General features: G+C 42.5%; 1 protein-coding gene across 1 annotated transcript; it reads left to right on the top strand.

Moving 5' to 3' along the window:
• The first annotated feature begins 16,140 nt into the window (after positions 1 to 16,140).
• LOC308097222 (protein Wnt-5a-like) lies at positions 16,141 to 42,714 on the top strand. The gene is made up of 5 exons (XM_080444884.1): positions 16,141 to 17,448; positions 22,889 to 23,041; positions 30,059 to 30,306; positions 37,073 to 37,365; positions 42,047 to 42,714. Exons 2-5 carry the CDS (start codon positions 22,905 to 22,907, stop codon positions 42,503 to 42,505), a joined length of 1,137 nt encoding a protein of 378 aa, XP_080301010.1. The 5' UTR covers positions 16,141 to 17,448; positions 22,889 to 22,904; the 3' UTR covers positions 42,506 to 42,714.
• Positions 42,715 to 72,089: the final 29,375 nt, after the last annotated feature.

The raw sequence follows: 72,089 nt of genomic DNA, 5'->3' as shown, positions 1-72,089 counted from the left end.
TTTTTCCACCCCTGCTACAAACACATCTACACGACATCCCTTACAGAGAAATAAGTAGGCTACCATGCATGTCACAGTTAGAGAGAGGCATCACATTATGCACAGACCTGAGGTGTTTGTTCAGAAGTCCTATACTTGTGGGGACAAAACGATCTCTGAGCCTGAGCTTGCAACTTGGGTACTATGTGTGTAACGTCGTCCTGGTGGCTGAAGGTGGTACTGACTATAGAGCGCAGTGGTTCTCAAAGTGGGGCCCAGGGACCCCCTGGGGTCCCCAGAAAAATGTGTTAATATGGAAATATGGTTAAAGATGCAAGCTCGTCACGCTATGAGCTTGTAGATCTGCTATTTTTGCTAAAATCGCAAACATTATTTTCCTTGGAAAATGAGATGGGAGTCTGCGGCCAAATAAATATCAATTTGGGGGTCCTTGACATGTAAAAGTTTGAGAACCTCTGGCATTTAGCGGGTGTGTTCAATCACTAACTAATAGCTTTCCCCTTCCTAAGTACCAGGGTCTCATACATACTGTACATATGATGACATACTCTACAAGTTGTAACAGTGTGGGATGCACAGTGTACAGTAGGAAGTAAAACACATTAGCAGAAAGGGCATCCATTTTATCCCCTCTCTGGTTTCTGATAAGAACGCAACCAGAGAACCAGAGAAGGATCGCCTCCTCCGCTGGCATCAATATGCCTTAACCCATTAAGAATGGGAACGCATCTGTGTGTCATTTTAAGATTTATTTGGCTATTCAAAAATAGCAGATATACAAGCTCATAGCGCGGCACCGAGTGCCGCGCTATGAGCCTGTAGATCTGCTATTTTTTTTTTAAATCTTGAATTAAAAAAAAAATCTTTGAATATATATATTTTTAAAGCGAACATTTGTAACTCAAATCTTTGCTTCTGAGGGTCCCTGGAACAAAACATTTTGAGATGGGGGTCCGTGGCCAAATACATATCTAAAAATGTCTTTAAAATCCTAACAGTATGTTGCTACATCAGTGGTGCTCCAACTTTTCCATGTCAAGAGCCCCCACAATGACATGTATTTGGCCGTGGACCGCCATCTCAAAATGTGATTTAAAAATAAATAGAAGATCTACAAGCTCATAGGGACCCCCATCTCAAAATATATATTTTTTTAAAATAGCAGATATACAAGCTCATAGCATGGCACCAATGCTATGAGATTGTAGATCTGCAATCTTTTTGAATAGCCAAAGAAATCTTAAAATGACACACGGACAGATGCGTTCCCGGTCTTAATGGGTTAAGTGACGCAGTGTGATGGGCGAGGGCCCCGCGGGGGCCCGGCGTTTGCGCGGCGTAGGAGGGAGTGTGGAGCGTTAATGTTTCAGCGTTTATCAGTAGCCGTCCCTCAGGGGGGATTACAGGCACTTCGCATGTACTTTAGCTCATAGTCATCCCCCACCAGAGTTGTCGTTTCAGAGGAAATATAAGGGGGGGGGGCAAAAATAAGTTACCACTTAAGCCCCATGTCATTGCTGTCGGGAAGAAACCACTTATCTCCGTATTTTAAAGGAGTAGTTCACCCAAAAAATGACTTATTTTCCATCAAGAGATTTTTTTGTTTTTGTCGTATTCCTGAGCCGATAATTTGATAATAATGATAAAGATGCTAATGTATCCGGTAGGAGACACAAAGGAGACTCTTTGTGTCTCCTACCGGAGAGACCCCCGGTAATCAAATAATTGGCTCAGGAATGCGACAAAAACAAGAAAATCTCCATTAATTCAATGCTTCATGGGGTGTGTAATTGATAGGAAATAAGTACTTTTTTAGGTGAACTACTCTACTCCTTTAACTTTCGGGTGTTTTTTCCCCGTAAATTAACGCCCTGCTTGATCATACTACAGCGTCACACAAAAAGCATCTAAAGTAGCAGATCTGCAAGCTCGAAATGCGTCCCGAAGCGACACGTTATATATGCTGTTTTGCATCCCAAAATAGGGATGCAAGGTTGAAAGTGGTTAATAAATGTACTGTACTGTATATTTTGCAGACAAGGAAACATGAAATCATGTCACATGTATGTATCTGGATTCAGTGTACTGTAAGTCCCTTCCTAGAAATGAATCAGAGTCATTCAGCAGAAATTACAGTACTCAAGTAAATGTACTTAATTACTGTCCACCACTTCTTAGGGATCCAAGCTGTAAATGATCATCTGCGAATCCATTTAAAAAGAAACACCCCTCCCAATTTCAGTAAAAAAAAAAAGCCACCATGTTTCATTTACGCTGAAAAAAATCCTGGGTGTTAATGAGAGAAACGTACAAATGAAACCAAACGGACAAGAAGACACTCTGAGTTCAATTAACACTGAGGGGAACTTGGCTGTGGTACCACCGCTGTTCATAGTTAAGCTAACATTATGCTTCATTGTTGTACTCTATATGCTGTTGTTGTTCACATAAAAGATTGTTGACATTCAACTGGTATTTAATTGAGTGCAGGTGCGACGCTGGGAGTCGTTTTGTCCTCACTAAATTATGCAGGGACGTGACTGAACAATGCATGAGCCCATTACTCCACGCTTTGACTTGTGTGAAATATTACCATGCATTCGACACGCATGACATCTGTCACAGACAGTGTCTAGTCTCTGGAGACGGACTGTTGACTCCCACGATTTTTCAAAATGCTTCCGTCATGCGGTCTGTGTGTCCCACCTCCTCTCCCCCGCTTCCGCTCTGCCTTTGCGGTCGCGCAACTTTGTCCTCATGTTAATCAGAAATAATTGAAGCCTACAATGCTACAAGCCTACAATGTTCAGGTGTTCAGGTGGTGTAGTGGTAAAGTGCCTGCTAGCCACCATGGAGGTTGTGGGTTCGAATCCACTGTGGTGCGTCCGGCTTTGGCGATGGCCTACACCAGCGGTTTTAGACCCTTTTCATGGGAAGGACCCCCAAATTGACACTTATTTGAAAAGATATGCCAGGGACCCCATAAGAGAAGATTTTTTACAGCTCTAGCAGTGATTCTCAACCATTTTAATTTCAAGGACCCCCAGTTTGACATGCATTAGGCAGTTTGACATGCGTTAGGCTACCGACCCCATTTAATGGCATTTCTATCTCTGGGACTCTTGGGGAATTTATCTACTGGGAATTTATATTGTAAAATCAATGTTAATTTAACTCTGAGAGTGTACAAATGGAACCAAATGGACCCTAACGGGCCCATTTGGTTCCATTTGTACACTCTCAGAGTTACAGACACATAAGACCCTTATGATAAGGGTCCATTTGGTTCCTAAATATCTATCATTTACCTGGGGGCCCCTTGGAACCTGCGAAGTAACTAACTAAGTAACTAAGTAACTAACTTAAGTAAAGCTGTCAAATAATTGTAGTGGAGTAAAGCGTACAATATTTGCTTCTGAGATGTAGTGAAGTAGAAGTATAAACCATTGGGAAACTTGACCTGCTCACATAAAAGTAAAGTAAAAGAACCTAAAAACTGTCCTTAAGCACAGTACTTGAGTAAATGTACTTAGTTACTTTCCACCACTGGGTCAGAGATTCAGCACTTAACCACTTGAAACCCTCTAGACCTGCAGGGGTCTTCAACTGGGGTTTCGGGACCCCTAGGGGATCCTAAGAGTTACTACAGGTGGGCCGGCAAGTCTTTGAATGATAGGAACTGTTTTGTTTTTTGTTTGGTGTAGAGGGAAAAAAAGAGCAGACCAAGTACAGAGTGAAGTACAGGTCAAGTATTGAGGGTTTAAGTTGTTATAAATGTCTGAAAAACGAACATTAACATGAATCCAACATATTAAAAACACATTAATTTACACAACACTGATGATGACAGTGCTGTCAAACAAGTCTATGAAGCTATCTATGAAGTCTATGAAAACTCTGTAATATTCAACACAATTTGATACAGTATGTAGTGGGGGGGGGGGTCTCTGCTTCATCTCTCTCTCAGCTAAGGGGTCCTTGGGCTGAAAAATGTTTAAGACCCCTGGTCTAGGCTCAACGTTTTTTCCTCCGTCTTCACCAAATCTCTTCGCCAAAAATAGCCGATCTACAAGCTCACAACGTGACACATTTTCATGCGTCGTTGTGAACTTGTAGATCTGCTATTTTAGGCGAATGTGTCCCCCCCCCCCCCCCGCCCAGAACATGGTGGATGCTGCATGGATGGGGTTCAAGAAGTGGTTAAACACACCAGAAACCCCAACATTTCCATAAAACGCACCACTTCTCTAACACTCTGTCACAACACGCTGACATGTCATAATAATCAGCGGGCCGATAAGCATACACACATACGCGACCGCATAGCGACACGGCACTTCCTCATTAACAACGTGCATGCAAGGCGTCGCATTAACCCCTTCAGACCTGAATCGTCTCCGTCGGGGGTGGAAACCTCATATGTTCCGAAAACTGTTAACTTCAAATTCAAAAACAGCAAAAGAAGCAGCTTGTAGATCTGCTACTTTTAGATGCTTTCATGTGACGCTCTAGTATGATCATTGATCAAGTAGAGCGGAGGTCTTCACCAGGGGGTCCGCGACCCCTAGGGGGTCCGCGGAGGTAGTGCACGGGGTCCGCGAAATTGTTGCTTGATTAGACAATTAAAAAAAAAAATTATATATATATATATATATATTTTTTTTTTGTATTTGTCTTTATATGTTTTAAACATTTTCCACATTTATGTTTAAAATAAATCATGATTCTGTCCATTTTGAATAGCTTGTATACATGATCATTGTGCAATTGACAGATTGTTGATAGTATTGACATTCTCAGTTTGGGGGCCCCTGGCCTGAAAACGTTGAAGACCCCTGAAGTAGAGCATCAATTTACGAGAAAAAAAAAAACAAAAAGTTAGAATCTGGAGATAAGAGGTTTCTGTTCTGACAGCAACGAAATGCCTTCTGAATCCGAAGAGTTTTCAGAAAAACTGATGTTACTATATATTTATAGCTAAAATCTAAAATGACACCGGGTTTTGACATGCTTTCCCGGTCTAAACGGGTTAACCCATTAAGACCTGAGGCCGATTCTACAAAATGTCCTCTAAATCCCAACAGTTTTCTGAAAAACGTATGTTTCTATGTCAGTGGTGCTCAAACATTTTCATGTCAAGGACCCCCAAAATGATACGTGTTTGGTCGCCGACTCCCATCTCAAAATATGTTGTTCCAGGGACCGCCCAGAAGCAAAGATTTTAGATAAAAACGTTCGCTTTAAAAGAATATATATATATTCAAAGATTTGCACACATTTTCACGACAAGCTACGAGCTTGCTATTTTTGAATTGCGAAAGTGTAAAATAATAATTTTTCCGCTCAAAAAAAAAATTACACAGATGCGTTTCCCGGTGTCAACGGGTTAAGAGCAACGGGGGTTGGGGTTGGTTGGTGAATGCGTGTGTTGTGTGGCTGGTAAGTGAGGTGTTGACAGAGAAGAAAGAGGAGCGCGCTCTTCGCGCACATCCACAAGCTAGCCGGGGGCCGGGGCTCTATACTCCATTATAAGGGGGGGGAGGGAGGGGGGCCCTATTTGTTGATTCTCGGGCCCCCAGAAATCATTAATTAAAGTGCAGACGACGTGCAGGGGGTAACCTGAGAGTTGGCGTCCTGCACAACACGCACATTGCAAGAAATGTACACAGACAAGCATGGGCATGCATGTGAGCGCCACGTTTGTGCAAAACACGCGTTTGTTTCCCACGCGCGCACGCAAAAACATCAGGCTTGTGCGTATGCAAACACACATACACACACACGCACGCACACACACACACACACACACACACACACACACACACACACACACACACACACACACACACACACACACACACACACACACACACACACACACACACACACACACACACACACACACACACACTCACGTTTGTATTACTATACTTGTGAGGACGTTGAAACTTCAGGACGGCATTGAATAGATAAAACATGTAAGACAACTTGCTGATCTACAAGCCGACGGCAATCTTCTGGCGCGTGACAACAAAGTTTAACATCGGGGACACTTCTAACCTCCTAAACGTGACATCTAAATGCTTAATCCTAATCCTATAACCTCAACCTTAATAATTTCCTAATTGTAAGCATGATAACTCATAAAATCTATTAAAACCATAAAAAAACATTTCTCTTGAGGTGAGGACCAGGAAAATAGTCTACAGTATATCTCAAATTATACTATACTTGTGGAGACATTTGGTCCTCACAAGTACAGTAATACACACACGCACGCACACGCGCACGCACACACGCACACACGCACACAAAAACACACACACACACACACAAAAACACACACAAAAACACACACAAAAACACACACACACACGCCCGGTGTGTTGCATAACAAATGATGCACACTTGTTTTAATTGCGGCGGGTGTTTATTTACTCCCAGCCATAATGGATGGTGCTCCGCGAACGTGGCAGCCAATCAGAAGGCCACAATGGGGGAACGAGACAGGAAGTAGCGCAGGCACAGCTCATGCAGACACGGGGCGAATTCCACACCATCTGATATCGTTCGCCGTCGGGGGGGCAGAAACCTTGTATCTCCATATTTTTTTCCGTAAATTAATCCCCCCCAAAAAACAAGAGTGTCGCACAGAAGTAGCCGATCGACAAGCTCAAAACGTGTTGCATTGTGACGCATTGAGAGCTTATGTAGATCGGCTATTTTCACAATTTTAAAGTGTTTTTTAAAATAATAATAAAAAAGGATCGGTTTTGGACATACAAGGTTTCCACCCAAAAGCAACATTATTCTCCTGCATGTCAAACTAGTCTTCTCTCAGCCCGTAGCACTTGACCTAGTTATGACCACCATGCAGTCTTACCTTGGTCATTTGTTCTCATGTTTTTGTTACTTAGGCTTAATTTAGTATATGTTATTTAGACAGATGCTAGGTTTCAATGTGTACGTGTTATTATTTTCAATAGTACATTGTTTAGACTGATACTAGATTCTTGGTTTACCTGTGATCCTAGTTTACTGAGGCACTAGACTGTCTCTGCATTTGATGCATGTGTTTACCTTGCTTATTGTAAATCACTCTGGTTAAGAGTGAGTGTTAAGAGTGCTAAATGCCTGAATTGTAAATTGTGTCTTTCACCGTGTAACTGTAATGCACAGAACAGAAAGTTAATCAAACTAATCAAATTCTTTTTTTTATAGATTTGAATAAAATAATCGATTTGTCAAAATAGACGATCTCTTCTAGATCGGCTATTTTCTGTGGTTAATCAGACTAATTGATTAAGTAGATTTTTTTAAATAGACTTGTTTCGCTTTAATTCGTAGAAAAAACATATTATAAAAACATGGTTCTCGATTAATTGATTGAAAAAAAAAACTAATTGATAGAATAATAGCTAATAAAACAATTGATAGTCACGGCCCCAGATCAGAGCAAGCACTCCCTACTCACCACGTTGCGTCCATCTCTAAATATATACCTGTGCATGTGTGTGGTTGTCTGCTGTCTGTCTCCACACACACACGCACACGCACACGTACACGTACACGTACACGCACACACACACACACACACACACACACACACACACACACACACACACACACACACACACACACACACACACACACACACACACACACACACACACACACACACACCTCTCTGAGTGACTGATGATAGCATCTTCAGTGATTGGTGACTATTTTGAGGTGTGTTTGCTCAGCCAATGAGGCGCCCCCGTCTCGCTGGACATACATCATTGTGTTGTTTTTCCCCCACCCTCCACCCTTAGGAACGTATAGAGGGAGCTCGGTGGCGACTTCTCTGCAACCTGACCAACAGACATACATTCCGATGAGCTTGTTACAAATGAGCACTTGATGTTTGGGGTTGTGCCAAGTGCATTTTTTAAAGCATTCTTAAGGGGCCCTGGAGACACGCCAGACGACTAAACGAAACAGAAAAGTATATAGTTATAACCAAGAAAACCAAAAATATCTGGGCTCCCTTATTCCCGTTGTGTGATGTCTCTAACATGGGGGAAAAGGACATTCTACGATGCCGCCACCAAAATGTGGAATGCCCTTCGCTTGCACTGTTTCGCTGACCAATTTTTCTGCATGGGTCGCGAGTAAATATCCTCTTTTTTTTCGTTTCCTACATTTAAAAAAAGATAAATATATTATTTCAAACAAACTTTTGAGTTTGAACAAAACAAATCCCAACTTTTCATCACTTCAAAAGTATTTGATACTAAAATCCCCAAATCCCCCAAAATAAAAAAATAATACTTTTTTTTTAAAGTTTAAGAAGTAGTGAAAATAGCAGATCTACGCGGAGCGGAGCGACACGTTGTGAGCTTGTAGATCTGCTGTTTTAACTAGTTTGGGTCCCGGGCTAACATCTAATTTCTCTTTTGGCTAAAAGGTTTGGGAACCAACTGCCCTACAGTACCAAAATATACTATTTCACTGTGTGGGATTGTGTGGGTCCATTCTTTGCACTTAACCTCTTTCATTAATGCATGTTCCTCAATGTTTCTTCTCTCCACAGATGCTTGTGGAGCCAGGTACCAGCAGCCTCAAGAACTCCATCAGTTTACACACACACACACACACACACACACACACACACACACACACACACACACACACACACACACACACACACACACACACACACACACACACACACACACACACACACACACACACACACACACACACACGTATATGTGTGTGTGTGTGTGTGTGTGTGTGTGTGTGTGTGTGTATATATATATATATATATATATACACACACACACACACAGTGTATAACCCCTCTACATACAACCCCACCAACACATATAAATACATACAAATCACACTCTAAGCATTGTGTAATGGACAACCTGAGCCGCTCTTCAACATCCTACAAGATCTACAAGACCTTATAACAGGAGGCCACATCTCCTTGTGGAGGAGGACTCTTCTCTCCTGCATATCAGTGAATGCCACAGCAGCCCAGCATGAAGAAGACCCCGGCCACGACTGTCCCTCATTCGCCCACCACCGGGGGCATCACTCAGTCATCATCATCGTTGTTGTGGGGCTACAGGGTATATTTTTGGCAAGCGATCCACATGCCTTTTGTTTCCCTGGCTGTTTCCAATAGACTTATAGTGCTGGATCCAGTTTATTGTACTGTACTGTACTGTACATTCGGTGCTATAGCGGAGCTCTGGCCACACATCGACCTGTTGATGCGGCTCGGAGTCTATTCTGCGTAGACTATTACTAACGCTTAATCTATGCTCCACTGTACGAGGCTGCCGCGTCGCCAAAAATAGCCGCGAGGCGTTGTGAGCTTGTAAGTCGGCTATGTTTGCCACGCGATGCCGTGGTATGACTGGAGTATAAATCGGCGCCTAAAGAGGAATTTTGGACCACGATTTTCTTACCTTTTCTATGATGTTATGATATCCTAGGATGAATGATACAGTAGAAAGATTTCATAACTCCATCCCGGGTCCGCCACAGCTAAAAACGCGCACCAATAAGCCTTGCACTAGATTTTTTTATTTTTTTTTAGATCTGACGTTCATAGTGACAGAACACTATGCAATGTGATTGTCTTGAATGCGCCCCACCGGAAGTCCCGCTAGACGAGATTGAAATCTCGAGATTGAAATCTCGTTTTTAGCTCTGGCGGACCCGGGATGGAGTTATGAAATGTTTCTACTGTACCATTCATCCTAGGATATCATAACATCATAGAAAAGGTAAGAAAACTGTGGTCCAAAATTCCCCTTAAAGCTGAGCTGAAGGAACTACAGTAGTACATGAACCCACCCCCCGGTCTGGGAGTGACTTGTCGTTATGACACAGGTGTACGTTTTTACTTCCGCAACGTGAGCCTTTTCGGCGACTGTCATGGACATGGACCTCAAAGGTCCTGCAGACAAACTTGTCACTGTATACTGTGCCAAAAAGGAGCCTATAACCCCGTCTGTTGGGAGAACCTGCAAATATCTCGGAGTCTGTCCTGCTGTCGAACCAGGAACAGGCCTGAGAAAGCCCACTTAACAACTCCAGTCGGTTATAATGTCTCGATAATCGATGGGAACTGATGAACTCGCTGGATGAAAGACACCCTGTCGAGAACTAGGGTCGACGTTCAGCTCGCCCTTTTATCAAAATTACTTTTAATTAAAAATCAGACCTTAAAAGTGGTGTAAGTGATTTTTGTTGTTGTTGTGGTTTTGTTTTGTTGAGACAAGTATTAAATAGCTGTATGTTCTGACAGTAATTGCCATAGAATGTTTGTCCGGTAACAGTGGGGTTACTCCCCTGTCTCTCCAGCTCTTTAATAAACAGAACATACATTTTCTGGTCAGGATAACAATTTAATGTAATTATTTGAGAGAACCCATACAGGATAAACAAGTGAAGTTGGAAGTGATGAAACAAAACAAACAAACAAACAAAACGACACATTTGGAACTGGAAGAGTATCAAATTGAAGCTGATAAATTGGTACTCTCAACTGATTGGTTGAACTCGATGTCCCACCTGAAAATTATATACTTTTTTCTGTTTATTAAAGAGCTGGAGAGCCAGGGGAGACCACTCTGTTACTGAACAAAATAATACTCTATAGCAATGCATATCATCAGAATATAGAGCTTTAACTAAAGAAATACTAATACTACTTTTTTGTTTCAACCCAAATACAGTATATCACTTACAGCACCTTTAATTGTAAAAATAAAAGAAGAGGGGGGGGGGGGGGGGGCAACACAGCTGACCTTACACCAGCCAGCAAGTTACTGTCGGGCGGAAACCTCATATGTCCAAAACCTTTTTTGTTATTATGATTTAGAAAGAAAAAATGAACAATTTAAAATAGTGAAAGTAGCCGATCTACAAGCTCACATCGGGTCGCATCGCGACACGTTATGAGCTTGTAGATCGGCTATGCTCACTACTTTAGAGCGACGCTCTTGTACCATATGATGAACTAGGGCAGTCATAAAAAAAAGCTAAAAAGTTGAAATATGGAGTTACAAGGCTTCTGCAGTGAAAGCAGTGAAAGTAGCCGATCTAGATCGGCTATTTTCACTGCTTTAGTGCGACACTCTTGTACAGTATGGGGAGTCTAGGGCAGTCATTTACGAGAAAAAAAGGTAAAAAGTTGAAATGTGGACTTACAAGGTTTCCGCCCCCCCGACAGTCAGAAGACCAGTTTGTTTATACATTTCTCCCTGTGTTCTTTTAGGTCCACTGTGCTTTTGTTTAATGAACCAATATCATGTTCTGTTTGGTTTTCTATATCCGAAACTGTTTGAGTGCCACTCGTTCTTTCTTTTTGGGGGGGGGAGTTGTAACAGCTGCATATGAGTTATTATGCCGACGACTGATGTTTTTATTTTAAGGTTCTATTTATTGATCCTAGTGCATCTTGATTGGCTGGGGTTGTTGACATTAATGAAGTGAGTTGAAGCAAGTGGGCTTTTTTCTTTCTTTTTCGTTGAAGATGATGATGTAAAACTGTCGAGTCATGTTTTCGATGCAAAAATAATATCCATTCCCACTCCTTAAAGCCTGGGTTATATTTAGCCATGCGTCATGTCTCTCTCGCGGGAAATAGCCAATCTACAAGCTCAAAACGGGTCGCGCCGCGACCCGTTTTGAGCTTGTAGATCGGCTATTTCCCGTGCGAGACACGGGCCTGCGACTAAGTATAAATCAAGCATGACGTGCACAGTTTTTGTACAGTGTGTGTATGCATATGCGTGTGAGAAAGTGTGTGTGTGTGTGTGTGTGTGTGTGTGTGTGTGTGTGTGTTCTCGTGCGCGTTCCTCGCGATGCAATGCATGATTGTGGCGACTGAGAGTGGATAACACTTATTCTATTCTTTGTTTAAAAAATGGTTTTGCAGTGGTCATCTCATTTTCTTGTCATTGGAATAAAAGGTTGTTTTCTCACAAAGTCGTGCACGCGCGTGCTTTATCAGATAAGACGATTTTGTGTGTGTGTGTGTGTGTGTGTGTGTGTGTGTGTGTGTGTGTGTGTGTGTGTGTGTGTGTGTGTGTGTGTGTGTGTGTGTGTGTGAAACGTGTGTACGTTGACATTAACCGTGCTATTTGTAACTCTTGAGTGCAACAATGGGGGGTATTTTCACAAGTTTAAAGTTTCACCACAAAACTAATGGCAAACTACAACAATGGCCTTTTGCACTGCTGCCCGAGAAAGAATTCTCCCCACTTTTTCATGGTCTACCAATTCTCTCTCTCCCTCTCCCCCTCATAAACTCAGCCAGATGTTGCCCAGTTCTCCTCCTAGGGGGATGGGGGGTACGGAGGGAGGGGAGGGGAGGGGGTAGTAAGAGAGGGATGGTTGGGGGGGGGGGGGGTGGGGGGCGGGTGAGGGGTAGGGCTTGGGGGGGCTCAGTAATGTGGCTGAGCATGTTTAAGTCCACTGTAACGCAGACCCTCAGAGTTCTAGTGCCGTGCACCACAGTAACACTAGCCCAACGCAGGGCTCCGGCACTCCGTGCTCTATCTTGACACTAATCCGTTAGCTTTCTCTCTCTCTCTCTCTCTCTCTCTCTCTCTCTCTCTCTCTCTCTGTAGTAGGCAGCAGTGAGTGGTGGAAGAAGTATGCTCCAGCGTCCATTCAGGGCAAAATAATTGCAGATCTACATGCTCAAAATGCGGCGCAAACGCGCCGCGTTTTGAGCTTGTAGATCGGCTATTTTTTGGCAAAGACATTTTGGTGTTAGTCGGCTAAAAAAGCAATCAGAGTATACAGTTGTAACTTAAGTCTGTGTCTCTAAGACTCAGAGCGCTTTAAGTGGTTAAAAAGCAATGTAGAAATACTCTTTTACATAAGTACTGTACTCCAAAATGCACTCGAGTAAAAGTAGCCTACAAAAGTATTGGCATCAAAATATACCAAAGTACCAAACGTAAAAGTACTCATTATGCAGAATGTCCCATTTCGAAAAGTTTTAAAAAATCTTTCGGAAAATAGCAGATCTACAAACTCATGAGAGATTTTACGTCGGCTAGCTTTCTAGTGCGTTTGTCTCTGAGATGTAGTGGAGTAGAAGTATAAAGCATTGCAAAATAGACATAGTCCTACTCAATCAAGTACAGAGTAAATGTACTTAGTTCCTTTCAACCACTATGCAGGTGATCTGCTGCAAGCCAAGCTGCACATGCATGGAGGAGAAAGACTGAATTATTCCGTTAAACTGGGATTAATTTTTGAAAACTGTTACAACACAACTGGTTTTATCCATACAGCTGCTGTGTCAGCAGACTGCGTTGGGACTTGGCACCTTGGCATGCCTGCCATGTCCTTCTGAATGCCGCCTGCTCTGCTGTAGACCTGAAAAGAATAATGTACAGGACTGGACATGTTTGCAACAAATTTGACATAATGTTTACCAGAGACACGGTGGTGAGTTGGATCCCCTGTAATTGTCACAATTGCACAAAGCAAAGTTCTCTCAGAGGTAACACTCGCCCCCACTTTTTTTCACGGACCACTCACCACTCTCCCCTTCTTGTATTCTTGTATTGGTTTTACTGAGGTTAAGGTTAGGAATAAGGTTTGGTCTAAGCATAGTTTTACTGAGGTTACGTTTAGGAATAAGGTTAGGTTTAGGCATAGTTTTACTGAGGTTACGTTTAAGTATAAGGTTAGGTTTAGGCATAGTTTTACTGAGGTTACGTTTAAGTATAAGGTTAGGTTTAGGCAAAGTTTTACTGAGGTTATGTTTAAGTATGGTTAGCTTTAGGCATATAGTTTTACTGAGGTTACGTTTAGGAATAAGGTTAGCTTTAGGCATAGTTTTACTGAGGTTACGTTTAAGTATAAGGTTAGCTTTAGGCATAGTTTTACTGAGGTTACGTTTAGGAATAAGGTCAGCTTTAGGCATAGTTTTACTGAGGTTACGTTTAGGAATAAGGTCAGCTTTAGGCATAGTTTTACTGAGGTTACGTTTAGGAATAAGGTCAGCTTTAGGCATAGTTTTACTGAGGTTACGTTTAGGAATAAGGTTAGGTTTAGGCATAGTTTTACTGAGGTTACGTTTAGGAATAAGGTTAGGTTTAGGCACCTAAGGGTTAGGGTTAGAAAGGTTAGGTTTACACACCTAACCATTGAACCTGCGGGGCATAGACGCAGGGGTCAATGTCCTGCACCATAAAGGTCAGCTCACCTGCACTGACTGCACACACGCTGGCTTTATGTGTGAGGCATTCTCCAAACACATTGGGTGGGTATGCATCACCAGCATATACAGGTGCACTTGATGAAATGAAGAGGCCTGTAGGCTATAGCTGTAGTTTACGTTGAATTTAATCACTAATAGACGATGATCTCTTTGATTACCTACAACTATCCCTATTGAACTCTGTGTATGATAGTATAAAGTAATGTCTTATAATTGTAGCGCAATGGAGCCAAATAGCACCTACGGTATAGCTGCATAAAGACTTGCTTTTAAATATGTTCACCACAATTGAAATGTCTGCAAGCATCTCTCTCTCTCTCTCTCTCTCACACACACACACACACACACACACACACACACACACACACACACACACACACACACACACACACACACACACACACACACACACACACACACACACACACACACACACACACAGAGAGAGAGAGATTTGTGGCAAAGTCTTTTAGGGCAAGCAGCCAGACATTTCAGGTGAGTGCTCCTCCTCCTCCTCCTCCTCCCCGCCTAAAGTAGAGTTGCTCGCTATAGCAATTTCAAATTCTTTTCTTTCTCTTTTTTAAAGCCGAACGTTATTCTATCTCTATTTCCTCAATCCAAGAGATGTCTGGAGCAATTCAAAATAACAAGGCTTTCACCCTTGAATGCCTTTAGTGTATAGTCTCACCAAAGCCACAAAAACCGAGCACTGTGTGTGCCCCCCTCGACACTTCAAGGTCCATTCATTTAATTTCTATCTCATATAATATGGCCCGATAGTGTGGGGGCCACTTCCCGACGCACTTTGAGCTAATGCACAATAAAATAATAGTTATTGTAATGACCATAATCTTCACAGGGCCCTCCGAGTGATGAGAGCTGTCTGTGTAAGCACACAGCATGGACCTGCTTGTCTTGATTTTACTGCGAGGTAACTCGATCCCCTGCGACTGAAAATCCTAACTCTGCTCTGGCATGGGTAGGGTAATAGCCCCGGGTGCTTTATAAGTTTATTTTAGGTAATAGAGAGGCTTGTTTTGTACGTTCCGCCCTCCTTTTCTCTCTGTCGTCCTTCTTTTATTTTTTCTCTCTTTTTTTTAAATTTCACCTACACTCAAATTCCGAGTCAAGCCTCCCCTCTCTCTCTCTCCTCCTCGTTCTTGGTTCTTCTTTCTCAAACATTTTCATGTCAAGGATCCCCCAAAGTGATATTTGGCCACACACATGCACACACGCACGCACGTGCGCACGCACGCACGCACGCACGCACGCACGCACGCACGCACGCACACACACACACACACACACACACACACACACACACACACACACACACACACACACACACACACACACACACAGATTTTTGTGCCAGAGACCAAGAAGAGAGAAGGAAAAAAAAGCAGATCTAGAAGAAGCTCACAGCCCCACAGCTTGTAGATCAGTTATTCTTTAAATACCCAAAGTATATTAATAGGGTTCAAGTGTAACCACTTTGTTGCAGGGGGGGGGGCTGGAAACCCCCTCAAGGACCTACGGTAGGTCCTCGGGCCTCACTTTGAGAACCACTGCTTTAAAGGAGCAGTTCACCCCCCAAAAAATTACTTATTTTCTATCAATTACACACCCCATGGAGTCTTGAATTCATGCAGATTTTTCGCATTCCTGAGTCAATAATTTGATGACCAGGTCATCGTCGGCCTACAACAGTCTCCTACCGGGGGAGAATGTTTTGGGGTGAACTACTCCTTTAATGTTGGTGTCCGGGCCCAGGGAGGGAGCGACAAAAAAAAACAACAAAAACCCAGAGACATCCGAAAAGCGCATGCGCCATCTGAAAGTTTTGCACCGCACATCGGAGCATTGGTTCAGTAGTTTGGAGAGAGAGGAGGCGACCAGACAGGACATACAGGCAGGTGACACCAGAGAGAGGAGAGCTCAGCCTCACACACACACACACACCAACCAGAGAGGAGAGATCAGTCCTGCTGCTGCAACCAGACAGAGTGTAGTGTTCATCCAGCAGCTCAGGAGGACACACGCTCCCCAGACATCACTGCTTCTCTCACTCACTCACTCACTCACACACACAGTGTCTGGCTTCTCCTCTTCTCTCACTGACACTGAGGCTACAGCCGTGGAAACACACGTTAACTGAACCCACTGGTGGAAAGGAGGAAGAAAAAAGTATTGGAGCACTTTTTCTTTTCATCGATTATTTTGTCTTTTTTTTTGCAAAAGGTGGATGAATTATTTATTTGCAGTCCTTCTCATCCATTAAGCTCAAGCTTAACAAAAAAAAAAACAAGGATTGTCACTTATTGTGTGGAGCATGGAGGGTGAACTGACGAGTCGTTTGTGGCGAGGATCCCCGAGCTGTGGATGTTTCTGCAGGTAGAGAGACCAGAGCCCAACAGAGCCCGGACTGCACTGCTTCTATAGTGAAAGGTGACCTGCTGCAACGCAACCCCGGTTGGATTATAATCTTTGTTTTATTCTTGGTTCTTCGGTACGTTAAAACCTGGGAGAATTGTTTCTTTGTAAACCAACGGGAGGAACGGCCGTGGAGTGGAGAAAGAGAGAGAAAAGTAGGACACTCTCTTTCCTCGGATCAAAAGGAGAAGAAAAAAGGGGCACAAAGTTTGTCGCTGCTGACGTTTTTTTTCTGCCACAGTCTTTGCCTGTGAATGTTTAATTTGTCATTAAGGGTTAGAATAATCACGCCCACGTTTGTTAACGGCACTGGTTTTTTTTTTTTTTTTGTGTGTGTGTGCTCCAAGATCGCTTTTTAGGAACATTGTAAATAGAAACCCTTAAACTTCTCCTATAATAAACCACACTCAGATTATTTTGGCGCACGGAGCGCATTCACCGATTATACCCAGATTTTATTTTATTTTATTTTTTACACGCAACAGTTACATTGTAACTTTAATGTAACGGTTACATTGTAACCTACTTCTGAACAACTTGAACCGTTTGGGGGTTTGTGTTCCAGCAGCTTTGCTTACAGCGATCAGGAGGAGATCTTGGATACAAAGTAACTAAACCCACAGGACTTGTGTTCAATCACAACTGCAGCGAAAAGGGAATTTTAAACAACCCACCTGGTCTGGAACTGGAATTATTCGTTTGATCCACAAAAAAAAAAAGAAGAGTGGAGTTTAGGACATCTTTCTAACGGACTGAGCTCATTGGTGAGTATCTATAGGCCCTTTTCACGACTTATATATTCAATGTTTTTCAGGGGATCATTATTCATTTAGTGGTGTGTTTTTAAGCAGGGCAGTTTTTGGAGGAATTGGACAGATTTTGATCTGTGCCAAGTAACCAACCAACCACCACCACCCCCCGCATTGCTTGTGTCCTAGCCTTGGATCAAGACTATCATAGATGTATTTGATCGAGTCTGACTTTTGCTTTCGTATATCGTAGATATGAAAATGCCAAAAATCGATCAAATACATCTATGATGATAGTCTTGATCCAAGGCTACTTATGTCCCAGTTGTCACCAACCTGCGACAAACTCCCCCTTTTTTGTCTCTAGGCTTGCTATACTGCAAAATAGAAGAACACTGAAGAATGAATAAATAGCCTAAATCGTTGAGGTAAAAGCCTGATTTATAGGCTAACTTATACCTATTGGTCTCGGGTGTCGCTCACCGAAAATACATCCGATCTACATGCTATGCGATGTCCCAGTGCAATCGCATTGAGAGCTTACAGATCGGCTATTTTCGGAACAATCTTGGGCTACGCGCATTATTAAAAGAGCGTTTTAATGAGGATCCAGGCGTTATGTATGTATTTATGTATGTATGGACTCTCCTCGCGTCTAACCCTGGTCCCCTGGCGCCCCCTCCTGGTCTAATGAGGCAGAGCACCCAGGGGCCACAGCCTTTAGAAAACCAGCAGAAATACAGCAAATATTCCCACTTTTTATGTTAATTGTGGCACTTTTCTGTCCTAATTATCACCAGGTAAATTTGTTTACTGTCGAGCATGAATCATTATTGTGATTATTCTCCAATTGTGGCTAAAATGCAAGCATAGGCTAATTATAACCTATGCGTGAGATAAAACGTTTTAAAATATTAATAACTAGTATATCATAAAGCTACAGGCCTTCTCCTAACTACATTATAGATAATATGAATAGGCTATATTTTGTATTCTGAAAACGTAAAAAATGTAGTCTGAAAACGCATAACTACTTGTAGGCTATTAAGTCCACTTTTATGTCCAATTCGCTATACTTGCCTTTTCCATGGGATTTTTTAGGGTCATATTCTAACAAAGTCTTGATAATTACATATATTGCTGAAACAATTGACATGAAATAGCGTTAAAGTTGTATTAGCCGGTGAACTATCTTTTAAGTGTCTTGTAAAGTTTTTTTTGGGGGGTCATAATGTCTATTTCAGATGATTTGGCCTTTATAAGTGCGTCCAACTATCTTGAGAAAACAAAACCTGGAGAGAATGAGAGTAAATAAAAATACATTATGAACAAACTGTATATTATAGCCTAGGCTTCTTTGTTAGCCTGTGTATCTGCATAATTGCTCTTAACATGGCTGGTTATATCATTTAAACTGTTAAATATAGGCTATAACTGTCCACAAATTGCAACATTTCCCCGTATAGGCCTATAATTAGAGTAACATAATGTGCTAATGTATTCAATGTATCTATTTGTAACTCCGAGAGTGTACAAATGTAACCAAATGGACCCGTCAGGGTCCATTTGGTTACATTTGTACACTCTCGGAGTTAAATGAAAGCCATTAAGCGTTTCAGTCGTGAGAAGAGAATTACACTTGTGCTTGTAATATTTTGACAGCGGCTAAACGTTAAATTTTCCGTCCAAATTGCTCCAGTTCTCTGTGTTTATACCGACACAAATGAACGGGCTGATCATCCATCATCCATTCGGCTTATGAATGGCTAATTGGGGTCAAATCGTTCCCAAGGGTCAGGGAGTTCTGTGCTCTTTACACTGGCGCGCCACCACGCACGTAGACAAGAACACTGGTGGAAGATTTTATTTAAAATTTATATATATTTATATATATATATTTTTTACTTAAGTAGGCTAGCAGTCAATGTAGAAATACAACAAGGAAAGGTCCTGCTATTCAAAATGTTACTTTGTACAAAAGTATAGGCATAAAAAAAATTATGCAGACTACATCATTTCACAAGTTTGTTTCAAAAGTTTTCGAAAAGTATTTTGAAAATATCAGATGTACAAGCTCACAACACGTCGTTTTTCAAAACACTCAAAGCGTAAAATAGGCTGCAAAAGTGGTTAATTTATGTTTTCTAAAAACAATTATCTAAATCTGCAAAGTAACTTCTAAAGAGTTTCAAATTAATATTGTAGTAAAAAAAATACCTCGAAATTGTACTTAAGTACAGTACTTGAGTAAATGTACTTAGTTACTTTCTGCCACTGCATGATGAGACATGAACTGTGATGCCAGTCTTTTTAGCTGGGGGAAGTGATCCATGCCCCCCCCCCCCCCTCCCTTCTAGTGATACATTTGTATGGTTAATGGGACTATATGTTTGATCCTTTTGCTTCTCGTCAGACTGAATTAAATACATGCATTAACTTTTGATTATGTTTAATATTTATATTTGATAATATCAACATTTCACAATTAAATAAAAAAGCCACATGGCATCCGCTAAAACAGATACAATGAAAAATAAAGTGAAAAAAGCAGATCTACAAGCGTAGACAACGATATGAGCTTGTAGATCAGCTGTTTTCACTAGAAGTATACAGGGCTTATTAGGTTAAGAAAATCATCCCCCTTTTTTCCCCCTGTTTACAAATCTAATCCTGTTCATATGCGAGATTGAGAGATTTAAAACACATTCTGGTAGGCCTATAGGGTACATTTGGTCAGTGTGTTTAGACTCTTGACCAGAACTATGAAGAATGTCAAATAAATCCTCATCTATGCTTTTTGTCGTACCGTACGTGCCCACTCAATAGCTATAGCTGATCTACAAGCTCACGACGTGTTGCGTGCAGAGCTTGTAGAGATGTTTTTTTTTTTTTGCACGTGAAACCGTGTCGTGCGACGGAGTGAGCTGTAGCCCGTTGTTTCCAACACCAACACTACCCTTCAGTTTGTCCTCTTTTTTGTTTATTTAATGCTGGAAGAATAGAAAAGATGAAGAACTTGTGTGTGTGTGTGTATGTATGACTACATTTGTGAGGGCCAAATGTCCCCACAAGTATAGAATCACAGAATCACTCTGTGAGCACCATTTTCCTGGTCCTCACGAGAAAAAGGTTGAATGGATAAAGAAAAAAGGTTAGATTTAGGCTAGAGATGCTGTTGCAATGCCCCCCCCCCCTCCTTTGTGAGCTTTTAGAGCGGCTATTTTGGGTGCAAGACACCAGCACGCAATTAAACTTAGACTTGAGGGTTAGGGTTAGAAAAATGGCAAAAAGTGGTCAAAAGAGGCATTAAAAAAATTGCCGTGCAAAAATGCTGATGTCCTCACAAGGATAGTAATACAAACGTGTGTGTGTGTGTGTGTGTGTGTGTGTGTGTGTGTGTGTGTGTGTGTGTGTGTGTGTGTGTGTGTGTGTGTGTGTGTGTGTGTGTGTGTGTGTGTGTGTGTGTGTGTGTGTGTGTGTGTGTGTGTGTGTGTGTGTGTGTGTGTGTGTGTGTGTGTGTGTGTGTGTGTGTGTGGGGGGGGGGGGGGGGTGGGGGGGCTGTACTTGGCCTTGTCTTTAATGAGTATTAAGCAGCAGACCCGGCCCGCAGTTCCAGACAAACTCAACTTTGGAAAATCCGCAGCGTGACAAATTGGGAGTCCCAGTACCCTCCAAAATCACACTCCCCAACGCCACAGCTGGGCAACATTCTGCACACATAACGCCTAAACGCACACGCAAAAAAAAAATGATAGACTAATTATTTTAACTCGGTCTTGCAGTCCGTATAGAATTATAGGATAATCACAAAGCCACTAACGGTTGCCCGGAGCTATAGTGCTGCAGAGATTATGGTAAAAAAAATCTTTTTAAGTCCTGACCTTTTCCTCAGTCTGGGAAAAGTGCAGGCTACTTTAGGCCTCTGCATAGTGTTACCTGCTGACGTGGCTATAGGCCAGTGGTTCTCAAACTTTATCATGTGTATTTGGCCACGGACCCCCATCTGAAAAGGTTTTTTTTGCCAGGGACCCCCAGAAGAGAAGATTTGTGTAAAAAATAAATCAAATGTCCAAACATTCTTTAGTTTTTTTTTAGTTTTTATAAAAAATAATGCAGATGTACCGCGAGGTGCTGCGAGTTTGTAGATCTGCTATTTTTGAATAGCCAAAGTGTAAATGGATAAAGTGTTTAAAATGATTGCTGAGGACCCCTTGGAACCCCCCCAAGGACCCCTGGGGGTCCCCGGATCCCACTTTTGGGAACCACTGCTATAGGCTACCCACCTTGTTTTGACATTTAATTCCATTTAATTTAAAATAATTTGACTTTCAATGTTAAAACAATCAATCTGAAGGAAACAAAATATCCAATGTTAGGTCATGGTGATGGATAAAGGAAGTAAGCTATTTTCTGTATAATAGAGATATTCAATGACCTTTGTCCTAATTCGCTAATTGTTATGATTGAATTGTTCTTAATTAATGGTGACATCCTGTGGTGTTTTAATGAAACCAAAGTAACCTGTTTTGGAGAATTGGCGCTTGTTTAAATTTCCCATGATAGTCTTCACATAATTTAGATTGATTACCCTTACCCACCAAATAATAGGCCCAAGTTGAGGTGAATGGCCTTTTATGGCTAAGCTTTAGTATTTTACGCACTGTAGCATGGCCATAAAACTATTCATGTGGACCTGAGTAGGTAAACATTTGACCCTTTTCAATATGCTTAAGTCATTTCAATAATATGTCATTTTATTTGTGGAAATGTGTCTTAATGTAGAACTCAACGGCTAACACCATTACCAGGCCAAAATGTGTTTTATATTCAAACCACAGCCAGGACTTGTGGAGGTCAAAAATGAGAAGTTAAACTATTCCTGCTTAATTAAATATCTTTATGTTTTCTTTCTTTCTTTGTCTTTCTCTCTCTCGCTCGCTCTCCTTCTCGCTCTCTCTCGCTCTCTCTCGCTCTCTCTCTCTCTCCCCCTGTCTTTCTCTGTGTGAGTGTGTAGTGTAGTGTACTCTCAGGTAGGAATGCATCTAGCTGAGGGGTAGATGCTATAGTCGGTGTGTAGTCTCTTTCTGTCTGTCTGTCTATCAGTCTTATGTGATTCACACTCAGACCTGCTGCCAAATGACTGCTCCGCTCTGCAAGCACTGCTGGCCTCAGGGATCTCTCTCTCTCTCTCTCTCTGTCTCTCTGTCTCTCTGTGTCTCTGTCTCTCTCTCTCAGCTGGCAGTGTGAATATACATTGTATCTATCTCTCTCGCTCTCACAGATACATAACTACCGTAGAAAGATTGTCTTTCTCCAGTATCACCCCTCATCATGACCATGAGTCACTGTACATTGAGTCTGAGAAATAAATAACCATTGGAATTATCAGACAGATTGTGACAGCAATTCTTGTTTTCTCTCTCCCTCTCTCCCTCTCTCTCTCTCTCTCTCCCAGGCCATCAGCAGGCAGAATGAACCTGGGTTTGGGCAGTTGGTGTCGGGCGGTGAGGTGGCCCTCAGGCAGTGTTCTGGACTCCCGGAACTGCGTCTTCGCCCTCACCCTGGCCATCCTCCTCATGCAGGTGGTGGCGGAGGCCAACTCGTGGTGGTGAGTACACATTATTTGTGTTGAGTTTTGACCGTCAAAGCTGGAGTGTTAACCCATTAAGACAGGGAAAGTGTATCCATTGTTGTACCTTTTTTTTTAAAACCAGGAAAGCATCTGTGTCATTTTAGATGTTGCTATGTAAATAGCAACAGGATTTTTATTGCATTTTTTACAAAGAAATGTAGATTTTCTGAAAAGGTTAGGTTACAATTTAGAAGGCTTTTTTTGTTTGAAAACTCGTGAAAATGTGTGCAAATCTTTGAATATATATATAATCTTTTAAAGCGAACATTTGTAACTCAAATCTTTGTTTCTGGGGGTCTCTGGAACAACATATTTTGAGATGGGGGTCGGCCTCCAAATACATATCATTTTGGGGGTCCTTGACATGAAAAAGTTTGAGCACCTCTGATATAAAAAGTACGTTTTTTCAGAAAACTGTTGGGATTTAGAAGACATTTGTAGAATCGGCTTCAGGTCTTAATGGGTTAAACCCCGGCATCCGTATTGTGTGGAAAGCTTTCGCAGAAAATAGCAGATCGACAAGCTCACAACTATTTTCAGCGAAAGCTTTCCCCACAATAACAGAAAACAGGAAAATACTCTAGTAAAGAGCCCTTAGGGGCTATATATTCAAATATTTGCACACATTTTTCCAAAAATAGCTCGTAGCGCGGCACTCGGTGCCGCGCTATGAGCTTGTAGATCTGCTATTTTTGAATAGCCAAAGAAATCCTAAAATGACACTGATGCGTTCCAGGTCTTAATTGCGAACGCGGGAGGAGGCGCGGCGAAGCCGCGCCTCCGACCAAGTGGAGCTTACTATGTAACCCTGCTTGGGTTGTGTCTCTGTGTGCACTGCCTGTGTGCACTGCCTGTGTGCAGCTCCTCTGAGATAAGTAAATGTCCAATTTAGACGTACCATACATCAAATGAAAGGTCTTTGAAAACTGAACACACCTGTCAAGGTTGCGTTTAAGCCCGCCCCTTCCCCCGGAAGCCACGCCCCGGAGAAGGCTCCTAAAAACTCCCCATTGAAACCCCATGTTAAATGAAAAGTGCCCGAATCGCTCCCAAACTTTTTCTACCCCCCCTAAGTGGGGGTCTACGAACAAATACATCGGGCTCGGATTTTGGCTCCGCCCCCCGGAAGTGGGTGAAACAGGCACTTCAAACACTTTGTTGAATTGTTCAAAAACATTCCAAGTTTTTTTTTGGGGAATTTGTATTTTTCGAAGATGCTCCTTTTAACGCAGATTTTTTTTTTTAAAAAAAAAAAAAATTTTATTGGTTACTTTTTTTTAAATATTTTTTTTCATTCTTTTTTTTCTTTTTTTGCGTTCGCTTACCGCGTTCGCGCGTCTTACTTGTGGGTTAAGTAGTTAAACCCTCTATTCCTACAGAAACGGACTTGAGTTACAACTGCTTCTTCCTGTCTACACCAAATGTCTTCGCCAAACTATAGCAGATCTACAAGCTCAAAGTGTGTCGCATGCGCAAATGTAGTTCCACCTGCCCCATTATAGGCATGCTGGCGTTCAAGTGGTTTACTTAACTCTGGGGGAGTGCACAAATACAACCTCAAAATGCAAACACTGGATTTTACACGGTAAAATCCTCTGTCAACTATTAGTGTACAAAAGTAACCAAAATGGACACTTTACGGGTGCATTTGGGTGCAGAGTTACAAATGGATATTGATGAACTGTGTGTGTGTGCGCGCGCGCATTTGTCAGAAATCCGCCATGTTTGGTTTTTGCCCACAAAGTGCATGGCGGTCCTCTTGCTTTGCAAGAGGACCGTTCTTCCATATTTGTTGACACAAGTCTTGAAAAAGAAAGACAAGTCCTGGTTTATAGGCTTTTCCTTAAAAAAGACATGCTTTCATGTTTCTTTTGTTCACTGTCAAGATGTGATAATAAGATAAACATGTTCATAAAGGAGATAGTGGCTATGACTTAATATATTTAATTAAAACAATAATATAAAGTGTGTGTGTGTGTGTGTGTGTGTGTGTGTGTGTGTGTGTGTGTGTGTGTGTGTGTGTGTGTGTGTGTGTGTGTGTGTGTGTGTGTGTGTGTGTGTGTGTGTGTGTGTGTGTGTGTGTGTGTGTGTGTGTGTGTGTGTGTGTGTGTGTGTGTGTGTGTGTGTGTGTGCGCTAAGCTTCAGTCGCACCACATATGAAGTACTACAACATGCTGACTGTTGCACATTAGCTTTGCAGGAAGATCCTTTTTCTCCCTTATTTTCTTTTTCCACATTTTAGCCAAACCAAAATTATGAATATTATAGAAAACATAGAATGCTGTGGTTTTTGAGTAAGTATCCAAATATGTGCAAGCACGAACTATGTATTACGACTGTGTGTGTGCTCGTGCGCACACGGTCCTGTTGCTATTTAGGAGAAAATTCTAAATTTGACCGTGTCAGGTCTTAGACACAGGGCACTTTCTGATAGAGGAAAATTCTGTTTACCAATCTCCATAGAAGCACCACTTAACCAAATGGTACCCATTTACATCCTGTGTGCTTGTGTGTGTGCATGTGTGTTTCCTTGTATGTGTGCATGCATGTGTGCTTGTACTGTATGTGTGTGTGTGTGTGTGTGTGTGTGTGCATGCATGCGTATCTGCTTGTATGTGTATATTGTGTGTGTTTGTATGTGTGTGTTTTTATGTATGTGTGCATGCTTGTATGTGTGCGTGTGTGTGTTTGCATGCGTGTGTGCATGTGTGTGTGTGTTTGTATGTGTGCATGTGTGTGTGTTTGCATATGTGTGTGTGTGTGTGTGTGTGTGTGTGTGTGTGTGTGTGTGTGTGTGTGTGTGTGTGTGTGTGTGTGTGTGTGTGTGTGTGTGTGTGTGTGTGTGTGTGTGTGTGTGTGTGTGTGTGTGTGTGTGTGTGTACCATAGGGTGCTTGTATATGTACGGCATGTGTGTGTGCTGTATGTGGCATGCATGCTTGCGCAGCAATGCATCACTAGTGATATGAAGTATAGAGAAATACTCTATTTGAAAAAACCCAAACAAACAAATTGCTTGATTTAGTGATTCTGTGTGATTTTTATGATCATTTCCACATCAGTTTTTATTTAGGCAGAAAAGAGAGTTGGCTGGCTGGGGAATGCTCTCCACACACACTTATGTGTTCCAGAAAAAGAATTAGTTGATATGATGGGAATTTTATAGAGAATTGACACGTTACCCACAGATTCCCCATAGAGAACGTTTGTCGGGGCAGAAACCTCTTATCTCCATATTCTAACTTTTTTTTAGTTTTTCTCGTAAATTAACGCCCTACTTGATCATACTACAGCGTCACTCAAAAGTAGCAGATCCACAAGCTTCGTGCTGTGTTTTGACCTTGTAGATCTGCTGCTTTTGGCAGTTTTGGACGTATGAGTTTTCCACCCGACAGAGACGACATGTTTGTCTCACTCAAGGGGCCAGCTTGAGATTTTTTACATTGACTCCAATACGGAAGAGACAGTTCATATGAATGGCCTGTAGTTTCGCTGTTTTACCCCTGCTGGTGTCAGAAAGAATTTATCTTAACGCAAGCGGATGGGTTTTTGACAAACTTTAGTCTAGATTTTCTTACCTTAATAAAAATTGTCATATATACTATATGCTTCCAGTCGCTAGTTTAAAGTCTCCTTTCAATCATCATGATATGCGTTTTGGTAAACTATTACTATGGTCCCATTTATTCTAAAATTGGCGATAAAGTAGGTTATGCTCTAGGAGGGGCGGTATGATTTGATTGACAAGCTACCCAACTGGTGGCATTCTGCAGGATATGACGCGATATTGAAAGATGGCGGATTAGAAATAGCTGAGAAATTGTCCTCCGTCATACACTGGGTTAAATTCACCTGTGCCGAGCTGTATATCCGGTATCACTTCAATATACCACTTAAACCCTCTAGAATTGGTTAAAACACACCTGTAAAGAACGTACTTGATACAGTATTTTTTCACTCTCTAAATCTCTTTCTCAAAAATAGCCGATCTACAAGCTCACAATTGCTATTTTTGGCAAATGTTCTACCTCAGACTATGGATGCTGGGGGGTTCAAGAGGTTAACAAAAGTGGCATTTTGGGAGTTTTAAGCATATTCTGATTATCGCGATAAATATCCTAAATCGCAATTATTTTGGTCACAATAATGGTGACATGAAATGTTCATATGGTCCCATCTAGGGGTGTGGGGAAAAATCAATTCGAATTTGAATCGCGATTCTCATGTTGGACGATAGAATCGATTCTCCAAAAAAAAAGTTTTTTTTTAATCAAAAGAAAAAAATGTTGAATCGAGAATCGTTTGTTTTGAAGAAATCGAAAAAAAACGGAATCGTGACCCACAAGAATCGGAATCGAATCGTGAGATAGCAGAAGATTCACATCCCTAGTCCCATCCCTAGCTGTGCATGTGGTTATGGTGCGTGCATATTTAGTGCAGAGTTTTTCCTAGTTGATCAGGTTACACTAGGGGCTAATTGCCTCTCTCTGGGGGATCAGGGATGATGGGGGGCTTGTGGTCCTGGAACCAGATGGCTCACACACCCCACACACACACACACACACACACACACACACACACACACACACGCACACGCACACACAAATCCTTCACTGTTAAAAAAAAGCTGCGATCCGCTACTTATTTGAATGTCTGAAATGGCATTTTATTAACTAGTCTGTATGGTTAGAGCAGTTGGTTCTCAAACCTTTTCATGTCAAGGACCCCCAATTTGATATATATTTGGCCGTAGACCCCCATAATGATGTTTTTCACAGTTCAAAAGTTTCCAAACTTTTTCATCCGCAAGATCTTGAGCTTGTAGATCTGTTTTGTACATATGAGGTTTTCCACTCACGACAGAGACGATAACTATTACATCCACAGTACTAGTGGTTGGAGGTTGGTCTCCTATACTCTTCTATTGAGAAATGTATACCGCGGTGATCTGGTAGGACACGTACCGTTTGACAAGTAGTACTGTCTGAAGCTCATAAGTGCAATATCTCCCGTTGCACAAGCGGAGACACTACTACGTCTTGAGTTGAGCGGGTTCGAGGCATTTGGTCTCTCGTTGCAGGAGGGACGTCAGGTTTGAATCCTAGGTCGGACATACAAGTTTACGGATTTCAGCTTTAGTTTAGACTCAGTGAGTGTACAAATCAAGTAATCAAATGACATCACATCAGAGTCACGAATCAACCATTAAAACCGGGAACGTGTCTTTGTAACCACTTAAACCATTATTTTATACTTTGGCTATTCAAAAATAGCAGATCTACAAGCTCATAGCGTGGCACCAAGTGCCGCGCTATGACCTTGTAGATCTGCTATTTTTGAAAAATCTTGAAAATGTGTGCAAATCTTGAATATATATTTTTAACGCAAACATTTGTAAGTCAAATCTTTGCTTCTGGGGGGTCCCTGGAACAAAATATTTTGAGGTGGGGGTCGGTGGCCAAATACATATCATTTTGGGGGTCCTTAACATGAAAAAGTTTGAGAACCACTGATATTATAGCAGCATACGGTTTTCAGAAAACTGTTCAGGATTTAGAAGACATTTGTAGATGCGTTCCCAGATTTAATGGGTTAAAAAATAACTTGACTGTGTAGTGTTGCCTGTTCTCTCTCTCTTCTGTCTTTTTATGTCTCTTTCTCTTTCTCTCTCTCATTCATTCCGCTTGCATTAGAGTCTTCTATTTGGTCTGTCTTTCGTCGAATAGCTTCTTTCATTTATCCTGTACTGGCCTCTGTGGAGAGATTAGTATTCTATGTGAATAATAGTTGTGTTTGTCCCACGAGTGAGAAGGATAATAATCTAACTGCAGACCCTGAAAAGAAAATGAGTTTGTCAGAAAGTGATAGAGCAAATGAATCACATTATAGAGGTGCTCTGTGGTTGGTTGGTCTCCATGCATTAGTTCACTAATGGAAGAGTCAAGAGGGATGTATTTGTCACATTAGTTGTGTGTGTGTGTTAATTATGTTGTCTCTGTATATTTGTCACATTAAATGTTCTTTCTTTCTTTCTTTTTATTTTCTCTCTCCCAAGAAAGAATTCTTCCCACTTTTCATAGTCTACCAATTATCCCTCTCTCTCACTCTCTACCGCTCCAATGTGTTTAAAGGAGTAGTTCACCCAAAAAGAGTTTTTTTTTAGTTTTTGTCGCATTTCAAAGCCAATAATTTGATGACCGGTGGAATCTCCTATTGACCGATGACGACAAGTCATCAAAGTATTGGCCCAGGAATGCGACAAAAACAAAATAAATCTCCATGAATTCAAGGCTTCATGGGGTGTGTAATTGATAGAACATTTAAGTAATTTTTTGGGGTGAACTTTTTAACTTCTATCACTCTTTTCTCATTCCCTTTTCTCTTCTCCCTTCCTTTCCATCCGTTCGTCCTTCCTTCCTTCCCTCCCGGGTCGGGTCTCCTCCTCATAATGACTTTTTTCACTGACAAACTAAATAAAAACGAAATAAAAACTAAGCTATGATGACTAAAACTAAGACTAAATATATTGACAATTTCGTCAACAAATAAAAACTAGACTAAAATGTTGGTGAGGGACTAGTGGGGGAGAGATCCAGTAGAACTAACTAACTAAGTCATTTTATGCTTGGTTGCGCTCTGGTCTTGCACTCTGAAAATAGCAGATCTACAAGCTCACAACGCGTCGCAGTGCGACGTGTTGTGAGCTTTTAGATCGGCGAATAATACGTTTTTTTTAAAACCTTATAAAGTCAATGCAAGCTTCCATGGAGCGAAAAAGCGAAGCGAAAAAGCGTCTTAATTATTCGGAACGGGTCCGAATTTTGCGTATATTCACATAATCGCCGGTGTGTAATGACCTTAACAGTAAAACATTTCGGGTGACTAAAATGTGACTAAAACTTTAAAAGGAATTTGATTCAAAAGACTATGACCAAAACTGAATCAAAATTTGCTGTCAAAATCAACAGTAGTCTCCTCTCTCTCCTCCTCTCCAGGTCCTTGGCCATGAATCCCCTGCTCATCCCCGAGGCGTACATCATCGGCGCCCAGCCTCTGTGCAGCCACCTGGTGGGCCTGTCTCCGGGCCAGAAGAAGCTGTGCCAGCTCTACCAGGACCACATGCAGTACATCGGCGAGGGCGCCAAGACGGGCATCAGGGAGTGCCAGTACCAGTTCAGGCACCGGCGCTGGAACTGCAGCACGGTGGACAACTCCTCCGTGTTCGGACGGGTCATGCAGATCGGTAAGAAGAAGCAGTACCATCCTTTTTTTTTTAGGATTTTAAACGAATCCGGTTCTTTTAACGGTTCCCTCTTTAACGGTTCCGATTCCATTACGGTTCCCTTTTTAGCGGTTTCTATATTGTACTAAATCGATATAATTCTGGCCTTCATTATAATTTTTTGATTAAACACAAATTCAATCATACATACAGTATCGCATACATGTTATTGTAGTGGTTCTCAAAGGGAGGTCCAAGGACCCTCTGGGTCGTTGGTTCTCAAAGTGGGGTCTGGGGACCAGGGGTCCTTGAGGGAGTTCCAGGGGGTCCCCAGCTAAAGAGTTAAATTAACACTGATTTTACAATATAAATTGGGGTCCCAGAGAAAGAAGTGCCATTAAATGGGGGTCCGTAGCCCTAATGCATGTCAAACTGGGGGTCCTTGAAATTAAAATGGTTGAGAATCACTGCTAGAGCCGTAAAAACTTCTCTTATGGGGGTCCGCGAGCTAACAAGTGTCAATTTGGGGGTCCTTGACATGAAAAAGTTTGAGAACCACTGCTCTGGGTTACTTCAGGGGGTTCCATTTGTACACTCAGGTTCTTGAAATTCAAAAAAGTTTGAGAACCACCGGTATTGTAATTGTATAGCAGACGTGAAGGCCTCATACCAGCTCATACCAGACGGTGTGATAAAACCCGATTCCAGAAACGGTTCAAAAATGTGATGGATGTTGAATCTGGGTTCTTCCGGTTCCCGATGCCAACCCTAAGCACTACACAGTTGACGTGTGAATCTCAAAACACACTATATGAATTAGTTGGCCTTTTTTTTAACCCAAACCTGAAGCCAAAACCTGGAACACACAAAACTGCACAAATAAAAATGAAAGTATTTGGTTGGTATCGAGAAACAAAAATAAATATATCATATAATATGTATATATTTTTTGTACGTTTGTCCCAGTCTTTCTCTAAATATTCCGCAAGTACGAATATCTAATTTCCAAAACATTCCACACAAGTTTCTCTGCGTCACTTAACCCATTAAGACCTGGAACGCATCTGTGTGCAGATCTACAAGCTCATAGCACGGCACCGAGTGCCGCGCTATGAGCTTGTAGATCTGCTATTTTTGAAAAATCGTGAAAATGTGTGCAAATCTTTGAATATATATATTCTATAGGGGCGGGATCATCCAATCACCTGCCAAGTAGCTTGAAAAAATCGTGAAAATTATCAGGCTTTTGGGAGCACCCCGGACATAACTGTTAACAGTTGCTTGATTCAGTATTTAGATATTTGATATCCATTTTATCAGACACGCCCGTCTCTCTAGTCTTAATTTGGTGAATCCATCCATCAACAGTCTGTGGCAAGTTTCGGGGCAAGTGGAGCGATCGTACATACTTTTACCCCGGGCGAACTTTTGGAGGTCATTTCAATTATAGTAGTAGGCTTATTTCTTTTTGCCAGACCCAGGGGGTCGGCCTACATGAGGCTTTGTCGGTCGGTCTGTCCCTCTTTTCCTCTCCTCTGTCCCTCTTTTCCTTCCTGTCCCTCTTTTCCACTGCACACACGTCATGCGAAGTCTGGCCATTCAGATTTCAACCACTAGGGGTCTGGCAGTACCAGGTCTCCTGGTTCCCTTTTTAAATGGGATCACAGTTTGTTTCTTTTTTATAGGGCTATGTTTTCAGTTATTGTTGGTAGTCATAGCCGCCAGTTCCCACCTGATGTCATGTGTGAGTTCAGACTGCTCCACACCGTACTGAATAACTGCTAGCTTGCATAACATCTTCAGACTAGGACTTAAATCTAAGATATACAGGTCAGCAGGTGTGGGGCGTCCTCCAAAGAGGATGATACGATCTCCCACCATGCAACCCATCCAAGACATCCCCCACGGGGCTTTCCCTTTGGGCTCAACCTTCTGCCAAGAGAAGGTCTGTGGATTGAATTTCCACAGATCACTGTAGACCTGATCACTGTAGACCACTTTAAAGTGGTTGCCACCAAATACGTACAGCTCTCCATTGTAGGCAAAGGCTGAATGACCACAGCGTCCCTCTGGAAGAAGCCGTGCAGAAGGTGTGCTCATCCAGCAGTTGGTCTCTGTGTCAAACACTCTGATGTTGTTGTGGTTGTAGAGGACCCACCGGTCCCCCCTTCCCCCAAATACAAACATCTTTGTTCCGATGATGGTGGCAGAGTGACCTGATGCAACAGGTGGTGGTGTGCCTATGGTGTTAATTAAAGACCAGACCATTGTGGTGGTGTCCAACTTGTAGATGTCATTGCATTCAGTCCGCTTGGTGGATCCTCCATAGATATACATGACCTTCCTCAAGACACAGGCTGTGTGGTGGCTCCTCTCCTCTGGAACAGTACCAGAAATATTGGGTTTGGACCATCTGTGGATGTCAACATCAAATGAATAAAGCACGTTACAGTAAGGATATCCCCCCCAGATGTAGACTATATCTTCTACCAGAACAGCTGTGTGGCCCCAGCGCACGCAGGGAACATCAAGGTCATGTTCTCCTCTTCCATTTGTCCATGGGGGCAACTTCCTCCAGCGTAGAGACACTGTGTCGAAGATGTGGACATCAATCTGATCACTGTTTTCGTGTATCACTGTTGTTCCGTAACCTCCAAAAGAGTACAGCTTGTGTCCGACTGCCACAGCAGTCGGCCAGGGAAGCCTAGGTCCTCCTTTCAGATGTATCGTCCAGTGAAACATTTCACACACCAGCACCACTGTGAATCAGTGCAACTAATTTACAGAAGAGGTTAGAAGGCAGAGCAATGTGTTGGTAACAGTTGCTGAATGGTGTTGTGTTGGAAAATACGATAAAAAACATTTAAAAAGGACAATTATGTTGAATGTGATGACGATGTCGTGATGTCATTCCTTGATGACATCATTATATGGAATAGCTAATGACGTTACTCAAACTGAATCTTTTCCTAATTGTAAGCCTATAAATCGAAACATATTTTAACCATAAAACGACCATTCGTTTTGTGAGGACCAGGACATAATGGTCCTCACAATGGCCATTTCTCAAATTCTACTCTAGGACATTTGGCCCTCACAAGTATAGTAATACACTGCCCAAAATAATTAAGGGAACACTTTGATCCCTTAATTATTTTGAGCAGTTTTTGTTAGCAGTATGTACACAGTTCATGAAAACTCAAAATAATTAAGGGATCAAAGTGTTCCCTACATTTCTTTGAGCAGTATACAAGTACACACACAGATGCAAAGTACGCAATGTTTTATGAGGGAATGCATTATTCTGGGGTTATCCACAAGCACACGTGAGCGCACATATATAAACACACAGCGCGCACACCCCCACACACACACACACACACACACACACACACACACACACACACACACACACACACACACACACACACACACACTGGATAGAAACATGCAAATGTACTTATATATAGATTCCATTTTCCCTCGTGTGTGTGTGGTGTAAGAGTTGGTGATTTTGAGCAGCTGTGTGGAGGGAATAGTTGGTGGGTGAGGTCGCTGGATACATCACATGTGGTTTTGGCCTGCTAGACCAACCCCCAACGGGGGGGGGGGGGTGTATGATCCCCTGATGAATGGGAGACAATATGACACACACACACACACACACACATACATACTGAAAGCATGCATGCATTGACACACACACACACACACACACACAGACACAGACACAGACACACACACACACACACACACACACACACAGAGACACACTCTGTAGTCCTGTATTTACAGTTTAATGGGAGTGTGGTGAGTACGCGCCAATATATCGCCTTGTCAGAGATTGTACTCTACACTGTGTGTGTGCGTGCCGTGCGCGTGTGTACGTGCAATCATATCTCATATCGTTGCTGTCGGGCAGAAACCTTGTATCTCCATGTTTCTGATTTGTATTTTTTTTCCCCCGTAAATTAATGCCCCTAGGCCTAGTACGTAATACAAGAGAGAAAAAAATTGCACAGGTGTTGATCACAGCAGATCCTCACTGTTCCTTGAGGGGGTTCTAAATGGACCCATACGGGTCTGTAACACTGAGAGTGTGCTAAATGGAACCAAATGGACCCTTAACGGGTCCATTTGGTTCCATTTCGTACACTCTCAGACTTATGGTGGTCCTTTTGAAATTAACCCAGTTTTGAGAACCACCGGTCTAATAGTGAATAGCGCTGAGAGTGTTTCCATGGCCTCTGCACACAGGCCCCGCTCCTCCCTCGGAGCTCCTTGCTCCCTCTCCACAGATCCGTCTTCATAGAAACCTCATCAGGAGCAGCTCTCTCCCCATTCCTTTTCTCTCCCCTCCCCTCCCCTCCCTCTCCTCCGACATCGCTCCCATCGCAGCCCACTCTGGGCCAAGTAAACATGTCCTCCCCATGTCTGTCTGCCTGCCTGTGAGTCTGTCTCTGTCTGCCTGTCCTTCCGTCCGTCTCGACTGCTGGCCTTCAGCCTCCGCGGGTGATTTAGAGCGCCAAAAAGCTCCAGGAGATGGGGAGGGTTGAGAACCTTCTTCTCCCCCCCTTCTCCTTTTTGCTCCCAGGGGTGGAGGAGAGGGGTGGGGGGGGGGGGGAGGAGCCTCCACTCTGAGGAGGATGGGAGCGGGGCCAGGACCAAACTAACAACACACACACACACCGGAGCGGAGCGCCCAGGGCCAGCTATAGCCGTGTGGGGGGGGGGACAGCTCGTCTGTCCACAGGTTCGCTATTAGGCCCAATGTCCTCGGGGCCCGGTTAAGATATTTTTTTTCCCGTTGCTGTCGGGTGGAAACCTCATATGTCCGAAAAACCAAAAAGTTCCAAAAATAGCCGATCTGCAAGCTCCAAATGCGACGCGTTTTGAGCTTGCAGATCGGCTATTTTTGTGCTACTTTTGCGTGACGCTGTAGTATTGATGAAGTAAGGCATTTATTTCCCCCCAAAAACATTAAAAAGTTAAAAATCTGGAGATGAGAGGTTTCTGCCCCGACAGCAAGGAGTTGTACTAGACTAATAACCTTCTTCCCCTCCATGGTCGACCCCGCTAGCTTCCAGGGCTTCCCATCTGGACAGCTTTCACACACCACCTCTTCTATGTCTCTTTATCTGCCTTGGACTTCCCATCCTTCTCTTTCTATATTATCTGCAATTTTTTTTGGGGGGGGGGGTTCGTTTATGTTTTTTTACCCCCCGTCTCTTGGGTTTGCTTTTTCTTTCCTTAATGTCTTTCTCTTGACTTATCTCTGCAGCTCTCTCTCTCTCCCTCTCTCTCTCTCCCTCTCTCTCTCTCTCTCTCGCTCTCTCTCTCTCTCTCTTTCTCTCTCTCTCCCCCCCTCTCTCTCTCTCTTTCTCTCTCTCTCTCTCCCTCCCTACTCTGTTCTTGTCATTACAGCATGCTCTCTAAGGATTCCGCTCGGCAAGGTATATGGGCTGTGCATTTTGCACGTCTCGCGTAGCGGCCTTGGTACCATCGTAGTTTTGGACCCTTCCTTTACTTCCTTCCTTCCTTCCAGTCCGCTTATCCCCTCCATCTCGGTTTTACTCCCAGAACCCCCGGCCGTGCACGTTTTCTGCTCAGCGCAGAGCTTGCACATTGGGAGAGCTAAGAGGGGAAAAGAGAAAAGAATCCGATGATGGCAAGATTTTCATATTTTTCTTCCTTCAACCCCCTCACCTCGTATTCTCCATAGAGGAAATGTTACGGGGAGAGGATGAAACAATGGGAAGCTAATAATAAGGAAACACTCCAGGCTCTATCAGCCCGTGACACATGTCGAATCAAAGCTCTTGTCACTTCTAATTTAGCTTTAAAGAGAGTGGCAGCAGCTGCGTGTCGAGAGAGGCCTCGGTCACTGGAGGGCGCTGTCTTCTCTCTGGCTGATTCCCAATAACAGCAACACGCTGGATTCCATTGCTCAGTTTATGTTGGTGATGAGGAAGCTGAAGACCCGCTTGGCTTAAAACATGGTTTCTCAATGTCCAAATGGGACCCCTTAGGGGTCTGTAACTTTGTGTGTGTTACAAATGGAACCAAGTGGATGAATGAATGAATGCATATTTCATTTCCGTATCTTGTCATAAGACCCATCCCTTATGGGATTATAAGACGCCAAAAACCATAATAAACAATGTCACGTTCACTTCCTGGAACACACAAAACTGCACAAATAAAAATGAAAGTATTTGGTTGGTATCGAGAAACAAAAATAAATATATCATATAATATGTATATATTTTTTGTACGTTTGTCCCAGTCTTTCTCTAAATATTCCGCAAGTACAAATATCTAATTTCCAAAACATTCCACACAAGTTTATCTGCGTCTCTTAACCCATTAAGACCTGGAACGCATCTGTGTGCAGATATACAAGCTCATAGCACGGCACCGAGTGCCGCGCTATGAGCTTGTAGATCTGCTATTTTTGAAAAATCGTGAAAATGTGTGCAAATCTTTGAATATATATATTCTTTTAAAGCAAATATTAAATTATCTTTGCTTCTGGGGGTTCCTGGAACAAAATATTTTGAGATGGGGGTCCGCGGCCAAATACATATCATTTTGGGGGTCCTTGACATGAAAAAGTTTGAAACATACTTTTTTTCAGAAAACCGTTTAGGATTTAGAAGACATTTTGCATAATCGGAACCTCAGGCCTCAATGGGTTAACCATTTCAAGTCTGAGTTTTTCCCCCCACTAATATATATATTTTTTGGACTCTTTTGACTTTTTTGACATACGCATGTGTCTCAACAGGCAGCCGAGAGACGGCGTTCACGTACGCCATCAGCGCGGCGGGGGTGGTGAACGCCATCAGCCGTGCCTGCAGAGAGGGCGAGCTGGCCAGCTGCGGCTGCAGCCGCGCGGCGCGCCCCAAGGACCTGCCCCGGGACTGGCTGTGGGGCGGCTGCGGGGACAACCTCAACTACGGCTACAGGTTCTCCAAGGAGTTTGTGGACGCGCGCGAGAGGGAGATGAGCTACGATAAAGGCACCTACGAGAGCGCCCGGGTCATGATGAACCTGCACAACAACGAGGCCGGACGCAGGGTAAGGAGGGCGCACACACACACACACACACACACACACACACACACACACACACACACACACACACACACACACACACACACACACACACACACACACACACACACACACTAAGATTACTTTTATTTTTGTTTGCTTCCTTTTCCTGAAAAACTGAAGCACAGGGGACCAGTGCTGGGTAATGTTTGGCTGCATTGAACATTGGAACATATACATTACGAATACAATTTAAATTTTTGTTTCACTTTTAGTAATAGCTTGTTAATAAAAAATGTCACAGAGCCGATATGACAAATAACTTAAATATACAAAGAAATTATTTACTTATTTAATAATTTTATACATATAAAAATAGCAGAAATAGCTGATCTACATTTGTAGATCAGCTACTTCTGCTTTTTTATATTTGAAAATGTGTGAAAAGTCTTCAACATGGAAACGGATTATGACGATTATGCAAAAAGAATTGCGATTATCTCAAATAGTTTAGATTACACGATTATGTAATAATTGTGACAGGCCTAAACGTTACTTTTAAAAGTAACTCGTTGCGTTACAGGATTATGGCCATTAAAAAGTATTCCGTTACGTTACAGGATTACGTTCTGAGAGAAGTAACTCGTTACTTTTGCGTTACCGATGATTAAAACCCCTTTCCGAGGAATGACACAATATCCCCTTTACAGCCGATTATCATTTAAGTTTGGTTAACATAAAATCAAGAGTGCAGCCTTACTGGCTACAAGGCTAATTTGCATTGATGTTCTTACTCCTTACACCCAAAACATTATGTGAACACTTCCACTTCCTTTACTAAAGGACAACCGCTCTGTCTTCTCTCAATCTCTGCCATGTCACACAGGTGTGACAAATTAATGTAATACAAAACCAAACCAGTAATACCGTCAGCCGTTTGCCATTGTCACCCCAAAATATGTGCTGACCTAATTGAATAGAATGATTACGCAATCAACACAGACTGCTGGCAGTTGGCAGATAGTTTTTGTGTAATATCCGTGCAACTCGCTGTTGACAGACGAGCTCATTCCTTTGTGGCAACAGAAGGAATAGGGAAATATAACTAAGTAACGCCATTGTTTTCAAAAAAAGTAACTAGGTAACAGAGTTACCTAATTGCAAAACTAACGCGTTAGGATACTCTGTTACTTGAAAAAGTAATCTGATTACAGTAACTGTTACTTGTAACACGTTACCCCCAGCACTGCATGGGACAGATGGAGCCACTGTCACGACAGGTGTGCTTTTATGTATTTCCTTGTGGCACTAAGATATGCACCAAGACATAGCAGGCAGGTTGTGCTCACAATAGAAACACACAATCTGATGAAGGACCCAAATGTCAGCAGCACTCAGGTGCAATAAAAACGTTTTTGAAACTGGAAGCCCCTCAGTGTGAGAGTTTTTCTTTTCCTTTTGCATGTTAAAAAAAATGTTCTTCGCTCAGCACCTGCCCAACTCTGGGTTTGGATGTGCATGTCCTTCCTTCTTTTCAACGTTCGTCCTGCAACCTTGGCTGCCGTCTGTCCAACAGTTGAGCCTGTTACAAATATGTTTTCAGCTGCATCACCCTTCACCAGCACAAAACCTTCTTCCTCATACTGAAGATTTTTTGTGTGTGTGTGTGTGTGTGTGTGTGTGTGTGTGTGTGTGTGTGTGTGTGTGTGTGTGTGTGTGTGTGTGTGTGTGTGTGTGTGTGTGTGTGTGTGTGTGTGTGTGTGTGTGTGTGTGTGTGTGTGTGTGTGTGTGTGTGTGTGTGTGTGTGTACGCGTGCATGTTTTTCTTTTTTACATGTCTTTTGTTTGGCTCGATTATTTGAAACCAGGTCAAAAAACGTATGAGGCAAGCTAGCTAACAACTTGTTTATTATTGCCGGGTTGTCTGAAGTATATTGGCAATTGGTTGTTTTGAAAATATGCGGCGTACAGTATAACAATTGTGTTTAAAGTGTGTATGTTTGTTTACCAGATTTTACAAACGTGTGATAAAAGTTCAATTTCTGAGCAAAAACGTTCCGAGCATCCCTAGGAGTATCCCAAAGTACCCCTGGGGGTACTAGTGGCCACATTTGAGAAACTCTGGAATAAGTAGAGCAGAGGTTCATAAACGGGGTGTACCATGGGATTTTGTGACAACCACACTTTATTGTAATATAAACCTCTTATCTCCATATTTTTACTTTTTATGTTTTTTCATAAATGAATGCCCCACTTGATCACACAAAAGCATCGAGAGCAGCAGATCCGCAAGCTCAGAACGAGGCGCGAAGCAACACGTCCCGAGCTTGTCCATCTGCTATGTTTGAATTTGAATCCTGAAAAGTAACAGTTTTGGACATAACAGTGTTGATTTTGACCGCTAATTTTGATTTAGTTTAAGTCTTTTGAATAAAATTCCATTTAGTTTTAGTCATATTTTAGTCATCTGAAATGTTTTAGTTTTTGTCTAGTTTCAGTCGACTAAATATCATAAGATTATAGTCGACTAAATCTACAGTTTATTTAGTCGACTAAAATGTATTTTGGCGGTGCCTTGATGGTGTCGTAATGGCTGATTTTACACTTGGTTGAATGCTGAAAATAGCCGATCTACAAGCTCACAACACGTTGAGTTTTAGTTTAGTTTTTATTTGTTGACGAAATTGTCAATATATTTAGTCTTAGTCATCATAGCTTAGTTTTTATTCAGTATTTATTTAGTATTTGTCAGTGAAAAAAGGTAGTCGACGAACATTTTTCGCCATAGTTTTAGTCGACAAAATCAACACTGGGACATAATGAGGTCTCCATCAGACATTTTTGTGTGCCGAAATAGCAGAACTACAAACAAGCTCACGGATCAGTTATTTTCCGACATGAAAACAGGTGCCTTTGAGATGTTTGGCTTATAACCATTGTGCCTCAAGGTACCTTCAAAAGAAGTTTGAACGCCACTGAAGTAAGATGATGTACAGTTAGGGAACGGAGGGAAACCATTTGACCGTTTCCATACGGCGAACCTCGTCGAGAAACGATGGAAAGTGTTGAGTGAGATGTAGAGGAGAGAGAGAGAGGGAGGAGAGGAGACTGGAGAGAGAGAGTGAGAGAATCCAGGTCAATGAGACAGAAGACGAGGGCCTCTATCAGTTGATCATCTGCGTAACAGCTCTCGTTCCTTCCTGGCGCTTTGATCTGCGGGGAGATGGAATCGCGAGAGGCGTTTCTTTTTTTCGGGGAGTTTTTTTCTTTCTTTTTTTTTTGTCTGTTCCAAATGCCTTGAAATCATCTCAAAAGCGAAGCAAGGCTTGCCAGATCTTCCTAGTTGCCAGGCTACTTCTCTTTCAAGTGGGACAAATGAGTGGACAGCATTTTGTTTGGCTCGCTGCTCGGAAGGGAGACATGGAGAGCATCATGTTAGCTGTTGTGTGTGTGTGTGTGTGTGTGTGTGTGTGTGTGTGCGTGTGTGTGTGTGCGTGTGTGTGTGTGTGTGTGTGTGTGTGTGTATGACATAATGTTGCCTTCTCCCCAAGCAACTGACAAGCGATTGCAAAGCTAAAGTGAATGTGCATGCACGCATATGCAAATGCAGAGCGAATTAGGAGCCCGAAGCATGCAATGTTTGGACCTGTGAACTTGTCTGGCTGGTTGTGATTACAACGCACAGTGAAATCCTCCGTGTTAATTTGTAACTCTTGAGAGTGTACACATGTGAATACATTTGTAGACTGGTTACATTTACATTTGAATTTATTTGTCTCGAGAGATTTTTTTGTGAACATTTCTTTCTTTTATTTTGACCAAACTATACGGTAGAGTTAAGCTCTATTTTGTAACATTTTGTGTGAATAAAATGTTATGTTGTCCAATCTGTATGGTGGAGTATGTTCATACAATATAACTCAAATGAGGTCTCCCTGCTCTTCTATTTAGAGACTATTAGATCCTGTTTCTGGTTTGACACAAATGTTGGGGCTCCATACAGGACTTGGCCCGCTCCTTTTTTTTCTGACTACACCACCAGCGTTGTGAGCTATTGCAGATATTGTCACGGAATGTTCGCCCCCACAAAGGTGACTCTAGGCTTCATGTAGTTAAATCTACAGAGGGGTTTACTGTGTGTATTCAGTGTATCTATGTACAAATGATATATTATATGAGCATTGGGCATGGTACATGGAGCAGAGCAAGTTCAGTCAGGAAACTCGGTGCAGTTGCTGCTGGCCAACCATTGGTCAGTCTCAGCTCCATGCTTCTATTCTCAACCAATCACGTACTCACTTCATAATAGAGCACCCTATTTAAATGGGGGAGTTGCATTGCTCATTCCTTGCTTGCTGTTTGCTGTCTGTGCTACTTGCTGCTTGCTGCTGCTTGCTGCTTGCTGCTTGCTGCTTTTAAAACTCACTGCCCTCCCTCCACCACCCCAGCTACCACCTGTTGCTCTGGATCTGCTTGTATGTACTATGGGGGGGGATTCAAAGCCCCTATTGATAGGGGTACATGATGTAGTACCTAAAAGCAGATCCACACAGCGCCAAACCAATATCACGTATTGCTCATTTAATTTTCATTAAAAAAAAAACATTGAATTCCGTTCCATGAGTTATCTTGGACTGAACTGCATTTTGTGTGTCAACTCTTTAAAAGTAACCTCTCTCTGTCCCCGCGTCTTTTTTCATCAAAAGACGGTGTCGGACCTCGCACACGTCTCCTGCAAGTGCCACGGCGTGTCGGGCTCGTGCAGCCTGAAGACCTGCTGGCTGCAGCTGGCCGACTTCCGCAAGGTGGGCGAGGTGCTGAAGGAGAAGTACGACAGCGCCGCCTCCATGAAGCTGAACGGGCGCGGCAAGCTGGTGCAGATGCACAGCAAGTTCAACCCGCCCACCAGCCACGACCTGGTGTACACCGAGCATAGCCCCGACTACTGCAAGCTGAACCAGAGCACGGGCTCGCTGGGCACGGTCGGCCGCCTCTGCAACAAGACGTCCGAGGGCATGGACGGGTGCGAGCTCATGTGCTGCGGCCGCGGCTACGACCAGTACAAGGCGCAGATCGTGGAGCGCTGCCACTGCAAGTTCCACTGGTGCTGCTACGTCAAGTGCAAGCGCTGCACCAAAATCGTGGACCAGTTCGTCTGCAAGTGAAAAAAAAAAAAAATCACAGTCGGAGGAGGAGCTTTCTTATAAAAACTGTGGGTGCATGTGTTGTTTTTTTTTGTTTTGTTGTTTTTAGTTTTTTTTTTGCATACGACGGTTGCTATAACACATCTGCATTTACCCACGAGCAGAGGACCAGAGGGGTGGAACACGGAGAGAGAGAGAGAGAGAGAGAGAGAAAGAGAGCGAGAGAGAGAATGGAAAGAAAAAAAACTATATAAATTATATTTATAGAGTTAAACAATTATACCGTTGCAAAAAAAAAAAGACTGACTCTTTTCATCATCACAACAAAAAAAAATCTTATGTCTTCAGAAACTGAGAGTATCATGAAATATTTATTTTGAGATTATTATGGTTTTAATTTTTGTTTTTATATTTTCTTTCTCTGCCCAGTCATCACAAACCAATCACCATCCATCAGATTTTAATTTTCCCAAGTGCCTAGAGAGAGAGAGAGAAATCCGGGGGCCCGGGCCGGACCACCAAATGGCCACGCTTTTTTTGTTTTATTGTTTTAGTTTTTTAAGATATATATATATATAAACCATCCTGTCATTTGGCTTCTCCAAACGGAGCAAATTGGGACGGCGCCTTCCTATTTCATAACAATAGTTTAGCTTGGAGACTTTTTATGCTAGCGCGACTTCAAGAGGTCCCTGTTTTGTTTTGCTGTTTGTTTTTGAGAAGTACGACTGTGTTCCCATGCCGCGCTCTTAACTCTTCTGGACGTGTGTCGGTCGGGCCCCGGTCCTAAAAAAAAACAGCCCCCCTCCGAAGTAGTGTCCAAATGGAACCAAATGGACCCGCTTATGGGTCCATTTGGTTCCATTTGGACACTACTTCGGAGTGACTGTGTATATTCCCCCCACATGTTGAGTAACATCCAAGGGATACTGTTGACGTGTCAGAATCTTGGAGAGCAGAGGGTATAATATAATAAGAGGGCTGTTTGGGGGGTTGATTGGGCCATTGACTAAACTATCCCAGAAAGCCTCATTGTTATATGGTGCTGCCACAAAAAAAAAACTCCACCTTTTTAATGCACTTTGAAACAGAGGCCTAAAAAACCCTTGTCTGTAATGCTTCTGTTCCACTGCTTTGACTCTTACAGTGCATCCTCAGCCAAAAAACGACATATTATCCATATTATAGCCTACATTCTTTCTCCATATTAATACAGATTTTTTTTTATCCACTTAACATTATGCTATGATACTTACATGGTTTTGAATATATATGGGCAATGTTTGTGGTTATGTTCTGTGTATATAGTATTGTCTTCTATCCAAACCAATCAAGTAATTTGTATTGTATTTATTTCCTTTTACCCAGAAATCCTCTTTTTTTTTTTTTTAATACATCTTTTTTTTCCCAGTATGGGGGAAACAAAAGACGTCTCTCCATCGTAAATTTATATTTTAGTCGGGACATCCCAGGGGTGTGTGTTTCTTATTAAGTCACTTATTACATTCTCACAAATTTGGCTCTTCACTGTTATTTTATTGTCTTGTTTTTGTTTTGTTTTTCGTAAAGGGAAATGCACCTTATCGTTTCAGAACACAAAGTTCCTTTCGTTGTTTGCAGTCGTCACGTTTAAAGAAATGATTTATCACTGGTGTTCACGACTTTCACGACAGGCTTCTAAAGCGCTAATTTATGCTCCGTCGCGCGACCGCGCCGCGTAGCCCGGAAATAGCAAAAGCCGACAAGTTCAACTACGCGCCGCGAATGCGGCACGTTTGTGAGCTTGTAAGATCTGCTATTTTCTTTCGCGACGCCGTCGGGCGACGAATTATGAATGGGGCTTAAATACCACTCAGTTTACGGCTCACTATCCCTGTGATGATATCCATTAGACACCCCCCCCCCCCCCACCCCTACAAACTCGCCCCCGCCCCACCCCCCCGCCAATCCAAATATGTATATTTATAAGCTTCCCCCCCCCCCCTTGAATTTGAGGTTTTTGCTCAAGACGTAAATGTTGTTATAGCTGTTATTTTTGTTTACCTTTTTAAGAAATTTGGATCGATGCTCTACTTTGTTTCAATAAATATCAAATGTAAAACCAACACAGGCTGTGTTTTAAAGGTATTCACTAATTGTCAGATTATATTCACATAATCGAGCAACGCGTATCCTCGCTGTCGGGTGGAAACCTTGTTAGTTTGCTTATTTATATTATTTTTTTAGGTCATGACATTATGTCCAAAACAGTTACTTTTCAGCGAATGGAATGGAGCCAACGTAGTTGTTATTTAGTCACAAACTCTTGTTATTACTTTTCATTGGTTCAATATTTATAAAACCCACAGACACACTTAACCACTTAGAATGTCACTTTAACCCATTAAGACCTGGAACGCATCTGTGTGTCATTTTAAGATTTCTTTGGGCTATTCAAAAATAGCAGATCTACAAGCTCATAGCGCGGCACCGAGCTATGAGCTTGTAGATCTACTATTTTTGAAAAATCGTGAAGATTTGTGGCAAAATCTTGCATTATATATATTTTTAAAGCGAACATTTGTAAAATATTTAGTTCTAGGAATCCCCAGAAGCAAAGATTTGAGTTCCACCCAAAAAAATGAAAAATCAAATATTTGCACAACTTTTCATGATTTTTCAAAAATAGCAGATATACAAGCTCATAGCACGGCACTTGGTGCCGAGCTTGTATATCTGCTATTTTTTGAGTAGCCCAACAAAATCTAAAAATGACACACAGATGCGTTCCCGGTCTTGAAGAGTTAAAAATGTTTCAACGATAGTGAAAACAGCCAGATCTACAAGCTTCTTTCACTTTACTTTCAGTTGAGTTGAAAAATGGGGATCCAAGGTTTCTGCCCCGAGAGCAACGAAATGCATTTTCTTTTTGTGATAATATTGCTTTTTCCCCCCCATCAGCCTTGGAACTATGTGGATAATATTTATTGTTCTACTCCTCCTCCTCTTCTAAAAGTTGTCTTTTATCACATACACTGGTTCCATGACATAATTCGTTGCATAACTGGGTCACAGCGATCTCCTACAGCGGTACCAGTCAGGGGTACAATGTTTTTTTCTCTCAATCAGGGCTAAATTCCTCAACGCGCTCGGTTCAGCCATTAAACAGATATTGTGACAGACGTGCACACGCCCCCTGTTGGACGACAGCTGTTGTAGGAATGGAAAAGAACAAAGGCAATTAAGGGAAGCTGGCTTTGTAGAGGGTTTGGAAGATGGCCTGCAGATTTGGTGGCTCCCCAGAGGGTGATGATGGAAACTGAATCCTAAACACTACCCCTCAACAATTCGATGACATCAGTCGGGTTAATGATGGAATGATTAATCACTCTGTGTCAGGAACTATTGTTGAGGGGGGGGGGGGTTGGATGTCTGGCGGATGCAGTGTATTAAAGTCACACTGTGTAACTTTCAATTAAACAAAAGTTACGTTTGATATAATCTTTCAAAGGCATAATTTTCCACAATAACCATTTCACTAATGTTTTTTTTTTTTTTGGAGAACTTCACTAAACACTATTCTTAGTAACGAGTGCCTGCCCCGCCACGACACTTGTGCCAAAAATGACGTTGGTACCGGAAATGTACTGGAAATGGGAAATAATAATAATAGCTACCGTTTCTGACAACGCTGTTGTTGCTTTCCAAAAAGTCCCCGGCGCTTGGTCCCTGCAACATTCATTTAGGAAAAACACTTCTGTGTTTTCGTTTCAAACTGAATTCTGGGAATCGCAGTTATTTTTAGCATTTTACCCCTTTTTCTCCCATATGTGTTATGGCAGGGAATTTGAGCTAAAAAAGCATTATTTTACAATTTGGCTATTCAAAAATAGCAGATACAAGCTCATAGCGCGGCACCGAGTGCCGCGCTATGAGCTTGTAGATCTGCTATTTTTGAGAAATCGTAAAAATGTGTGCAAATCTTTGAATATATATTTGTCTTTTTCTTTGCTTCTGGGGGTCCCTGGAACTAAATATTTTGAGATGGGGGTCCTTGGCCAAATTCATATACATTCTGGGGTCCTTGACATGAAAAAGTTTGAGAACCACTGATATAGAAACAGACATTTTGTAGAATCGGCCTCAGGGAAAGACCGGGAAAGCATCTGTGTCATTTTAAGATTTCTTTGGCTATAAAAAGAATACACACATTTATGTGTGTTGTCACTGCTGTCGTATCCTACTGGCTCACCTGCCAGTGAGGAGCCCTCACCGGGAGGACGTATAGAGCCTTCCGTCCTACTCCTCCCGCCAAACACAGCCCTGCTGACAGGTGCCGCCCCCCCCCCCCCCCCCCCAGCCCATAACAGAACGTGTAATGAATGACAAATATCACCCTCCCCCGCCCGGCTTCCCTTCCCCCCCGAACACGGGCCGATTGTGTTGTTCGTACAGATGCTCGACAAAGCCGGTGGACCGCGGTGGTGGGCAGCTACTTAACCACTGCGCCACCCGAGTGCCGCAATCGCCGTTCACAGATCACAGACAGACGCTGTAATAATAATAACTAGAAAAGGTGCTCCTCGGAGCACAGGTCTCCACCAAGTCAGCTAGGTAAGTTATTATGGGCCAGCAATGTTCGGAATATGAAAAATTGCACAGATCCGTCTTGATCACATGAGTATTCACCTGTTTCCTAGGCTTTCCACTTCCTGTCGATTTGATCCAATGAAATCCAATGAAACTGGTCAGATGACTAATGATATCCAATGAAATCCGACAGGAAGTGGAAAACACACAGCCTAGGAAACGGGTGAATAAAGATAATGTGTACCGATTTGCGTAATGTTTGGACAAAATCTGTAATATAGAAAATTTGTTTAGCAAAAATCCGCCTCCTGGTGGTGCTATAACCGGAAGAAGAGGGTGGTATTTCTTCCTTGGCCTAGTGGCAATGTGCGTTGAAAGTTTCACGGCAATCGCACGCTGGCTGCGTTCATGATTTGTGGCATTTTGTTCAAAAAAGACCACTCCTGCTAACTTTGGAACCCAATCAGGATGGAATATGAAAGATCCGACAGACTCGTTTCGTTTAATGACTATAGAGATACTGTGTACCGATTTGCGTGATGTTTGGACAAAATCTGGTGGAGTATTATCCAAATTATTTTTTTGCAAAAATCGACCTCCTGGTGGTGCTATAACAGGCCGATCCGAAAAATTGGGGGCATAGTTGCTGCTCTAGCATCCAGGGACTGTCGCTGCGATCGGCCCAACGGTGCTGGAGATTAGTTGTCCACGGACGGACGGACGGACAGGGTGCAAAACATAGTCTCCACCATGTCTTCGGCTGGCTATAATAAGACCTACTTTATCCCGCGAGATACCCAGCTGATTGCTGCCCTAGTGGTCAGACTTGAGCGCAGTTGATTCGCGAACCGATTCCTGTTTCGTCAATGTTTCGAATCCGGTTCCTCCGGTTCTCCCAACCCTTATACATGAGTTCTGGATGAGGAGGCTAGGAATGAGGAGAGGACTCTGAGAGGAGGGAGGAAGGAGGAAGTAGGGCCCGGAGGGACAGAGGAGCTGAGAGAGCGTGCTTTAAGAGCAAAGTGGAGCTGTTGAAGGACTGACATTACTGTGTAAACGCTGCTGACATTGACTAATATTTACACTGGTAAAATGATACCGAGCTTCAGGAGCACATCCCATATGTGACCCCGTCAATTGGCCCCTTGTGTGTGCGTGTGTGTGTGTGTGTGTGCGTGTGTGTGCGTGTGCACTTGCCATGAGTGTCATGGCACTGGTACAAAGTGTGTTACATCATGACAAAGTGTTTACATTTTTCTGATTGGTGTCACTTAGGCCAATGGGAAAAAAGTGCCAGAGAGAGATAGATGAGATACAAGGTCGCACGATCATCAAACCCACAGTGTTAATTGCACTCTGAGCGTATAGAATGGGTCCGTTTGGTTGGATTTCTTTATGCCGGGGAGTTTAAATTAACACGGAGGATTTGAGCGTGCTGTGACGAGTTTTGGGGGGAACGCGGCCAACTCCATTTTTTTTTACATGTCTGACCCTCCTGTCAACAGCTGAGTTGTACATCCGATACGGAATCACACGTCAATGTTGGGACTGTAACTCATATACTGTACGTACGAACGTCGCTGCGTGTGTGCAGTGGTGTAAAGTAACTATGTACATTTACTTAAGTACTGTACTTAAGTACAATTTTGAGGTATTTTTACTTTACTGGAGTATTTCCAATTGCCAATACTTTTACAGCTACTCCATTACATCTCAGAGGCAAATGTTGTACTTTTATTCCACTACAATTATATTTGAAAATTTTTGTTACTAGTTACTTTGCAGATATAAATTAATACATTAAATCATGCATTAACCACTTTAGTCCTATTTTACACCTAGGCTATTTGAAAATAGTAGATCTACAAGCCCACAACGCGTCGCATCGCGAGCTTAGATCTATTTTCAAACATTTTAGTACTTTTACTTTTGGTACTTTAAGTACATTTTGATACCAATACTTTTGTACTTTTACTCAAGTAAATTTTGAATTCCGGACTTTTACTTGTAACAGTACTTCTACTTTGCAGTATTAATACTTTTACTTAAGTAAAACATTTGAGTACTTTTTCCACCACTGTGTGTGTGTGTGTGTGTGTGTGTGTGTGTGTGTGTGTGTGTGTGTGTGTTTGTATTACTATACTTGTAAGAACCAAATGTCCCCACAAGTATAGTACAATTCGAGAAATGGACATTGTGAGGACCATTTTCCTCGTTCTCACTGGGAAAATGATTGTTTTATGGTTGAAAAATATGTTTTTAGAGATACTTTTACAATAGAAAAAGAAGGTTTATAGGATTGGAATTAGACATGTAGAGGTCAGGTTTTAGGTGTCAGGGTTAGAGGTTAGGTTTCCTATGTTATACTTAGTTGTTCGGCGATGTCATAAACCAAAACTAGAAAAATTGCTCCTCCGCCAGGTCAGAAATCGGCCTCATGGTGGCGCTATAACAGGCCCATGTGAAAAATGTGAAAAATTTTAGGCAGAGGTTCGGAATCGGCATCCAGGGAGCGTGTGTGCAAAGTTTCGTTGCGATCAGGCGAACAGTGCTGGAGATTAGCTGTTCACAGACAGAAGGACGGACGGACAGGGTGCAAAACAGGTCAGAAATCGGCCTCATGGTGCCGCTATAACAGGCCCATGTGAAAGATTTGGGGCAGAGGTTTGGAATTGGCATCCAGGGAGTGTGTGTGCAAAGTTTCATTGCAATCAGGCCAAAGGTGCCGGAGATTAGCTGTTCACAGACAGAAGGACGGACGGACAGGGTGCAAAACATACTCTCTCGCCATGCCTTTCAGACTGGTGGAGACAATAACCAATATGACCTTGTAGATAGTTTACAAAATCTATATAATTTGTTTCATTATAATTTTGGATAAAAACTAATTCAATCTTGCATACAGTATTGCATACACATTATTGTAGTGGTTCTCAAAGTGAGGTCAAGGGACCCTCTGGTTTACTTGAGCGGGTTCCAAATGGACCCTTACAGGTCTGTAACTCTGAGAGGGTACAAATGGAACCAAATGGACCCGTAATTTGTACACACTGAGTTTTGGTGGTCCTTGAAATATATATATATTTTTGAGAACCACCGGTATTGTAATTGTATAGCAGACGTGGAGTCCACACATACCAGCTCTGACAGTGTGACAAGTACAGTAATGTGCATGCATGTGTGTGTGCGTGCGTGCCTAGTGGGAGATGTAGTAGCAGCAGGGATCCCCCCGAATTTGAGCATAAACAGAAATCCAGGTGCGCGGCAGACGCACATAGCAGACATCAGGAAACCCTATACACCCACAGGTGCACAGGTACCACTGTAGCCTTAACACATAACTGTACTGGACAGACAGGCACGGATACCTCCACATGTTCAAAGCAAAATACTGGCACGTCTGATCTTGATAGACGTGCCAGTCTATCTCCCCCCCCCCCCCCCATACACACACAACACACTCACACATGTGCGTGAAGCACACACACATGTTTGCATTACTATACTTGGGAGGGCATCAACATTTTATATTTGTGAGGACATTAACCCATTAAGACCTGAAACCGATTCTACAAATGTCTTCTAAGTGTATTTGGCCGTGGACCCCCTATTTTGGCCACGGACCCCCTAAGGGTTCCTTGGCCTGAAAAATGCTGAAGACAGAATCCTATCCCTAACATCCCAACCTGAATAATTTCCTAATTGTAAGCCATTTCATAAAAAAACAACCATTTCTCTTGTGAGCATCAGGAACATTTTCCTCACAACGTCTATTTCTCATATTCTACTATACAATTCAATTCAATTCAAAGGAGCTTTATTGGCATGATAAAACATACGTTTACATTGCTAAAGCAAGTGTCAAAATATAATAAAAACAGTTGAAAATGGGGGAATTATATACAGTTGGAGGGATTACAGCATTGAGTAAACGGAGCTATGTCACATTGTGTCGTTATATACATGTTATATATACAGGCTATAAAGCTTTTTGAAACAAATAGCAGCAATCTTTTGCAGTCACTTTGACTGCAAAAATAGCTCAATTCTCAAAACTATTTAAATAGTATACAAAAAAAGCCTCAGATTTAAAATGTGTTTAAGGGTACCAGCTCTGTTTATTATGTGCAGTAGGTCTAGAGGTGTACTCGGGACACTCAATAGTTAGTAGTCCTTAGCGTGGTTGTATTCCATTAGATAACCTTCTTTTATCGCAACAGTTCACACAAGCACTACTCCCTAATGTCCCCACTATACTAGGGACATTAGGCCCTCACAAGTACTGTAATACAAGTACACACACACACACACTGCTCCCACCTGATCTAGATTGGCAGATGATGCGGGCGCGTGTGTAAATATTTATACATGGCCGTTCGGCAGAGAACAACACTGTCTTTCTGCTTGCGGTCGCCAGTAGCGATAAGGTGGTGAGACAGCAGCGCACGTGGTGTGCTCTTTATTTTTTTTTTAAGTTCCCAACACTCCACACGTGTGTGCACACACACACACACACACACACACACACACACACACACACACACACACACACACACACACACACGTTTGTATTGCTATGAGGACATTTATTTGCATTTTTAAACCTTAACCCTAAAGTCTGAGTTTAATTGTGTGCCGGTGACGCACACCCAAAATAGGTGAGCTTGTAAAACAAGCACCAGAAAAATTGTCCTCACAATGACACACACACACACACACACACACACACACACACACACACACACACACACACACACACACACACACACACACACACACACAACAAAGGTAAAAGGGGGACATGCTCAGCAGATAATATGGTAGCTGATGTAATCCTTGGCATGTAGGCTTTGATGTCTGCTGATCCTCACAGTTTAGTTTATCTAACAAGGAGCCTCTCCCTCTCATATCGCTTCTTCACATTGCTTTCCCCTTCTCTCACGGGCCCTGTGTGTGTGTGTGTGTGTGTGTGTGTGTTACTTTACTTGAGAGGGCACCACAAGTATAGAAGAATTTGAGAAATAGACGTTGTAAGGGTCATATTCCTGGTCGTCGTAACAATACAAATGGATGTTTTGAGGTTAACCCAATTAGACCGGGAAAGAACCTGTGTCATTTTTTGATTTATTTGGCTATTCAAAAATAGAAGATATACAAGCTCATAGCGCGGCACCGAGTGCCGCGCTACGAGCTTGTAGATCTGCTATTTTTGAAAAATTGTGAAATTGTGTGCAAATCTTTGAATATATATACATTTTTAAAGCAAACATTTGTAACTCAAATCTTTGCTTCTGGGGGTTTCCTGGAACAAAACATTTTGAGATGGGGGTCCACGGCACAAACACATATCTAAAAATGTTTTCTAAATCCTAATGTTGCTATATCAGTGGTGCTCCAACTATTTCATGTCAGGGACCCCCACAATTATATATATAAATATTTGCACAAATGTTCTCATTTTTTCTAAAAATAGATCTACCAGCTCATGGAGCTCGTATATCTGCTATTTTTGAATAGCCAAAGTATAAAATAATGGTTAAAGTGGTTCAAATCTAAAACGACACAGATGCTGTCCCGGTCTTAATGGATTAAATATGAGTTGGGGAGTTACAATGAGGACTGTGTGTATGTGTGTGTGTGTGTGTGTGTGTGCCTCTCGTCCAAGACAAATGGACAGAGATGTTTGGAATTGGAAAAGGTTGTGTCTCAACAACAGGAGCTTTTTCCTCCTATCAAAATGTCGTTTGCTGTTGGGTGGAAACCTTGTATGTCCAAAACCGTTCCTTTTCTATTATTATAAAAACAAAAAAAACATCGTAAAATAGTGAATAGCCGATCTACAAACTCACAGTGAGCTTGTAGATCGGCTATTTTTGCTACTTTTGCGCTCTACTCTTGTTTGACGAAGTAGGACATGAATTTACAAAAAAAACAAAACATAAAAGTTGAAATAATGTACGGAGATACCAGGTTTCTGCCCGACAGCAGCAATGTGTGACATAACATTTTATACCGTGCTTATCCATCTGTGTGTGTGTGCGCGTGTGTGTGTGTGTGTGTGTGCACGCGTGTATCGCGTATGTGTTGATGATTCGATGATGAAGGAAAGGAAAACTCGCTGCAGCTTGATCGGTATATAGGCCTTTCATGTGGGTTCTTTTTTTTCTCCGCTGCTAGCTTCCATGACATTAACATTCTTCTGAGTTTCTCGGAGATAATTACGTGAGAAGTTGTGTTTTCCTAAAACAAAGCAGCTGGTTAATGTACTGCAAGGCAACCTCGCTATGCTCCACCGATGCCAGATTCTGTCGACCACAAGCAACTACACTGAGTCCCAGGTCTATGCAGTCAGTCGGTCGCTGCAGTGGAAAAGGCTACCAAACTTCAATAAACTACTGTAGTGGAAAAGGCTACCAACTTCAATACACTACTGTAGTGGAAAAGGCTACCAACTTCAATACACTACTGCAGTGGAAAAGGCTACCAACTTCAATACAGTACTGCAGTGGAAAAGACTACCACCTTCAATACACTACTGTAGTGGAAAAGGCTACCAACTTCAATACACTACTGTAGTGGAAAAGGCTACCAACTTCAATACACTACTGCAGTGGAAAAGACTACCACCTTCAATACACTACTGCAGTGGAAAAGGCTACCAACTTCAATACACTACTGTAGTGGAAAAGGGCTACCAACTCTTTTCTTTCTTTTCATTTTTGTAGGAAAGTTTGAAATGTTGGGTCTGCAGACCAGTTTTTATTGGTCGCAACCCTTACAGTATGTTTGGTAAACACTATTGCAGTAAAACCACATTTGAGAAACAAAATCTCAACCCACAACTATGGCCTGTGTCCTCTTTTTAATTCGACCATACCAAGACCACGGTTGAACTTTGAGGTTGTAATTTCCACCACACTTCTAAATTGCCCCACCACTCCTCCCGACCGCCACACCTAATCAGGAGTGTAACCCGAGCGCTGTAAATTAACTGCTGCACAAACCAGCGCGGTGCGGTGCGACTCCGGTCTGGTAAAAAAAAATCGTAAAAACACACTTCTCTTCACGGTGTGTATTATTGGCCCCAGTGGTGTAACTAAGTACGTTTACTCAAATACTGTACTTAAGTTCAATTTTGAGTTATTTTTTATTCATTCAGTATTTCCAATTGTCAATACTTTTACCTCTACTCTTGCCACCACATCTCAGAGGCAAACATTTAACTTGTACTCCACTACGATTATATGAACTTGTGAAATGAGACATTCTGCATAATTAGTACTTTCTACTTTTGGTACTTTTAAGTACATTTTTATACCAATACTTTTGCACTTTTACTCAAGTAAATCTTGAATTCCGAACGTTTACGTCTTTCATTGCAGTGTTTCTACATTGCAGTATTGATACTTTTTCGTACTTTTAGTACTTTTTCCACCACTGATTGGCCCAGCGGCTAGTGGTCCAGTGCGCTGCTACGCAGAGCCTGGAGAACAGAGTACATGAGCTGTCAGTGCTGCTGCTCTGGCTATGCTCACCGCTCCCAGCCAACATGGAGCTCATTTCATTCCTGTAAAACTCTCATAAAGTTACAACCAGTCCAAAATACAACTGGTGGAAGAAAAAGTACTCCAGTAATCTGCTTTTTTCCCCTCCCTTTTAAGTAAAAGTAGCAATACTACAAAGTAGAAATACTCTGTTGCAAGTGAAAAAGGCCTGCGTTTGAAATTGCACTCGAGGAGAATATTATATATTATTTCGTAGTATCGTTCCTATTGTTTCCTGTTCTCCTTGTTGCTGGTCTTGTCTCACCAGTCCTGTGATTAGCAAATGTGTTCACCTGTGTCTTTTTTAGCTGTAGCCAATCATGTGTTAATTGTCCTTGGTGCTCACCTGTGTCCTGTTAGCCTGTGTCTATTTAAACCCAGACCCAGACAGTTCTGACACTAGCGTTCACTTCTTCGGGTCAAGTCTTCTACATAGCCGTCTATTGGCAGATAGTGACAAAGGAAGCCCTAGCCGGAATGCATTGAAGTCTACGGCTCCTTGTAACTATTTCCAGTTTACATGAACCACGTGACGGTGCTGTTTCTGCCCCCGCATTGGCGCAACTTTCTGATACAAGGCTCTGTTTAAACCTCCCTGTGTTTAGAATTACTTAGCTGGTTTATAGTTGATGTCATGGTGTGTTCCTGCCATTGTATGTCCTGCTTTATTGCCAGTTTGTGTTGTGAGTTTCTGTTATCTGTTAATAATTCATCATTGGACTTGCCCTGCCTGCCTGCCTGCCTGCCTGTGTGGTTCTACACTTGGGTCCAACATACTTGTCTCATATCGTGACAGTAGAAACTGGCCAATAATGGATCCAGCAGAACTCTTTCGACAAAAGGTAGAGGATTTTGCATCGTTGCCTCTCCTTCCGGTCAGTGTGCTGAACTTCAAGAGAAGATTAAGAACCAGCAGCTGTGGTTTAAGGTGCGACCATGGGTGTCCCTCACCTAGTTGTCGTCCGTGAGAGGCTAAACACCTATCTCCATGCAGTCCAACTCTGTCTCCCCTGCTTCCCAGTCTGCTCCTTCGCCACTGAAGATCCGGGCCTTGACCCTGCAACCTGCCGGTTCAGTTTTGGAACCTCCTGCCCTTCGGCGAGGGGTTTGTCTGGTCCACTAAACGGTCCATTGGCCTGCACTCTCCCAGTCTGTCTGTCTGTCCGCATGTCTCCCGGTTTGTATGTCTGCGTGTCTGTCTGCCAGTCTGCTTGTGCGTCTGTCTACTAGGCCTGTTCCCTGAAAGTCGATGATTCGAATAGTCAGTCGAGACCCCCTCAGTCGACGCAAATTATTTTATTTTAATAGTGTCAGTTACTAGAGTAGGCTATACGGTGCGGAGCGCTGGTGTGTCATGTACTTCTAATTTAGTCCATCTACTTCCTGTAGGTAGAGTTTCAAATAAAACCAGTTGACTAGACATATTACGGGAGGCTCTTATTTTGAAATCCACCGCTTTGAGAGGAAATACTTCTTATTATGATGCTTTTCAATAGTAAACAAGAAATCATGTGGATTACACACACGGTTTTGGCTAAAGTTCATATTTATGATTTGAAAACCATGCTCCTGTGACTTAAACAATGTACACCGTTTGGAAGTGTGTTAAACTCTTTGAACCTCCGCAGCATTAGGTGAGTGATGCTAATTATCTCATGCTGGCTAAAGTAGCACCGCTGTAATTCGACTAGATAAATCCTGTCAAAGGTCATGTCTCACCTATAGACACAGGATCTGACGTGAATTTTGACCTGATGGTCAAGATTCAATGAGCAAGCAGGCAGGCTCTTATTATAGCTCGATGGTAAAAATGTCAGCACTTCATGCACAGGAAACCGGGTTCAAGTCCGGGATAGAAGAGGAAAGTTACGCAGCTTCGAGTACAGTACCTGAGTAAACGTACTTAACGTTACTTTCCGGCCACTGGCAAAAGTGAGTGGCTCCGACTCCAAGAGGCCCTGAATTTAAGGCTATTTGGGATTGCGGTTGTGTGTTTTAGAGACAGAGCGTAGGACGGCACACCGTGACGCCCCGGGACGGGCCGTCTGGACTGGATCAGAGAGACAGGTCGGTGCCACAGGACCCCCTTCTTCTCTCGGTGCCAATTCTATCCCGGGGTCCCCACCCCCTACCCCTCTCCCCCCCTCCACCCCTCCACCTCCCGACAAAACCACTCAACACCGCAAGTTGTTTCAATGGGGCGCAACTCCCGCTGAAAATAGAAAGGTTATACATAGAGGTCAGAATACCGCGGCCGACGCGCATGACTTAAGACCCGGTGTTTGTGTGTGTGTGTGTGTGTGTGCGTGTGTGTTTGTGTGCTCTCGAATGGTGTTCGAGGCATGTCTTAAAAAGCCTGAGGTTTGGGTTTAAACCACATGAACCCTAGCGTACCTATTCTGGGGTGGCGAAAAATAGCCGATCTACAAGCTCACAATGTGTCACGTTGCTGTGACACGTTGTTGGCGATTGTTGGAAATGTTTGCTTGTATCAGTTATTTTCACTTGTAGATTGGCCATGTTCGCTCGCAGATCGGCATTTTTTTTTGCCGAACAGATTTGATGTAGAGGGGAAATGCTAGCGGGCCTAGTACAGAGCCCTGGGGAACGCCGGTCAACTAATCATATAGGGTTTAAGTGGTCGAGGGATCGCTATCAGCTCAGTGCAAATCACATGAGCCACACCTTCTCCACCATAGTTCCAGCAGCATTGTTCCAAAGCAGCCATCTCAAATAATCATAACGTGCATAGCACGGTACTTTACATAGCCGCAAAGCAAGCAAGAAGATTATTGTGTAATCACATTCCCATCTGACAGAATAGCCGGGGCTTGATATAATTGGGGGTAGGGATAAAGTAAACACGGAGGGAATTGTTCCTCTTGGTCTTGTCTGAACTGTGCGCTCGCTGAGAATGCTACGGGGCATTCCCTGTCTGGACGCGGAAAGCGCGCGTTGCTTCATATCGTTCACAGATGTGGAAGCCCGTTCACCTCAGAGGGGTTGTAAAAGATTACGGTCTGTTATTCCGACATATGGTGACCGACCATTTTTTTCCCTACTAAAAGGCATTTTTTAATGGTTGTACTTTGATAGGTTTTACAGTTTTGGGTCTTGTGGAGGAACACTCTGAGTTTTATTATGTTCCACTATTTGACATCAAGCAGGTAAAGAGTGAATACTCTCTACTGGAGTATGACGGTTTAATCTACTGTGGTTGTTGATACAGTGCAGTGGGGCTGTTGTGTTTTTTTTCTCATCCACTGCCACTGTTTCTCAGCTCTCAACTAGCGGTACGTCGTGACGGTGTGGGTTAGATCAGTGGTTCCCTAACTGAGGGGGGGTCCCAAAATAATTTTTGGGGGTCCCCAGATGATTAGCTTAATGTGCAACATGGTTTTCTCACTCAACAGTAAACAAGCCAATGTATACACTGTATCTGCACATTTCTGAAGTGACAATTTAAGGACTTTTAAGATCTTTTTAATACCTCTAAAATGAAAAATTAACCATTACTACGTCAAAAGTAACCAACAAACTATACTATACTAATTCAAACATTGGCCAAATTGTCAAATATTCCCTAAGAAAGAGGCAATGGTCAAGAGGCAAGAAAGAGGCAACGGCCGAACTTCAAGCTCACAACGCAAGGCGTTGTGAACTTGTAGTTCGGCTATTTTCACTATATTTATCTGTGGAACCGAGTCAAACTAACTTTAATGTTGAGAGCTTCTAGACCTGCTATTTTTGAATAGACAACGTATAAAATATTGATAAAGTGGTTAAAATGATTGTGATGCTGTATACATTTTGCTGGGGACCCCCTGGAACCCCCCAAGGAACCCACTGTGAGAACCACTGCTCTAATGCAGTAGTTTGTAGTACTTTTATAATTGACCAATGACCACTGATGAGCATAATGATGTCCTCCTCGCACCACACACACATACAGTAGCAACAGTAGATCGGCAGTTTACATTTTTTTTTTCTTTCTAAAAAGCGAAAAATGAATATTCTTTAAACATTTTAACAACAAATATATTGTTCGGGGGTCCCCCCTGGCACGTAATATTTTCATATAGGTGGGTCCGCGGCAAAATACATATACATTTCAGGGTCCTTGGGTCCTTGACCCTTGAGAACCACTGCATTACTGAATGCACGGTCAGGGACCGCACATGCAAGAAAATCTTCATGGACCACTCCAGTGGTCCGCGGAGGACCACCAGTTGAAGACCCCCCTGGGTTAGATGGCTTGGGTGTCATGGTGGACTTGTCTCCCTGACACTGTGTGTAGCTGCAAGCCATATTACACTACAATGAATGAGACATGTTTACATCCCCAGAACTGACACACAGGGTCATTGAACATTGGAACATTATGAATTAAATCTACATTTCTGTTTGCCTTGTAAAAGTTGCACAAGGCAGATATGACAAATAACATACATATGTAATTACTTTCTACTTAAAAAACATTAATAGTGGAAATGGCCAATCTACAAACTCAAAATGTGTTGCGATGTGACACGTTTTGAGCTTGTCGGTCTGCTATTTCCACAATTTTCTTTAATATTTGAAAATATCTGAATTTTTTTTACATTGAAATGATGACAAAAAAAAAGAGATTATCGAGTAATTGCAATTAGGCGATGATGTAATAATTGTGACAGGCCTACTGACACGCTAGCTTGTGGTCGGCCATGAGATCTTCTCTCTCTACTCTTCTCTTCGCCTCTCCCCTTCCATCGTGTGTGTGTGTGTGTGTGTGTGTGTGTGTGTGTGTGTGTGTGTGTGTGTGCGTGTGTGCGTGTGTGCGTGTGTGTGTGTGTGTGTGTGTGTGTGTGTGTGTGTGTGTGTGTGTGTGTGTGTGTGGCTGCCCCACAGGGAGCTGAGTGCCAGGTTAGAGCCAGTGGCTGAGTGATCCTGTCAGCCTGCTAAGCCTCCATGGATTACAACAGGAGTGGTAGAGGCCCCTGGGGCTGCACTGGGATCAGCGCTTATACCTCAGCCCTAGTTAGAGTTAAAAGAAGCATACCGCACTTATATGGAGTTATGGAGCAGCACCGTAGGCTACCCCACCACATATCGTTGCTGTCGTGTGGGGCAGAAACCTCCTATCTCCGTATTCTAACTTTTTGTGTTTTTTTGGGGAAATGAATGCTCCTACTTGTTCATACTACAGCGTCACACAAAAGCATTAAAAGTACTTTTGCTGTTTTTCAATTTTAATCCTGAAAAGTAAATTTTTTAGACATACAGTATGAGGTTTCCAACTGACAGAGACGATATAGTGGTGGACAGTAGGCTAACTACTGTAAGTACATGTACTTGAGTGCTCTACTGTTTTTTCAAGCTGATCACTTTCTCACCGCTACATTTCAAATAGAAATATTGTACTTTTGACTCCACTACATGTCTTTCTAGCAAGGGACATTTGGGACCGAAATGTACAGAAATGTAGCCTATGTATGAATTAACCACTTAAGCTTTTTAAAATATTGTTAAAATAGCCGCTCACAACGTGTCGTGCTGCAACGCATAGTGAGCTTGTAGATCGGCTATTTACGCTATATGTTTCTCGTAATTTCTGAACCAGGTTTACAGGTGTAAAGAAGTTATTATTTTCTTTCAAGCTCCATCACAGTGTTCCAGGAAATGGGAGAATAGAGATAGAAAGAAGAGCAAGGAAAGAGATGGAAACATCTTCCTGAAATGAGTTGAGAGAAAACAATATATACACATTAATAATACCATTATTTAGTAACGATGAGATGTGACGCGAGAGTGCAGACTATAGCCAACACCACCTCGGGACTCCTGAATCGCTGCGTTCTACACCAGTGTTGATTTCGTCGACTAAAACTATTACGAAAAATGTTCGTCGACTACCTTTTTTCACTGACGAAAACTCAATAAATACTAAATAAAAACTAAGCTATGATGACTAAAACTATGACTAAATATATTGACAATTTTGTCAACAAATAAAAACTAGACTAAAATGTTAGGGAGGGACCTAGTGGAGAAGAGATCCAGTAGAACTAAAAGACAAGTCATTTTATGTTTGGTTGCGCTCGGGTGTTGCGCTCTGAAAATAGCAGATCTACAAGCTCACAACGGGTCGCGCTACGATGCGTTGTGAGCTTGTAGATCTGCTATTTTCAGCATTCAAACAAGTGTAAAATCAGCCATTACGACGCCATCAAGGCACCGCCAAAATACATTTTAGTCAACTAAATCAACTGTAGAATTAGTCGACTATAATCTTATGATATTTAGTCAACTAAAACTAGACAAAAACTAAAACATTTCAGATGACTAAAATATGACTAAAACTAAATGGAATTTCATTCAAGAGACTGACTAAAACGTAATCAAAATTTGCTGTCAAAATCAACACTACTACGTAGCACCTCTTTCCCCTCCAAGCTGCATGTTGTAACAGACCAAGCAATGTAATGTGGGCCCATCAGGTAAAAATAGCAGCAAATGCAGATTATGAACATCTTACATAAGACCAGACCAGTGGCGGAACAACTGAAAGCCGGGCCGGGAGGCACAGCACAGTGATCAGGCCCCCCCTGCGTGCGTGCGCGTGCGTGGGTGCACATCCCCCGCGGGTTTGCGGCGGTTTCGGTCACTTTTTGGGGGGCTTTTTGTCACTTTATTTCGGTTTTAGGGTTAGGGTAGGGTTAGGTTAGGGTTATGTTGTTTAATTCTTATTTTTGCCTGATTTTACCGATTTATTATCTGACGGCCCGGGCCCTCCTGGGTCGCGGGCCGGGAGGCGGCCGCCTCCCTGGCCTCCCCGGACGCTCCGCCACTGGACCAGACAGTAAGCGGGACTCCGGTCAACTAAGTATAGGGTTGGTTAGCAATCATTTTACAACATCAACTCGCTATGCGGCGCGTTTCGAGCTTGTAGATCTACTATTTTGGATACTTTTTTTGTGATGCTGTAGTATAATCAAGTAGGGCATTCATTTACGAAAAAACACAAAAAGTTATAATATGGAGATAAGAGGTTTCTGCCCGATAGCAACGATATCTGACAAAAGCATAAAGTACGAAAAGACCGAGATTTCCATTGTGATCGTTTGAGTGCAAATTTGTGTTTAAACCCATTTGTTGTGTGTTTGGGGGAGTGTAGCAGAGACATACAGAAACATAAAATCAATAATAAATACATTCATACAATTGCAATGTATTAGACCAGCTGTTTCCCACACAATGGGTCGGGACCCATTTGTGGGTCGCTTACCCATTTTTATGGGTCACTAGTAAATATCTTTTTTTTTGGGTTGTTTCCTACACACAGTTTTGAATCAAATTTGTTCCGAAATTAAACAAGAATTTGCATGAATAAAATTTAAAAAACTTTAGTTGTGAAAATATCTGAACTTGTAGATCAGCTATTTTCACTACTTTGTGTCCCGGGGAGACATAACATTTCTCTTTTGGGTCTCGAGCTAAAAAGATTGGGAACCACTGTACTAGACAAGTAAAAATGACCAGAAAGTAAGAAAAACAACAATAGCATGGATACTGTAAATGTAACCTCGGTGTCCTGTGTGACACATTTGTTCCATAAACCAAATGCCATAATTTGACCAACCATGCTATTGCCACACTGACAACAAAAAGTGAGGAAATGCAACAGAACCCAGCCAGACATAAACTGAAGACAGCAGGTATAAACGCTGTTTAGTTGAAGTGGTAAACATGTGACTCACCTTGGAGGTCATTGTTTTGCGCTCTGTGTGGTTTGGAGGAGTGGAAGCTGAACGTACTGCCCGCAGGTTGTACCTTTTGACCCCTGCAGAGTCAGAATTAGATGACACTGCACTGGAACCATTGGCCTATAGATTCTGCGAAAAAAAAGCTGATCTACAAGCCCGCAATGTGTTTCCACCCCGACGTATACAATAGAGTGCCGATCGATCTATTTTCCCTCTACACCTATACCTCTTTGCCAAAAATAGCCGATATACAAGCTTGTAGATCTGCTATTTTCGGCTAAAGTTCTCCTCAGAATAGGGATGCTAGGGTTAAAAAGTGGTTAAGGTAAAAAAAAAAATCATATCACACAAAGATTTGGCGGACCCCCTGTAGTAACTCTGAGGACCCCCTAGGGGTCCCGGACCCCCTGTTGAAGACCCCTGCCCATACAGTATATTGTGGAAACCTCATTATGTCCAAAACTGTTACTTTTCAGGATTCAAACTGGGGTTTGAATCCTAAAGGGGTGGGGACTACCAAGCTGTTCTTATAGAGTACCGAAGTCCTGACGTCACTCGCTCATCCCCCGGGTCACGGAAGTAATTTCTCTATGGAGAATAACATTGGGTCATCTTAGAATCGTCTCATATAAAAATTGTGGTCCAAAAATAAATACATTGCCCCGGCGCTATTCTCTGTATCGTTTACGATAGTCAGTCACTCATAGTTGATACAGTCTGTTTCTGGAGAACATTTTACACATTTGACGGCGGTAACGTTAGCGTTTTCTCACCGTCGGTCAGTTGATGCTTCATATCCATATCCAGTCAAACCGCCAGGATCATTTGTTTATTTTTGGAACACAGTTCTTATATGACACGATAATAAACACGTCTATGGGAATTCAGAATGGGAGGGGAAAAAAACGTGACTCAGGTACTGTAGGATGCGTAAATTACGTCAGACTTCGGTGCTCTATAGGGTGTTCTTCTACTATAAGCCCATTTGTATTTCGAGGTCAGCCATTCTTTTAGGTCGGTAGACAGACAGAGAGCTGATGCTCCTTCAGTCTCGCTGTAGATGAAGTCATTTAAGCTTTAATTCTTCACGGTAATGAAGCGTGTCGTGAAGTGTGGAAGCTCAGGTTTTTTTCGGAGGCATCCAGCTGAGTCATCCGTTGGCCACCGGTGACCATCAATCACCCGCGCTCCACTTCCCCCTCGCGGATACCCCCCCCCCCCCCCACCAAATCTGTGAAGAGACAATAAAAGACATTTTACAATCTTCACGGCAGATGTAGAAAAATCTTCTCACCTGCCGTGGATTTTCACATGGGTTACGGTGGATGACAAAAAAGACTGTAAAGTATGAATGATATGAGCTGTGAAACGCTGTAATTATATTGGATATGGTGTCTGTTCTTCTTTTTTTATGGTGCGCTGTGATCGTTTGTTCAACATTCCATTACCAGTGGTGGAAGAAGTCTAAGGCAGTGGTTCTCAAACTTTTTCATGTCAAGGACCCTCAAAATGATATGTATTTGACCGCCCCCATCTCAAAATATGTTGTTCCAGGGACCCCCCAGAAGCAAAGATTTGAGTAAAAAAATGTCGCTTTAAAATAATATATATTCAAAGATTTGCACACACATTCACGATTTTTCATAAATAGCAGATCTACAAGCTCCGTGCCGCGCTACGAGCTTGTATATCTGCTATTTTTGAATAGCCAAAGTGTAAAATAATGCTTTTTAGCTCAAATCAAAAAGTGACACAGATGCGTTCCAGGTGTCAACGGGTTAAAAACATTTTCAAATAGTTCAAATGGCCAATCTACAAGCTCACAATGTGTCGATGTAGATCGGCTAGTTGAACTATTTGAAAATGTTTTTTAAAAACAGCAAAACATGGCAAAGAAGTTTAGGGATAATGGGTAATAAGGCACCGGCGAAAATAGGGCCCCTAGGGTCTTTTACTTGAGTGAAAGTAGAAATACCGCATTGTAGAAATAGTCTGTTACAAGTAAAAATCCTGTAGCTATTAAAATTTTTAATTGAGTAGGAGTTAAAAAAAGGTGTGGGCATCAAAATGTACTTTAAGTACCAAAAGTGAAAGTACTGATTATGCAGAATATTTCTTCGCAAGTGTATTCAGCAACAGTCAAAACCTTTCATCTAAGTTTAAAATAGGGCTTAACTGGTTTAAATCAGCAGAGTGACTTAGTTAGTTTTCAAATCATTTTAGTGAAATTAAAAGTACATTATTTGCCTCTGAGATGTAGTGGAGTAGGATACTAAAGCAGGGGTCCCTCAGAGCTACTATAGGGGGTCCGCCAAATCTTTGTGTGATAGGATTTAGATTTCCTACATTAACCACTTGAACCCTAGAATCCCTTTTCTGAGGGGGAACATTAGCCGAAAATAGCAGATCTACAAGCTCTCAATGCCTCGCAGCGCGAGGCGTTGAGACCTTTTAGATCGGCTATTTTTGGCAAAGAGGCTATAGGTGTAGAGGGGAAAAAGAGCAGACTAAGTTAAAAAATCACACCCAGTGTGAAGAGAGTGGTGCCTTTCATGAGTTCATTTCATTAGTTACTTTTTACAGACTTTGATGACTTCAATGTATTTTTACTCATTTTAAGTACTTTAAAATGTTTGTACAGATTTGTACGTGTTTTTACTCATTTTGACATCTTTTAAGTATTTTTACGCATTTTAAGTGTTTTACTCATTTAAAGTATTTTTACTCAGTTTAGGAACTTTAAAGTATCTTTACTAATATTTAAGTATTTTTACTAATTTTAAGTATTTTTTACTCATTTTACGTATTTTTACTCAAAAGTGTGTGTACTGTACTGTACTGTACTGTACTGTACTGTGCTGTACTGTACTGTACTGTACGGTCTGTACTGTACTGTACTATACTGTACCTGTACTGTACGTACTGTACGTACTGTACTGTACTGTACGGTCTGTACTGTACTGTTTTTGATTGAATATTTTATTAGGCAAAAAATGTAAAACAGCACAGTTACATTTAAAATACTTTGTCTAACAGGTCCGTTCATAAAAGTCCTTGCGGACTTGTTTCCAATGAGGGCCTTGGTATTTAATTCATAGGCATATATAGTGGCACCACAGTTCAAATATCATTACAAAATAAACAGCCAAAAAACAATATATAACACTATGTACAACAAAAAAAATAAAAAAGAGGGGAAAAAAATATGTACAAGAACAGGGGGGGGGGGTCTGCTGTCTAACGGGAAAATGGTACTACCTCCACCTTTGGCCTCCTGAAAGGTGATTTTTTAAGGCTCTTTTAAATGAGCCCAGCGAACTGCATTTTTTGAGGGATGGAGTTAGACTATTCCAATCCTGGGTGGCAGTGCTGTAGAAGGAGAATTTGCCCATGTTTGATTTATGGGTGGGTGGTACCAAATTGTTGTTAACGCTCCCTCTGGTATTGTGACTGTGGGTGTCGCTAACCTTTTGGAGGTATTTACTCAGATATGCGGGAATTGGGGGCATATCGGGCAAATTTGCATTTACAATTTTGAAGGCCAGTCCCATTTTTAGTTGTTTAACCCTGTCTTCCACCCTGAGCCAGCCTAGGCTGGCAAAATGGGTGGGAGAAAGGTGGGTCATGGGCCCCAATCCGAGGAGTAGCCGAATCAGTTTGTTTTGGGAGGTTTGAAGCTTAGTCTTCAGTGACACTGAGGTGTTGGAGTACCAGGAGGTGCAAGCATAGTCAAAAAGTGGTTGAATCAGGGCCCCAGAGAGGATCCTGAGGGCCTGAGGGTTGACAAAAGAGGAAACTCTGCCCATAAATTTGGTTCTCTGGTTTACTCTTTTGACCACCTTTGTAGCCATGCTATCACCTGTCAGGTATTTGTCAAGTACACAACCCAAATAGGTAATCTCTTCTTTGCTAGAGATAATTGTGTCATCGACTTTGACCTTGAAATCATTTACATCCATCTGTCTGAGGGAATGTTTGGTCCCAAAGAGAATGGATTCAGTTTTCCCAAGGTGTAGTGACAGTTTGTTATCGGTAAGCCAAGTACGGATTTTTGAGAGTTCGGAGCTGAGCGCCTCCTCAACTTGCAACTTGTCCTCTCCCGAGATCAGGAGTGCCGAGTCATCAGCGAACAGGAACAATTTGCAGTTACAGGCAGCACTCATGTCGTTAATGTATAGAAGAAACAGTAACGGCCCTAGAATGCTGCCCTGAGGAACCCCACAGCTCACCGGGAGGGATGAGGACATGGTTCCGTTGATGTCAACCACTTGTTCTCTTCCCTCCAGGTAAGATCTCATCCAGTTTAGTGATGTGCAGTCAAAACCAATCGCCCTCAGTTTATCAAGTAAAATTGAGTGGTTTACAGTGTCGAACGCTTTTTGGAGGTCCAACATGACCATGCCGCAGTATTTGCCCGCGTCTACCTCACGTTTGATGTAGTCGGTCAGATACAGTAGGCATGTGTCAGTGGAATGGGAGGTTCTGAAGCCCGATTGGAATTCAAACAACAGTTTATGCTCGCTGAGGTAGCTGTTGATTTGTTCTTGAATTAATCGCTCTACAACCTTTGAGATGGAACAAAGGATGGAAACAGGCCTATAGTTGCCAGGTTCTAATTTGCTTCCTTTTTTATGCAGAGGGATTACTCTTGCCAACTTGAAATCCTGTGGGACGTGACACTGGCTGATGGATAGGTTTGTGATTTGGGCTACTATGGGGGCAATAGCAGTAGCTGCGTCTCTGAGGAATCTGGTGGGGATATTGTCAAGGCCGGTGGCCTTGTTTGGCTGGAGGGCGAGTAGTTTTTTCTGCACATCATCAGCATTTACTGGTTTGAATGAAAAGGAGTCTTTTTTAGCCCCTAGTTTAACATAGTGAGCATGGATGTGGTCAGAGCCGTACAAACCTGAATGCTGAGGAAGTTTGCTTACCAACTGGGTTGCAATGGTGGTAAAAAAGCTGTTAAAACAGTTTGCTACCGCTTGCTTGTCGGTAATGAGCACGCCACTTGAAATAATGCAGATGTTTGTAGCTTTGGTTTGAATTTTGTTGTTGCAGCCCAATTTCTGTAGCGCTTCCCATAGCTTTTGTGGGTGGCTTTTGTTTGCCTCAATACTTTCATTTAAGAAATTCTTTTTGGCAGTTTTGACCAATTTGTTTACTACATTTCGTTGATTTCTGCATCTTTCAAGTAGTTGCACATCTTTGCATTTCCTGAACTCAGAGTACATTTTGTTTCTGAGTTTGATTGCATTTAGGATGTCTCCATTCATCCAGGGTTGTGTACGGGCTCTGACTCTCACCACCTTCTTGGGCGCTAGGCTATCAATAACAGACACAAAAGCAGTTTTGAAACCAGTCCAAGACTCCTCAGCCGAGGAGCCACCGAGTACATTTGACCAATCCACTTTCTCAAGAGCTGTTGTGAGAGCTTCTGATGAGTAAGTTTTCACAGCTCTGCAGCTGATCGTGCTATGACAATCAACTACAGATCTGTGAAGCCTACGCGTGCAGAAAATGATGTTATGGTCGCTTAGACTGCACTCAATGACTCCACTTAAAGGAATCCTCGACTGGTCTGATGTCAAAATGAGGTCAATGATGGTCTGAGAAGTGGGGCCTACCCTTGTGATATTTTTTATCATTTGGGTGAGGCTATGCATGTCACAGAATTTTTTGAAAGATTTAAATATGGCGGCGTCTTTCCGGAGTACATCCGTATTGTAGTCGCCAATCAAAATCAATTCCGAATTTCCAATGATTGCCATGTGCTCCTCTAATAAATCATAAAACTCATTTTGACCTGGGGGCCTGTAGATTGCGCCAATTATCAGGGGTTTAGCGTGAGGATAGGTGATTTTTATCCAGACCGATTCCGTGGAGTTGTTCTCCAATTTTGGGTACACATTGAAAATGATGTCAGATCTCACATAAATGCATACCCCTCCTCCACAAAGAGTTCTGTCTTTCCTAATGACATTGTAGCCTATAATCTCAATTTCAGAATCGTCTACTGTGTCATCCAGTTTTGTCTCTGAAAAAGAGAGAACCCCTACCTTGCCATTTCCAAACATGGATCTTATTTCAGACATCTTTGTGGGGTTTTTGAGGCTATTCACGTTTAGGTGGATGATGTGTAGTCCTTTTTTGGAGAAAATCGTGTCCATCTGTTCAGTCTGGAAAAAGTCAGGTTCCTTAAGCTGTTTTGTCCCTGTAGCTTCAAAGGTGGGTGGGGCAGGTGGAGGTGTGATCGGGGGAGTGGGGTGGGGGCTTTGTGTTTGCAGCAGGGCAGTGGGGGAGGGGGATAGGGGAGGGGATGGACTTTTGGGGGAAATGGGAAACTCAGGGAGAAAATAATGTCTGTTTCCACGCCGATCCCACAGAGGAAAACCTTGTAGTTGACCTCCAGTGCCCGTTGGAAAAACAGGGACCATGCGGTGGTGCCAGGAGATAGGAAAAACAGTGGAAAAATCACCGTATTCCTGTGCTTCCCTCTGAGAAAAACCTTGCGTTTGTCTCGAGTCCATGTTGCGCATGAGGAAATCCTCTCGTTGACGATGTTGGTGGGGAAACCCCTGTGACGTCATCGGCCAGATTTCCTCTTGCAGTGGTGTTCTGTATGAGAACGTGGGTCCTGGAGCAAACACAGACGTTAAACGGGACAAATAATCCATTCTTGTTTCTCCAGGGCTCTGCTGGGGTTCGTACTTATCTGGTGAGGTTGTCCGTTGCCAAACAAAGTTATTTGTCTGCATGTTGTGGACCGCTGGGCTCCGTCTAACGCTTCCTATACACATTCTACACTACTACATCTATTGCACTACTATATATGGCACTAATCAATGATACTGCTTCTCGTTCATGGACGAAGTCGGGCTTTGACAAAGTCGCCTGTTGCCTTTGTTCGCCTAGCCTTCGTTCACTAGCCGCTTTGAAAGCTGACGCTTTCAGAGCTGGTTTAAACCACTTCAATTGATTGCTAATTGTCTGCCGGGGAGTGCTGGCCCTCCCAGCCACTTTAACAGGTCAATCAATTTGCCTATTCTACCTGAGACTACTTCAAGTGCTCTGTGAGACAGACACAGAGTATCAATGGGCTACTGCTTAAAGCACAAATACAAATATAAACTACAGACTAACACAATCTAATAATACAGCACTAGTAGCAAAGCACTTAAAGTACAACTGCTAGCAACTTGCTAAATAAGAAAAATGCTATACTCACTACCCAGAAGTTCAGGAGCTCAGTTCACTCCAGATGTTGAAAGCACACTGTACTGTACTGTACTGTACGGTCTGTACTGTACTGTACTGTACGGTCTGTACTGTACTGTACCTGTACCTGTATGGTTGCATCTTTGTGTTGCAATCAGCCGCAGCTGTTGAGGCTGTGCTCAAACATACAGAGAGGCCGTGCTCATACGGACACACGGACACACGGACACACAGACGGACACACGGACACACAGACGGACACCAGGACAAAGTCAAGCGTAGGAGTGGTTGGCACCACTCAAAAAAGAAAAGAATCTGAAACACAATTTTATACAATATAGAGTAGGGGGTCCCTGCTTCATCTCTCTCTCAGCTAGGGGGTCCTTGGCCTGGAAACGTTGAAGACCCCTGTACTAAATTATCGTTAAAATTGACATACTGTATACTCAGGTAAAGTAAAAGTCCCTCAAACTACAGTACTTGTATAAATGTAGGCTACTTTAGCTACTTTCCACAACTAGCCTATATAACCTATATTACTCTCTTTTTACGGTGCGCTGTGGACATTCCAAGGGAAAAGCCTGAAACGACTCGCTCATATAGTCCTCAACGGAGATGAGACGTCGATCCCCCTAAAGATTTATATAAAATCAAGCTGAGAGGTGAAAACAAACATGTTAAATGGTCCATGTTATTACTGCAAAATGAGAAAGGTCGGTCCAATCAAGCCATCGGGGGAAGAATTCCATTCCTTTTGGCATAGAAAAGACAATGTAGGGGGAAAAAATCCTCCATTTCACCACACCTGAGAGTCGTCTACAGTAGGATCAGTGTATACATCCCCAACGTTAAGCCATTAAGACCGGGAACGCATTTTCACGATTTTTCCAAAATAGCAGATCTACAAGCTCATAGCACGGCACCGAGTGCCGCGCTACGAGCTTGTAGATCTGCTATTTTAGAAAAATCGTGAAAATGTGTGCAAATCTTTGAATATAAATATATGTTTTAAAGCAAACATTTTTTAACTCAAATCTTTGCTTCTGGGGGTCCCTGGAACAACATATTTTGAGATGGGGGTCCGTTTCCAAATATGTCATTTTGGGACATGAAAAGGGTTTGAGAACCACTGAGATTATAGAAAAATATATTTTTTTTTAAACAGTTAGGATTTAGAAGACATTTGTAGAATCCCCAGAAGCAAAGATTTGAGTTGCAAATGCTCGCTTTAAAAAAATATATGTTCAAAGATTTGCACAAATATTCAGAATTTTTCCAAAAAAATGCAGATCTACAAGCTCGTAGCACAGTGCTCGGTGCCACGCTATGAGCTTGTAGATCTGCTATTTTTGAATAGCCAAATAAATCTAAGGTGACACAGATGCGTTCCCGCTCTGAATGGATTAATACCTTTACCATCGCATGGAAAGAGGCTAAACTGACCCCAGACCAGAGGAGGTGGGGGGGGGGGAGGGGGGGAGAAAAACATATTTTTCCACTCACTTTGGCAGCCCGTTTCCTTGATGACTGACAACTAGGCTAGTTAGCGCTCTCATTAAAGATCACTTAATGAAATAAGGTGTTTAAACACGGGGCATTACACTGAAGGCCTTTGTGGTTAATGAATCGGCACTGTACACCGGACTGGAAAAGAAGAAAAAAAAAACTTAGAGGGGAATAGCTGGATATGCAGGTAATGTCCCGCAAGATCCAATAAAGCTAACACCTTATTTAAAGGTGAATATTTCCCTCTCTCTCTATGGTCCTGTGTCCTGTCATGGAATATTCATACTTCCTATTGGCCCCCGTGCTTCCTCCTCTCCTCCACCGAGAAGAACGGAACGCCGGGGCGATGGCTGCCCTCCTCTGCTTCCCCCCCACTTAGCGTTTCGCTCGGCTTCCTCTGGTCTGGCAACGGGACGGAGCGACCGACCGGCCGACCGCTCGTCTAGCATATTACAAGACACACAAATGCAAACTGCACCCTTTTTTCGACTGTTGTTTTAGGAGCAGCGCACTGTAAAAAAAAAAAAAGGCCTGAGAGTTTCGTTTAAACTCTTGAGAGGGTTGCAAGAAATGGAACCCATGTTGGTTTCCATTTACACCCTCTCAAGAGCCGTTTAACCCGTTAAGAACGGGAAAGCATCTGGCATTTTAGATTTGAACCACTTTAACCATTGTTTTATACTTTGGCTATTCAAAAATAGCAGATGTACAAGCGCATATGAGCTTGCTGATCTGCAAATTTCTTTAGATCATGAAAATGTGTGCAAATCTTTGAATATATATATATTTAAAGCGAACATTTGTAACACACATTTTTGCTTCATGGGGGTCCCTGGCACAAAACATTTTGAGATGGGGGTCTGCGGCCGTATAATTTTGGGGGTCCTTGACATGGAAAAGTTGGAGCACCACTGATATAGAAACATACTGTTAGGATTTAGAAAACATTCTTAGATATGTATTTGGCAGCGGACCACCATCTAAAAAAAAAATTGTTCCAGGGACCCCCCAGAAGCAAAGATTTGAGTT

The sequence above is a fragment of the Gymnoscopelus braueri genome (assembly GCF_963280865.1).
Source record: "Gymnoscopelus braueri genome assembly, chromosome: 12".
NCBI classification, from domain to species: Eukaryota; Metazoa; Chordata; class Actinopteri; order Myctophiformes; family Myctophidae; genus Gymnoscopelus; species Gymnoscopelus braueri.
This window is presented reverse-complemented; position numbering and strand designations above follow the sequence as displayed.

Excerpts from the sequence above, each read along its gene's own strand:
- LOC308097222 (XM_080444884.1), top strand. The coding sequence starts at position 22,905 with ATGAACCTGGGTTTGGGCAGTTGGTGTCGGGCGGTGAGGTGGCCCTCA. Across the intron at positions 23,042-30,058 it reads GCGGAGGCCAACTCGTGGTG|GTCCTTGGCCATGAATCCCC; the intron begins GTGAGTACACAT and ends CCTCCTCTCCAG. Across the intron at positions 30,307-37,072 it reads CGGACGGGTCATGCAGATCG|GCAGCCGAGAGACGGCGTTC; the intron begins GTAAGAAGAAGC and ends GTGTCTCAACAG.